The sequence below is a fragment of the Haemaphysalis longicornis genome, unplaced genomic scaffold, assembly GCF_048455015.1.
Source record: "Haemaphysalis longicornis isolate Haplotype H1 unplaced genomic scaffold, Haemaphysalis longicornis Haplotype H1 scaffold_8, whole genome shotgun sequence".
NCBI lineage: Eukaryota > Metazoa > Arthropoda > Arachnida > Ixodida > Ixodidae > Haemaphysalis > Haemaphysalis longicornis.
The window spans coordinates 78,639,925-78,712,013 of NW_027526445.1; the positions used below are offsets into that span (position 1 = coordinate 78,639,925).

The 72,089-nt window shown below is 45.8% G+C and overlaps 2 protein-coding genes across 2 annotated transcripts; both read left to right on the forward strand.

Annotated features, from left to right (window-relative positions):
- Positions 1-21,246: 21,246 nt before the first annotated feature.
- On the forward strand, positions 21,247-25,149 carry LOC144148356 (uncharacterized). The gene is made up of 6 exons (XM_077679904.1): positions 21,247-21,434; positions 21,624-21,706; positions 21,923-22,031; positions 22,231-22,272; positions 23,702-23,758; positions 25,136-25,149. Exons 1-6 carry the CDS (start codon positions 21,248-21,250, stop codon positions 25,147-25,149), a joined length of 492 nt encoding a protein of 163 aa, XP_077536030.1. The 5' UTR covers position 21,247.
- Positions 25,150-28,255: 3,106 nt separating this feature from the next.
- On the forward strand, positions 28,256-34,501 carry LOC144148357 (uncharacterized). Its single transcript, XM_077679906.1, has 4 exons — positions 28,256-28,372; positions 32,369-32,528; positions 33,744-33,837; positions 34,483-34,501. The coding sequence occupies exons 1-4, from the start codon at positions 28,256-28,258 to the stop codon at positions 34,499-34,501; spliced, it is 390 nt and encodes a 129-aa protein (XP_077536032.1).
- The last annotated feature ends 37,588 nt before the right edge of the window (positions 34,502-72,089 follow it).

Genomic DNA, 72,089 nt, shown 5'->3' on the forward strand with positions numbered 1-72,089 from the left:
CTCCTTGTTGCTCGCAAGAGTAAGCGTTGAACTTTCGCTGTGAATAAAAAAATACTGAAGCAGCATGTCTTAGCAGCTCTCTTCCTTTCCTTTCGCGCTGCTTATTTGTTTTCATGCTTCACGAAATTTCTCAATCTTCCAAGTTAGCATAGACATCAGGAAGCTACCTGTACGCGAAGTACCAGCCGGAAAGGGCCAACGACCAGAGGGCATAAAAATACAGCTGCGCGAATGTTAGAAAGCCTGCACACTTCTCTAATTGTGTTTGCTAGTGTGTCGTAGCGAAGATATTTTGAAATCCCACACCGCAGAAACTAGACACAGCAAATTGGCACGCCCAGACAAACTGACTCGAATTCATTTTGTATGAAATCCCCCCCGATTCCGTCGATTATCCAGAAGAATGAACCTCCCGGGTACCAATAAAAGCCCCCAAACACACCATAGACTTAGGGCGAACTCAACAAAATCCAGTCATTGATATAAACCTCTTCAATATAGGGGAAGCCAGAAATCGACTTATTACCGATTGAGAAAACCCAAACTAATCTGCAAGCTGCGGACATGCATCGTGATAGTCAAATCGAAGCACATATTTACGTTCTTCAGTTATGTCAGCTGAACTCTTTGCGTTCAAACTCCAGAAGCCATTGGAATTCGTCGCAGCTGGCCCCTCCGTAAAACATAGATCTTGACGTCATCAGGTCAAGAGTTCACCGTAGTACCCCCTGCACCGCAAGAACCCGAAGTCTCAATGGCTGCCTACGTAAAACTCCGCCTCTAAACTATTCAAATGTACGACATATAGAAAGCCCTATATATAAATTGGGAGCCACATCAACACGCGTTATGATGCCCTAAAAGAATGCTTCGTCGCCTTCGAAGAAACGGAACCAAATCCAATAAAAGGCGTCAACAACACACCGCTCACCATGAACCCAGAAACGCCACCCCTAACATCCCATTCAATGATGACACTTTACACTGTAAAATTCAGCTTGAATAAAAAGAGAGGACGTAAAAAGAGAAATAGGGACACATCCATTGGGTCTGTGTTTCCTTCTTAGGTCTGGTGGTTTTTAGTTAAATCTTAACTTAAGTCTATATGAACCATCTCGCCCAAACTCAGGTAACCACACTTTCTAATTCACCTATGCGCGACTCAACGCCTCCGTCTTCGCTTCTTGCATGTCAATAGAAGTGTCCATCGTACCGAAGGAAGCAAGCCTCAATCCGTTCACTTACACAGCAGAATTCACCTGACATTACTGCCCTCCAGAAAATCAACACCGACCACATTCTATTACAAGTATAGGCAGGATACACCACAGACAACCCTTTCAAAACGGCCATTCTAGTCCAAGCTCCCTGAACGCCCAAGCACATACCCTTCCCACCCCACTAGACTACACATTCATAGAAGTGCTGCCCCGCATGATGTCCTATGCCAGCACTTACATTATGCACACATACAGCAGACCTACCAGATCCCTCGCTGGAATGGACCGACTACTAAAACACCTACGCAAGCTCCTCAAAGCAGATAAACTTGTGTTCTTAGGAGACCTCAATACTTTGCGTCTTCGTTTATCATTCTATCTTATTTTGTTCTGATTTGACCGTGATGGCTCGAGATATATTTCGCAGCATTTCAATATATTTGCCCGCCAACATACTTAGCAATAAATAAAGACTCCATGTGATTTTTTTTGTGCTAAAGCTAAAGTCTTGATAATTGCAGTTCAAGAAGCGACAATAACTGCTCATAAACGACTTCAAGAGGATGGCATACGTGTCCAGTAACGCCCGCCGACGGAGCGACTGGCGCGCGACTTCGCCGGTCTCCTGCGGGTCCGCGCGTTGACGCCGAACGACACCGACGCTCGAGCGACGCGTGAGTTCGCGTCCATGTGGTTAGAGCTTTAAAAAGAAACAAATAAGGGAAAAAAAAGAAAGATACTCGCGTCGCACATGATTTTGTTTCCCTCTGCTCCGCATTCGATCTCTGGTCCGCATTCGATCTCTGACCTCGGCGAAGGCTCTAACCGCCCCTTCAAATGAGGTCAAACTAGAGAACACGAGGGGAAAAAATACATTCTGCGTCAGGTTAGGCATCGTTATATTCTTGGCTTATATACAGCAAGCGCGTGATGGTTTTGCTGTTGATGGTTCAAGATAACCACGCTAGTTTCGAGCAACGCTGCTTTCGAGCCACTCTGGGCCCTGTACGTCCGACGTATCTTTAAGAAATCTTGCGGGTACGTCCGACGTATCTTGAAGAAATATTGCGGGTACGTCCGACGTATCTTCAAGAAATTTTGCGGGTACGTCCGACGTACCTTTAGACACAGCGTTTAAAAAATTATGATTTTCAAATGACGCACGCACCTTACGCAAGAAATTTTGCGGGTACGTCCGACGTACCTTTAAACACAGCGTTTAAAAAATTATGATTTTCAAATGACACACGCTCCTTACGACTTCTTTAATCAAGCATGATTGAGCATGGCATGTGCTATAATTTTATCTTCGTTGCACGACAACAAGGCAGTGCCAAAAAGCAGGTCGCAGATTAGTGCGCAGAAAATATTTCTCTTATTGGACAGGAAACGCTCGCGCAAAACAATTACAAACAACTGATGCTTCCAGATCTTCTCCTCCTGTTTTCTACGGTTCCCCAGATGGCTACATGTTTACACCAGCGTGTTCCCTTACTCGCAAAGCAATCTCTGCCGCACATGTTTGCGTGAACATTGTAGTTGAAGTACTATTTAGAGGGACACTGAAGTAATTTGTAGACATTGCGAGATTACGGGCGAAAGTTGTACTCCGGAGTCCCTAGGCCCTGTTTCGAGCACTCTGATCGCGTTTACGCGAATTTATTAAGTCGAAAAATCAATTCGAAAATGCTGTCCTCCTCTCTGCTCCGTCGCCCATTTTCTGTGGCGTTTTCGTGTGACATCAGGAGGAGAGGATCTGGCAATTGGCTGCGCGACAGCACGGCTCGGCGACCTTCCAAAAAGTCAGTCAGCCCAGCGTTTCGTCCGCCGGCCACCGACGGGTCGGCGCAATTCCTTCACTCAGTTGAAACGAAGCCACGACACGTTTGTGAATGAAAGAATATGCCTTTCATTACTTTGTTAGTTTGCACACTGTATCGAGCTCCAAGTCAAGGTCACTTCACACAAGCGCTGCACGAGCGCACATTCGGAAGATCTAAGGCCACTTGAAGGCGGGAGAAGAGTCAGCGAAGTCAATCTAGGTACAAAGGAAATAAACTCAACTGATACTTTTGCCGTACAGCGTAAAACTCTGCTGCAGAAAGCACTTTTTTTGCCCTGGGTGAACAAGCATAGCGGTCAGCAGCACGACTACGTATCTGCGAGAGCTTTTCCGTCTAAGAAATGCAATTGCTACACATGATATATTGTGGAAACTTGGGGGACGCTTACTGCACGAGCGAAGCACAACAAATAGTCACCTAAGCTTCTTCAAATGCTAAAACTAAATAGAAGTGTAAACTGGTTATACATTATATACCTTATAATTGTGATGTCCGCAGCGCTCGCCCCATGGCCGAGTGGTCTGGAGCGCTAGAAATGTTCCCCGCAAGTGTTTTGCAAGTCATGAATTCGAATCCCTGAGAGTACATTCTTGTTATTTATAAGTTCACTTTTTCGTCTTCGGCCGATGTTTTCTATACTGAGTTCACCTTTTTTTGGGCCGCAACGTCCACTACTCCACGAACTAGTTCACAGAACGCGCGCAGGCCGTCACTGACGCGCTAGCGAGTTCTCCTTGGCGTGCTATTGCCATAAGCACCGACAGCTCGCGGGCAGTGGGCACAGGACAGAATCAACAGACCCTTGGCCAGGTGCGAACACGCTTTTTACGATACGGCATTAGTGAGGCAAGCTCTAAATATGGGGGAAAAGCGCATGGCATTTGAGCGTCCGCGGGGACGCGGAGGGCGTTCATCCATTGCGTAGGCCTCGGCTAGTGATTGCTACGATTCGAAGCCGTCCTTGGAGGCTTATCTAATGCATTTTACAGCCGACATCATGGCAGAAGCGTGCTATGACGATTACTGAGATATCCAGAATGCCCATCCAACGATGCCGTGGAATGTCGACCGTGTTGTTTTACAGAACCGAAACCGAAACTTGTTTGAATGCTAACCTTGGACCTCGTTCAATCCCGGTGCCACCACCTCCTGACGTCACAGCCTTTAGTTGGTGCGGCCGCCGCAAACTGCGCATGGTAGTTCTTCTTCTTTTGCGACTTGTAACCCAGCAAACCACTGACATCTCCTAGACGTCCCACAAAAGTCTAAATGTCTATGTGCCAGCAAAATATCTAGTGGACATCCCAGGTACGTACAAGTTTTGATCAAAAATTTGGGATGTTAGGAATACGTTGCTGGTGCTTCCATTTTGGATGATATTTAGATATATTTTACCAACGTACCTAAGATATATTTTACCAACGTACCGATCAATAACCTCTTTTAGACGTCTAATTAATTATGACAACGCATACATTTCTAATACTAACTGCATGTCGCTGACCTGTCCTAACATTAAATAAGCGAGTTCACTTAGCCATGAGCACAACCTCTGCATGGAAGCATATAAGTGTGCAGGCAGTTTCGAATCAAACTCAAATCCTCTTCAATTTCTGGAAAAGTTTTGAGGACTATACACGTACTTTCAACAAAAGCACGTAAGCGTAATGTAATACCTGGCTGCTGCCCCAGCATAATTAAGCACAAGATACTTGCCTTATTCCAAAAGTGTGGATGGCACACACCTATATCTTTGCAAATATAAAAATGAGTAAAAATGAACCAAAGTTGCATGGAAAATATCAGAAGGCATTACTTATAGTCCACAAATATGGTTTTTATTTCATAAACCCTATGCCACATCTCAAGTTAACGGAGCGCATGGTCTCAATGAAAAAATCCTCCAATGCAAACTCACGTTGTCGCCTATTAAAGCAGTGATGAAAAATTACTTAGATCAAGTATATTACAATTATTTCATGCATTAACTGTGTGCACTATAGGCTACAACACCACTTTGTATTGCATCTACACCGCAGCTGTAGACAAAAAGTATGTTCAAAACAATTTTGGTTAATTGTGAGAGGGAGCAAAGCGAAACTGCTTAGAATTTTATGTGCCATTAAAATGATTATTACAAGAGTCCGAAATCAACAATATTCAACAGTGGGAGCTGTGCTGTGCTTCTACATATTGGTGCATTGGCATGTCACAGTGCCAGGAAATCACCGCAGACTCAAGTTGTTGGCTTACATTAACTGCACTTTGTGAATTACGCGTTTACTATATGGTGATCAGGTTAGAGTTGTTAATAGGACTCAAATCAAGCTAATTTCTATGAGAATTACAGCACTTTCATGCTGAGATAATGCATTTTACATTCTGGGCTTAAAGGGTCAAACAAAGTTGGTAACTGCTCCTTCGACCTGCGGTAACGTCACCCACAACAGCAGGAGTGCTACCAAAAGAAATCACATGAGCACTGATATATTTGTTAAATCTCTCGTTTATTTCACTCTCAATTTCTTGGAGTGCCTAAGTGTAATATTGATGGGGCATTCAGTTGGTCACTTCTGAGAGCTCCGGAAAGCTGAAGCCCTTTCCCATTATGAAAGTTTGGTGCATATCCCTCAGATTATGAGCCTTTACGCAGAGTACACATGACCAATGAGTTTGAAGTGAGAGCACACCAAGATATATTGCTGCAGTGTGCTGAAATAAGCTGAGCTATTACAGTGGCCGCGCTGACTGTGCCACACCACCATAGTTACCTACTGCTCTAAGATTGGCCCGGCATATATGGTTCGGTGCAATGACCCCCCACTTGGATTGCGGGAACTTGCACGTTGACTGCTTCTGAACCTAAGAACTGGAGCAACTAACCAAATGCCCGTAAGTGGTTTTAGGTTTGTGATGAGTCTTCTGCAGACTTCAGGGCGTTTTTCTTTCTTGGTACTCGCCGAGTCCCACCTTTTTTCCTGAAAATGACGAGAAAAACAAGCATAATTTTTATGGAAGCACACTCTCAGGTTCCTTTTGATGCATGTTTTTTTTCACCGTGTTCATATGACTTGGCTTCTCGAAGACTCTTAATTAAGGTTTGGCTTCTCCAAGGATCTTAATTAAGGTCTGATATGTCTTGGCAACATCACATTGAATCATTAACTAAATCTCTGTCATCAACTGTGGGTGCTTTACCACGGTGTTGTCATTTTATGCCTAAGAAAGCAAAGCTAGAGATTTATCGTACATTATTTGTGTTACACTTGAATTGTTGCAGTCTGGTCTGGGTACAAGTACACTAGAAAATATGCATACAATTTATCGCCCACAGAAAAGAGCAGATCGTTGCATCGCAAACCTACCGAACTTGCACACAACACAAGGATTCTTTCTTAAATATAGAATTATAGTAATTATAGTGCGACAAACTTGTGCGATTTTTGACTGTCACATTCTTGGTTATTTAATCACAAACTGCAGCATTTTATCAGAACATTTTCGCAACTAACAGTACAACACACTGACTCTCACACCCGCAGCTCTGACAAGTGGCTTATTCCTCACCACCGGGCTAACTACAATTTTTAATTACTAGCATACCGTTTGCCTTCTCCACTCAACATGTTGGAAGACGGGAAAAGAAACATCAATGCACTCTCTCCGCGTCAAGTGCATGAATACTTTTTAAACCATTGACAGAAATGTTCCGGAATGCTCAGTGTGGTTTATATTTGTTTTGATGCGTGAGTTTGCCAAAATGTCGTTTTCTTGTTTGTCAAAAAGAGTTGCTATATAAACTTCGAATATCACTATTACAAGGTCATATACTGTTGTATGAAGAAGTCTTTTAAAGAAACAATGGTGTGCCTATTTCTGTTACATACGCTTTAGAATCTCCAGTCTGTATTTTAGGAATTTACCCCTTTGCTGTGTATTTGTGAAGCCCTGCTGCTTTGTACGGGCCCCCAGGTCCGCTGAAGTGGTTACTGAGCCGCTTTTTGTCTGGGTGGCCCCCAACACACCTGCTGGAAATTTAATTTTGATTCTGAAAGATGTGAACAGTATATGCGACATTTAAAACTTTTGTGGAAAAAATTAGGTGCATGGGACTCAAATGAGCCTTCTTTGATATGCAATTCTTTTGAAGCAAGAACCATTTTGAGACACAAGTGGAGCCTTATTTCCCACGAAATAAATGATGACAACGCAATTTTTTTATGCCTTTTTGGCCTTTCTGTTTCTTGTGTGCCTGTTTTATGCAATTTGACACATCATTTATGTATCTGTCTCTTTTAACACAGTTAAGTAAATAACGTTTCCTCCAGTGGACAGAAGCCAAAATCTATCTTTTTGTGCTACCATTCAGTAACGTGCAGCCTTTGGCGATTGCACGGGCAATGAAAACTTTTCAGTGTAGTCAATGCAGGCAATACCAGTCACTAAATTTGTCCAAATACTCACAGCGCAGCACCCAAACTCATCAACTTTCCCACTTGAAAAAATATACAATAGCAAGATTCCATGCAGGAAAAACCGTTCATCTGAAGAGAGTTACACAGGTACCACTCAACTATCACAGTCTGCTTATAATGCCCTAAGTGTTCTGACTGGCAGTGAGGAGCCTGTTTTGTGACTGCCAGGAACTGACTGAAGTTTGAGAGCAGTCTGCCGTTTTTAAAGATTCTCCCACTAGGTAATGATGACCAGCCTGCTCCCAAAGATTGCATCGCTGCCTCTATGACAGACATTATAGAAAATGTATTGTCGCGACTGCGAAGGAATGAGGAGGGACACATCGAAACGCTACAGCACCATAAACCCAAACTGGGGTCCCCGTTTATTCTTCACTTGTGACCTGACCCTGCAGTAGAAGCGGGTGGCCAGCACTCATCAGTGGCGGCTCAGTCCGACAGCATCACCACAGTATTGTCTGTGGATTACGTCAATGTGGATGCGAGTGCAGTGGAGAGTGGTGCACTAACGATTAAGGCCATCATTCCTCAAGTCAGAAGTGCGAAGCAAGTCACTCTCAGTGATGACAAGGAAGTGCAGAATGAAGTGCCAGTGCGGCTGCCCGCTCGGAAGTAAGGACCGAATTGAATATTGCTTGTTTCTTTATAACCTTTTAACGAGGTGAACAGAATTCTTCTAATACTCCTGCTTTTTAAAGCAAAAGGACCTAGAGGAGCAACAATCAGAGAATAGTGCATCAGCTGTCACTGCACAGCCAACCAGCTAGCTTGTTGCAGAACAGCTGCTGCCATAAGATGGCATTTTGACATCCAGATATATGAAGTTTTACATTTTACTTCACGAGCAGGAAAGAAAACATATAGCTTGTATGGAGACCAGACAAAAGATGAAAGCAAATACAACGTGGGAAAGGCACTTTCGAGTTCATTCTGCAACTGCCATGCTCACCTGAAATCAATGTACCAAATGTGTGTACTACAGCCTGTGCATTCGGTGTAACGACAGCTGTTAATGCACCCAGTTGACACTATTAACCAAAATACATGGCAGCATCACAGCTCCTCAAAAGGTAATTTTTCAGGTAGCAAAGTAAAATAGAGGCACAGCAATCTGCGAGGGCCACAATTTTATATTGGCAGAGAAGGGTTCACTGTTTATATATCACTGCACTGTTAACAGTTTCCTGACATGATTATTTTCCCCATTCATTTGAAATACAAAAATCGACAAATCACCGAACACCAACTGCATCCACAGGAGGCATATAACTACAGAGTCAACCTTGCAACACTTTTTAAAACCGCGCAACAGTCAGCACTCATTTTCTTACTGGCCGTTGTCACTGTAAGTGCACCGATTCAAAATGAGGACCACACAGCACAACGCTGAGTGTGCCGCAACAGTGCACGCCACAGTAAAAATTATGCACATTGGCTGCTGTAACTGCTAACATGCAATTGGGCCACCAATGTCACGGAGCATGATTACGAGGCTCTAGGCACAGCCCTACTATTATAATCACGCCGTGCTAGTTGTGATAAACATGTGGCTGCATTCTACATGAATTAAAAAGATACTGGTATTACTGCAGACGGAAACCTTCCTTGTCGCTCGATCTTCGTGGAAGAAAATGCTGCTTGCTAAGTCAGTTTGTTTTCAACAGGTGTAACTGAAGCTAAGCAGTTAAATGTAGTACCTGGTAAGGGCCAGAGTAGAGGACGCAAGACGAAAAAAAAAAAAACGGGGGAAACCCGCAGTGGTGGCCTTTCGTTCTGTCGCCAACTCAATCAGCAACACAAACGTTTTTATTTTTAGTAGTGCCTAGCGCATTCCTCCCAGACAGAACGCTAAACACTGCCACCAGAAAATGCAGCGTCCCAGAACTGCAGATGACGTCTAATCAGCTGGTCTCCCTCTTGCCTGGACGGCCCTTTACACACTTCACGTCGATTTCGTCTTTAATTTTTGATGTATATTTCCTCACAGTTGTGCGAGTGAAGCAATACACGCCGCAAAATGTTGCCTGTAAACGACACCCAAATAAACTTACCCACCTGGAAAATGATGACCGCCCATTGCAGCGACTCGGTGGCAGATTGCTCGACTACTTCAGAGGACTTTTTCAAGCGCACACTTCTGCTACAACTTGGCCGGACCACTGGTAAAGCATCACACCGCCAGCACGCACCACAAAATCCGCGTTTTGAACACCACATAGCAGCGTCTTCGGGCGTCATTTTTGTGCATTTTGACGTCAACTTCGGCAAACATGAACTATTGGGCGGCCCCAGTAACGAGGCGCACGCACGCAAATATAATAAGGATTAGCTGCAGTAGTTAGCAGCAAATATTCACTCTTAATGAACTGTCACACTAGAGGCACTACCACAGAGAAAGAAATCATACTGCTATCGAAGACCATTCTTCCCATTCTTCCGCGTCCACCATGGAGGAAAAAAAAAGTTTTTTTCTTCCTCCATGGCGTCCACGGCCAGCATGGCCGGCTACGCGGCTACGGCTCCTCAAAAAGAAGCCACCAGCTGCCATTGAACAAAACTAATAAAATAAATGTATGGTTTTGATTTTGTCAAAATTTATTATTGCGGTTTATTTCAAGCAATTATACAGTTGAAATAACTATAGTTATGTATTAAGAACTTAATTTTTAGTTCCAGCTGGTACTAGCCGTTGTTGCTATGCAACTCTGGTTGCTATGCAGCTTAGTGTTATGACACATTCAAAACAATATGGCAAATTGTGTCCAGAAAGGCAAAAATTTATCATTTAGTAATTTGTCGAAACAAAAACGCGTAATATAAAGCTAACAGTTCTACACTTTGCTGTAACCAGTTGGCAACATTGGCTTGCTTTTTTTTGTTTGTTGTTGTACCGTTATACCAAGATTTCGAAACTATAGTCATATCAGTCATATTATCTTTATAACCCAGTCCCGTGGGCCGTGAGGGCTGGGAAAGTTCGGAGAAGGAAACGTACGGCTTTCATTCTGTTCCCGTGCTCTGTGGGATGGACGCCGCCGCCCGTGAGCCCTGGAAAGGACTGGCGTTCAAGAAAGTACGTGCGTAGTAGTGGTAGTAGTATATGTTGTGTCGTTGTGTGGTATTAGTTCTTTGTTGATCTGTGTCTGGCTTAGGCGAGGTGATAAGAAACGAGTGTGCACATTTCTTGGTATTTTGAAGTCCACAGCAGTGCCTTTTTGTCAGTGTCAGTTGTGCCGTTATTTTTGAAATACGTTTTTGAACTTTCTCAGAGTGCATTTTTCTGTGTAATTGGTTTTCGTTCTCTTAAGGCGGCATCCCGTCATATGACAGCAATTATGCGCTCACGTTCGACTTAGCATCGTAGACGTCACAAGTTTTCAGCTCGAAAGACCAGTACGCGAAAAATTTCGCGCTCTTACATAAACGCACTTTTTAATTAATTCGTTGTCAGGCGTAGAGCGATCGGAGGAGCACGCATGCTGCCCTAGTGGTGTCCTTAACCGCCTTGTATTTTTGTCTAAATGTAGCATTTCTACGTCTGCGTGTTTTACGTCATTGCATGGCGTTTTGAAGACCAGTGTGTGCGTGGCATGGATTAGAAGTGGGCAGTTGCCTGTGCTCGTTTCTGAAATGCCCATCAGTGTTCTCATTCTGTAATTTCTACAATTTTTTTTAGCCATTTAGCTGGCATGTCAGCGGTGCCGCGCACGTTTGCGGTAGATTTCAAAACATGCCGAAGGTTACTTCAAAGCCGCATGTTCGCAAAAAGGCACTCCGCGAAGTTCACGACCTTCTTGCCACTTTAGGGTCCAGTCAACAAGATTCTGGATTAATTAGCCACCCCGGAAGGTGTGACAGCTCACAGCCCACCTTAAGCCAGAGCAGCTCTACGTTTGAAAGTTGTGCTCATGGAAGCCGTGATGGCGAATCGGATCCTAGTGCAAATCTCGGTGGTTGGGGGAGTCCAGATGACTCCCAAAGTTTTGCCGAGCAAGCGCTTCAAGGAATCGGCCCAATCACTGATGAGTGGACAGATGAGTGGATTTCGGTGGATTCCGATGATGAGTCAGGTGATTTCAGGTGTTCTGGGGATGTTGGTGATTCAGACAGCCAACCCACTAGCTTTGCCAGCAACCTAGCAGAATGGGCTGTAACTCATAACATCACCCACAAGTCTCTCTCGTCACTTTTAGTACCCTTAAAAGCGCACGAGTGTTTTGTTGAACTACCAAAGGATGCTCGTAGCCTTTTAAAGACTCCACGCATGGCAGCAAAGAGAGCAGGCATTGTGTTATTGAAGCCTGGATCTTATTGCCACTACGGCCTCAAAGAAGGACTGGAGCGGGTCATTTTGAACTCGCAGCAGTGCGCCGAACCGATCGCAGTTAGCTTTAACATTGATGGTCTTCCGCTGTCCAAGAGCACTAATACAGTCCTTTGGCCGATTCAGTGCCTTGTTCATGGCTGTGTTGGCAGTTGTTTGCCAAATCCGTTTGTTGTAGGGGCATTTGTTGGGGCTTCGAAGCCAGACTCAGCGAATGACTATTTGAGGCCTTTTGTTGAGGAGTTGAAAGATGTCATCAACAACGGTTTGCCCATCTCTGGTAAGGCAGTGCGCATTGAACTGCGGCACATCATATGCGATGCTCCAGCCCGTGCTTTTGCCTTTAGCGTCAAAGGGCATACAAGCTACAATGGTTGCCCCAAGTGCACAGCAGAGGCTGATCGTGGTGACAAGGTGCACTTCACCACGACAGCAGGCCATCCCCGGACTGACCAGTCTTTGCGTGCTCAGACAGACATGGAACACCACAAAGGGACGTCTGTTCTGACTGAATTGCCGATCGACCTCGTGCGCTGCGCACCTCTTGATCCGATGCACCTGGTGTACCTTGGCGTGACCAGGAAGCTTGTAAACCTCTGGCTAGCTTCAGGCGGGATTGGGGGGGCTGTACGTGACTCCATCTCAGAGCACCACTGCTCATTGCAGAAGCACGTGCCAGATGAGTTTGTGCGGAAGCCAAGGTCGCTGAAAGAGAAGGACAGGTGGAAAGCCACAGAGTTTCGGCTTCTTCTTCATTACACTGGACCAGTAGTTCTTCAGTGCATACCAGGAAGGATGTACTTGAACTTTCTAACTCTGCATGCAGCAGTGTCTATTCTAAGCAACAGGTCCTTATGTGAGATGTATGCAGACTATGCAAATCGCCTTCTAGCACACTTTGTGAAGGAATTTGCTGATCTGTATGGAGGAACAACTGTGTCCTACAATGTGCACTGTCTTCTGCATCTTGCAGCAGACGCGGAACAACATGGCACCCTGGACAGTTTTTCTGCATTTCCTTTTGAGAACAATATGCAGGCCATAAAAAAGCTAATCCGCAAACCAGGGTGCCCCCTTAGCCAGATCTACAACAGGATGGCAGAGAAAAATCTTCACGTGAAGGCCTCTGGTGGGAGCTGCAGGGAAAGCTACACTCTGTTGGGCAGCCATGAGGCAGGAGGCCTTCCATTGCAGTGTGTACCACCCGAGTACAGTGAACTTAGGTTTCAAAGTTTTGCGTTGAGCATAAAGCAAGGCAACAACTGCTGCAAAGTCAACGAAGACATTGTTATGATTAACAGCTTTGCTCACAGAAAGGAAGATGGCCTCCCATGCATTGTAGGCCGGCAGTTCAAAGAATTGGAACCGCTCTATGAGCATCCTTTTGACTCAACGAGACTTGGTATTGCTGTTGTGGGAAAGCTGTCCTCCACAAAGTGTTGGTTGATAGAAGCTGTTACGAAGTTGGTTATTTTTCCGTACAAGCAAAAGTTTGGGGTGATTCCCATGTTACATACAAGCTGAAGCTGTCTGTGAATGTGCTAGCTTGTCTAAGAGGACAAAACTGCAATTTGTAGTCATGTAGCTGCATTACCGTATTTGCTCAATTATAATCAATATTTTTGGATAAAACCAGCGCAGACGAAGACGAAGGAAGTGCAACACAAGTGCAACTTCATCTTCGTCTGAGTTCGCGCTGGTTTTATCCAAGAATGCCTTTCCAACTAGCCCAGCTTGCAACCCTCCTGCAGTATAAATCAATAGTTTCAAGCAGAAAGTGGTATGCACAAGTCGGTCAACTTAGATTTACAGTCAAACGTGCCGAGTACTCATTAAAACCAGAATAGCATGCAGTTGCCACCTCCTAGATGCTTCACTAAAAGTAGAGTGTAGCCAATAGTATCCACAGTTTTAGCCAAACAAAGTGCATGTCACGAGCTGCCATTTTGATTATGCTCATGCAGTGTTTTATTTTGGGTTAATTTTCAATAGAAGTTTGCCTGCTTGGCACCACTATGTACCAATATCATGATGGGGCTGCGTTTAAAGCAAAGTTTTGCTGGCAGGCACAAGCTCACCGAGGCTCTCAACAAGGGAACGACTCAGCATTGATGAAACATCTGCATTGGGGTTGGGGGAGGCGTGGGGGTCTTGATACAATTAGTTGTGGGGTTTAACGTGTCGAAGGTACACTTGGGCAGTGGGGCACACAATAGCAGAGGGCTCCGGACTAATTTTGACCACCTGGGGATCTTTAACGTGCACCGAAATATCATACACACGGAAGTTTTTGCTTTTCACCTCCATCAGAAAAGTGGCGGCCGAGAATCGAACCCACGTCTTCGTGCTCAGCAGCACAAGCACAGAAATCTTAATGCATGGGCGTTGGTCACTCTTCCCCTCCATCCAGAAAGCGGCCACCGTGGCTGGGATCGAACGCAAGTCTTTGGGCTCTGCAGCGTAATGCCTTAGCCACTGGGCCACTATGGCAAGTGGTTCTTGAGACAAGCTTAAAATGGAATCCAGCAAAGCTCTGTTGCAGCCTCAGTCAACAAGCACCACATTGGAAATGCACTTGAGGGCACCGAATATTGCATGACTTTTATGAGGGGGGCAGCTATAATGTGTGCAGTCATAATGAATCCGGCAAATGAAGATGATGTTGACTTATCCTGAGCAGATTTATAGCTAATAATGGTTGTTTCAGTTTCGGGGCTACTATCATCCTTGCCTTGTTTGGCCAGCCTACATTCAAAAAATGTTTGTCACTGTGAGTTAAAATAATTGGCCTAGAGTCTGTGCCAGCCGAAATTTGAGTAAATACGGTAAGTGTGCGTGCTTGTGTATGGTGTTCTACACAGCAACTTCTAAGCTGCATGCTGGCATTGTCGATGCTCCTTTGCAGGCAGTTTTTTACACATTTTAACAGTAATCAATAGTGACAAAAAAAGTTTGTGAAAGTATTATGGTGCCCATGCTGTTAGGTAATCAGTGGTGCCTACACAAATGTCCATCAGCCTGCTTGTTTGTTTATGTTGTGGTTTTATCACTACAACGTGCTAAACGGGCCTGTATCCAACTCTTCCATTTATGTGTCTGGTGTAAGCAAATTCAGTTCCTTGAATCGGTTGGCTAGTTTGTATTTGGTGCATTGGAGTGGTGTGTGGAAGTGCAGCAAGAGGAGTAAATGTCTGCCATGAACATCTGTGACTGTGAAGTGGGGAACTTTTGAGGACACTTTAGTACCAGTGTATGGGCCCATTATTTTATGCTTGTGGGAACTTTGTGCTCCACGTCACATTTTCAATTGACATGTGAAGAACTCCTGTGGATAAGAAGCCCATTTTGTGCCTGAGTTGACACTGCACAGTGGCTGGACAAGCATTACCCATACGTGAGCACTTAATTATCAGCCTTTTGCCTGCACTGTTGCTTAATTTTTGTAATGTGCACAGGTCACTGTGTCTTCCCGCAGTACTTTTATGCCAAGTCTGGCAGCATGTGCACTTTTGAATTTGGCATGAAAGGGCTACGCAGACAAAACACAAGTTTAGTTTATTTGAAAGATTGCATCGTTACAATCATAATATCAGCACCACCTTTAACGCACACTTCACTAAATAAGCTATATAATTAGAAAAATTGGAAATGGTCATTTCCTGCAACAGAACCTATGGTGTCATATGCCCAGCTGTGCGATTGGCTGAGGCCAGCAAAAGCAGACGCAAACGCAAAGTAGGCAGGGCATATAGGCTTGCCGAATGAGCTGTTTGCGCTGAAATCTGAGAATGGTGAGGTAGCCCACCACTTTGGAGTTGTCTTTCGCAACACTGGTTGATTGGCGTTAGCGACATTGTCTTACGTGATGCTGTTTGTCGAGCATACCTTATGTTTCACGAAGCAATTACTTTCTACCATAACAAAAACATTGTCAGGTGCAAACGTGGTTAAAAATGAAGCAATGGCGGGCAATGGTCCGTGGCTCCGTATGGTAGCACCATCTGAGAGGATTGACGGTAAGCAAGGCTCCAGAACCTAACAACGCACTGCAAGGTCACTAGAATACCCGCCGCTCGACCTCATAGTGACATCACGAAAACACGATTTGGTGGGAGAATCAAAATATTAACCTAATTGATTCATTTCTCTGAGAATACGGCATCATTTGCTGCTGGACAAGCACTATAAAGCACGAAATCTTTCCAATAAAACAAACTTGCATTTTGTCGGCATGGCCCCTTTAAAGAGTGCTAGTTGTTCTGGCAGCCACTCTGTTGAACGGGTGGCTCACCTGTTTTCTCTCATGTGCGTGACATGACCAGTCCATGCCCATTTACTTCATTTAATTAGAGTTTGAATTTTTTCCACTTGTGTCTGTTGCCCAATCCACGCAGCTCTTTCTTGATTCCTAAGCATTACCCCTAGCATTATTTTTTCCATAGCCCGTGGGGCTCATTTATGTTTCCTTTCGAGTCACTTAGACTGCTCCATACGTGATTTTTGGAAGAACGTGTTGATAATATTTTAGCTTTTTGAGTGACAGCTAGAGGAATCTTACGATACAGGATATCAGCACTTCAACCAAAAGCAGCCCCCTTCATGTTTATTCTGGCGGTAATTGTTTTTCACGATTGGGGTCAGCACTTATGACTTGCCCAAAAAAGACGTAAACATTTACTGTTTTGAAGATTGCATGCCCGAATTAAGGGGAGACGAAAGTCTTGAAATTAACTTTTTTAATAATAGGTCTGTGATAACGAAACTCACTGTGTATATGTGTTTTGTTTTCCTCATTTCAAATATGTAATTAGTTTTCATGTAGCATAATTATTTTTTCAGTTAAAAAAACACTGGAGCCTAATTAAGTAATTTCTTACGGGTCGTTCAGGGGCTTTTTATTCAATTTTTTTTATATAAATGGTATGGATGTGTAGCTTAAGACCTGCCATGCATGCTGATGCTATTTGTATTCCTGCAAAGTTAGTTGACTGGATAGAATTAGTCTAAGTATGCCAAGTGCAGTTTTCAGAAAACTTAATGAGCTCACGTAACATTTATTTGAGGCACATTGAGCCAATTAAAATAGCATCAGCATGCAGTTCATTTCATCCCGAATTCAACGGTATACCCTTCGAAAAAAAACAACCTGAAAACCTTTTTAAGGCGAGGCACATATGCAGAAAAAAAAGGAAGCTGAGAAAATCGTACGTGAAGTTTTACTGCAAGTAAGTTTTATTTATTGAGCATGTGAAAAAGAGAAATGCTTTAGAATGTAGCTTTCTTTTCGCTCAACACGAGCATACCAAGTTTGCTGAAATTATATGAAATCCTCTGTACACAGATGGCACTTGGCAGAAAAACTGAGCAAAAGCAAAGCCCGAACGTTGCTTCAATTTTTACGCTGTTGGCAGCGCGCCGTCTCTTTAGCGACTAAGGCTGAGGTGCCTATCGTGCACCACAGTTGTAAACGCTTATTTTGTTATGTCACTGATCCAATCATTGCAATGAAATTGGCTCCAGGGCGATTTGCATCGCGCGAAACGAGTTGCAACGAAGGGGCTAGTAACGGCATGCATGCCGTTACCAGTGGCGTGCATGCGCTTGGCGAGGTGGGATAACCGCGTTTTCGATTTAATCTACTCGCATATCACGTCACCCTCACACGTTGTGCACAGTGCGAGCATTTATCATTCTCAAATCGCTCATATCTGTATGGTAACTTGCCGGCGAAGAAGCGCGCGCCGGATGCGGGCCGTCCCGCCGCGGCATCGTTGATAACAGAATGAACACACTTCCTTTGCGCCGGCGGCTAGCGGCATCCTCCAATTTAACATTCATTTTCTTTCCATGTGCTGCTGATCTAAAGATAGACGCACCTTAGCGCGCCCTCAGCCCGCAGATACCTACCTCCATCTCGGCGCCGTTCTCGCGATAAGCCGTCTCAGGCACGCAGAAAAGCGCATTCCAGGCGCTTTAAATACTGCTCGTTCTTCCTTTCGGTTGTCGATAGACATATTTATTTGTTTTTACGTCGTGCCGCGGTGCGGGGCTTTTGCCGGTCCTTGCATAGACGAGTTCATGAGCCGTTGCACCTGTTTGCACTGTGATGAGTGTGCCGAGCAGATTGCGCCCTGCGGCCACGTGCAGTCAGTAGCCGATTGGGTGGCGCGACCCGGTTGTACTCGCAACCAACGAACGAAACGAAGCGGTCCTGGCGGGGAATTGAAAACGAAAAGACTCGCTCCGAATGAGGCCACGATGGACGGCGAATCGGCGAAAAATGCTATTTTCGCGTCGAATCCTGGCCGATTTTAGCAGTCGTCGGCGCTATAAATTGATATTATGCCTCAAATACGTACTCCAGGGTATTGGCTGACCGGGAGAAAAATAGCTCTACATTCCGAAAATGGCGATTTTGAAAAATCCATTTTTGGGCCAAATTTTGCTTTGATACATATAACCTTTGATTTTTTTATCCAGCAACCATGGCTTGACAATGTACTCACTCCAAAATGATAAAAATGAATGGCATAGCAAACTTCAATTACTTTGGCATGAAGTGTATTCTGCAAATCAAGGAGCCTTAATTAGTGACACTTCACCCGAGGCATCTTATCTGCAATAATGGTGGCACTTCTGGTTATCTGTATCGCTAAAACCTGGCTTGAATCCAGCCACAGGCAAGCATCAGAACCTTTTTTTAGACAAGTCATGGTGATCATGCATGCTCACCTTGCAAAACTGTAGGTGAAGCCAGTCGCCAGTCAAATCTGTCGTGGCTGTTAGCGGGCAGACAGAGCCTTGAAACTACGCAATAAGATTTTTCAGGCTTTCTTAGGGTGCCTCCATTTCCTGCTGATTGCTGTGCTGCCATGCGGGCAAATATTTCCTGGGTGCTGCTGAAACAGCCACTTATAGAAATGGTGGCAACAGCTTTCAATTTGGGCACCCCATCTGCTAATTGAGAACGTGTATGTGTGTTCAGTCCGTCCGCACCATATTCGGTGCCAAGTGAGCAAAACCTTCATTGTTTTTTGGGTTTGTCATTGAGGGATAACATTCAGATGCATTGCTGTCTCCCCCATTATGTTCTCTTGGTGTGCACACTGTGTATTTGGATGCTGATCAGCATCCAAATACAATTCTTTATTTGTGAATATTAAAAAGGTAATTGGTTACAGGTAGTTGACACCCTCCGTTGGTTGGGAAATGCAGACACCACAAACATGTAGAGTTGCAAACAAGGCACTACAGTAAAATGAAATTAGAAAAAGCTAAAATTTTGGGCATAAAAAGAATGTTCCAAGAGCTCATTCAAGTGCACCACAGTAGCAAAGAAAACTATTTTTAATGGTGGAAACAAGGAGTACAGCTCTGATTTACTTGATGAGCGTCCAGCGCCTAGATCTGGGCAAGGCCCGATACATTGTTTTGTCCCCAGCAAAGCTGCTATGTCGTAATTAAAAGAATTTTCTTCGTTTCACTGTTCTGTTGCTCAACAAAACCTGGTAGGGACTATAACGTGCAGGTACAAAACCTTTTGCTACTTATAATTCCTATTTGTGATGCTATAAGATCAATGCATGCCATTGCAGTTATGCATGCTTGCAATGAATGAAGACTGCAGTTGTAGATTGGGGAAAGCATCATTAACTACACTAGTGGGCAAGACAAAAGTTGTACTACATAAGCTTTATAACCCGACAGAGTTGCAGTTTCTTTCTTTTTCGTTAGCCCAAAATAGTGATGCAGCAGCTAAGGCATGATGCTTCTGAGCATCATTCCATACATCGGTTGTTGGTCACTACTGCTATTTTTTTGGTGAAGCAACAACAAAGAAATAATGTTTGTACAAAATTTTTGACCCGTAGTTGGTCAAAATTTATCATAATCACTCTTCAGAACACATCCAACAGGCCAGCTAGACATACTTTAGGCAACCGTAAACAAAACTGATTAATTCACCTCACTGTCTTTGCTTGTACAATGAAGACACAAAAAAAAAGCAACACCGCATGCTGGTCTTTATGCATTGTCACACAACTTGCCTGCTCTGCCGTTCTGTTGCATCAGGGCAACTTTACAACTAATCTAAAATGCTGGGACCTTTTTTTGGCTAGTAGGCATCATCTATCAGTCATGTGAGTGTGGTGCTGTGTTGATAGAGGAAGGAAGAAGTATGCAGTACATGGTGCTGCATGGGTGGTGTATATAAAGCTTGTGGATAATAATGGGATACAATGAAGCTCTTGCTCACTGTATGCATTCCCTCTTTGCACTTACCGTGGACTGATTTGCAAACTAATGCCACTATATGAGCCAAAGCAAGAGCTGCTTCTGTGGTTTCCACAATCCCTCAGGATAGGCTCCCATGGCAGTGGGGTAATTGGCTGAAAATGGCAGCACACTGAGAGAGCTAGTGAAATCCGGTATATGTAGTGCAGTAAAAAATGTCTCTAATGAAACATTGGTGATACTGAAAGAAGAATTCGATAACATTCGATTCGGTTGTTAATTTTGCAGCATTCTTCTTTTAGTGTCATATGAATAATTCTGCAATTTTTTTACTGTGGCGGTATACCAGCTCACCCAATATAGTGTACAAAAAAATTGAGAGCCAATGCTTCATGACCACCCTTCTGGGATAAGGAAGTAGGAGGAGTAGAAATACATATAAATGTGGTAGAGGAGAAAGAGATACCTAAACAAACAAATTGTACCATAGCTTCTGAACAGCTGCCCATGAAGGAGTAGCGGATGCAAAGGTACAATGATGAAAAGGTACACGGAAGGATGTTTTGCGGTATCACAGCCTTTTAACAGCTAGGGGTAGTAAATGGATAGGCGTTCTCCTCAGCACAAAAGTAGAATAACCTGGTCGGCCTATTTTACTAAACTGCAACAAGTAGCAATTGGGCAGCCTCTGACAGCAGGTTTCACCTCTAGATACAGAAGTAGGACAGTGATACCGTAGACATTCACGTATAGTTTTAAGGTGAGATTGAGTAGAGAGCCCTTCAGTATTATGCGTCAAGTTCCTGCACCAACCTGCCGTGGTGGCTCAGTGGCTAAGGTGTTGCACTGCTGAGCACGAGAGCGCGGGTTCTATTACCGGCCGCGGCGTCCGCTCTTCTGATGGAGGCGAAAAGCAAAAACGCTCATGTGTACAAAATTTTGGAGCACGTTAAAGATCCCCAGGTGGTCAAAATTAATCCGGAGCCCTCCACTACGGTGCGCCTCATCGCCTGCGCTGCGTGGGCGCGTTAAACTCTACAATCAATCAACATTATGCACTGCTTCATAAGCATTGTTGATGTAACTATATTGAAGTGGGAGCATGCTGTTGTATCAAATTAAACACTAAAATTTGTTCATGTTTTACAGATGAAGTACCACATCGTCGAGTTTGTGGATGAGCAGACAGTCGAGGTGGTGCCCGACAAATGGCTTACCTCAAACAAGAAGTGCTTTTGGCCACCGGGCCCTGGCAACAAATCGGCGTTTGCCAGGAAGGGCCGCTCCCCAGCAAAGGGCTGGAAGAGGTTTAATGCTGCTATTAAGGGCACATACAGTAAGTCTTAAACTGCAATAAACATTGTTATAATGAAGTCATATTGTTTAAATGACCACTCTATTGAAATATATCTTCAGTCTCAGTACAGTAAATATATTTATTCAGGTTGTCACCGTTGTCTCACCGAGCTTGCTTACCAATTATATCTACTGTAATTAACGTGTGTCGGGCTGTTCTTTGCTCCAGCTAACTACGATGATGCCCGGAGGAAGCTGGAGGTGGCCCAGTTTACGTCCGATCTAGAGAGCGAGGACACCGAGAGACGAAAGGTAATAAACAGTGAATGGCCTATTATAGCCTATTATTGCAGCCACTTGAAGGAACATTAGACATAGATGGAACAACTAGAGAGTGCTAACCAAGCTGAATTATGTAAACTGGCAGTTGATATGGTACTAGAATGAAGAATATCTCGCATGTATGGAGTAGCTTGTGTGGTTTTGTGACTCTAAATACAACCCCACCTTGTGCGTTGCCTGTTCTAGACATCAAGGCCTGCTCGGTATGAAAGTGGAGCCCCTCAAACTGTGCCACCTCCGCCACCTCCGCCTCCTCCGAGCTTCCCAGCAGCAGGCACCTCTTCTGCCACAGCAGGCACCTCTTCTCCCACAGCAGGCACCTCTTTTGCAACAGCCTGTAAATATGGAGCTAAGTGCACAACACTCCACACACATTACCCTCATTCATTTTCTTTCAGGCATTCAACGCTTAACACAAGAAAGCAGTGAAGGTAGTAAAAATTTGATTTTTTTCATCTGGTGTATGCAACTAAAACCCTTTCTGTCCCTCGCAGATGGGTCATCCACTGCAGTTTCCGAGCAAAGCTCAGAGATAGGTGAGCTTGCATTGATACAATATGAGCCAACCTTACTTTGTTCCAGCAGTCTCATTAGAATAGACACTTAAAACAATTAAACCAATTTTGAAGTGCTTTGAGGAGAACCTTGAAACAGTGCTAGTGATTGTTAAAGCGATAACCTTAAGTTTCCTATTCTGCAGCTACACAGCCAGTTTTTAAACTGAAGGTGACGGGACGTGCGTTGATGCATATGGAAACCGCGCAGCTGGGCGGCACTTCAGTGTAGACCCAGTGCTTGTACGCTACGTGCGAAAACAGGAGGTTTTTGGGCAGTGAACAGGGATCGCCGTGTTTCATGGGCCCAAAGAAGGGAACATTCCCAGAGTGGGAAGAGAAGTTTTTAAGTGTCGTGATCTTACCGAAAACAGTCCGGTGTGGGCTGACAACGGATGTGAAGCCACAAGCGACTTCAGTGAGGAGGACAGCTGCATGGCGAGTAGGGGCCCACTAGCATGATGGGAATAAAAAATAAATTTTATTGTATAATTACCTATGGGTTTTTACCAAAATGGTAAGGCTCTGAACAGGGCTTCTCTTAGAAACTTTATTGTATGAAATTTCAACCTTTCAAAATCTGTTGCAATTTTTTCGCAATAGACTCGCCACCCCAAATTCATGCCGAATTTTATGGGAATAAAGTGGGTTCATTGCGCTAGCAAATATGGCAGCTGTAGTTCTGGTTCCTAGCATTCGTTTCATGAGGTGTGATTCGCATGTACAGGGTCACAAAAGTGGCAGTGTTGCTTATTGCGATGGGCTGGTGTTGTGTCAGAACAATCTGCACAGTTTGCAGTGGGGTTCATTGCGCAGGCCGATGATGTACCTCCATCAGATGCAACAGCATGCATGGTTACGTTGTAGTTGTAACTCTCGTAATCCCACCATTTTTACTGCTGTAAAAATGGTATGCTATAAATATGAAGTCGAAATAGCTTGTTCTGTGAGTTTATAATTTTTGTTGTATTCGCGCTTAGTTTTGTCAGTCTCGGCCACCGCTCAAGGGGACCTTAATGCGCCTTAGCTCTAGTGCGACAAAGTAGTAGTTGAGCTGCATGCATTGTGTTTTCTTTATTACATAAATTATTTGAGAAAAGTACGTTACCTCGGGTGGGACTTATCTCAGCGAAGCAATCTTTTCAGTGAACCAATTATTGATTCCTCAGCCCCACCTTGGTTGGCTGTGGTTGGGTGCGATTTGTATGCAGCATACTCGTAGCAGCTTGAAGGAATTATCTATATTGAGCTTTTCACCTTTTTTAGCAGTCATAAACTGCACTCACTTGTCCCTTTTATTATATTCAGAGGCAGCCATAGCGCTTTTCACTTGACCTGAAAAAAAAAAAATGCTTGGTGTAATAAGGAGTGCTATCATTTGGCCTTTCATATTTTATTCCTCTGATTTCAGTGTTCGAAGCCAGTGCAGAAATGACAGACACTGGTGCTGATCGTGATGAAGAAGAAGGTAATAGAAGCTAATACACAAACCTGGCAAACATAATGTTTTTGGGGGAAATGTCACAATGGAGGTATTTATAGTTACAGGACGAGGAACTACACTGGCAGCCTTGAGTAAGTGCAGTCGTTTCTTTCTTGTCTTGAGCATCCATCATCTCATCTTTCAGCACTCCCTCGTCATCTCTCATGGGCAGCCTCCAAAGCCAATTTCCGCGTTCATCTCGTTTGATTGCCATTGCATGGATGCAGCCAATCCGTCACTATATTCCCCCCCCCCCCCTTTCCCCAACATGTGTCCCATGACAATGGGCACTGATAGATTTTCTCTTGTGTACTGTATACGTGTTCTCTAGAGCTCCAGATTTTGTAATAGTACCAAACAGTGTTGTATAAATGACATTACCCTATAGACACAGCATTTTATTTTTAGAAAATTCACCATGTAAAAGATGCCTGTTCATAACAGTTTTGTGTAGTGGGTGCAGTGTGCTCTGCTGAAGAGGCCTATGTAATTGCCATTCCCAAGTGTTCACAGTATAGGGCAGCTTGATTGCTTTTGCAGGTGAACGGCGATGGGTGTCGGGGTCTGTTTTGCATGCTGACACTTGCAGAGAAAATTCCAAAGGCACCTATGGCCCGGTGAACGGGGAAGCAAAAATGAAATTTGCTGTAATTCGACGCTTTTAAACAAACTTTGCACTAGCGCACAAGCTCCATTCTTGCACCGAGAGTGGGCAGTGAATATGCACACAGTTGCACCACACGAGAAAGCACTCTGTACAGGCAAGGAAAAAAGTACAGTGAACTTTGATGAAACGATGTCCTCCTTGTTTCATTTTGTGATGGCCCATGCACTTGCTCTTCACCTATCCCCCTGTGCGCCCAACCCTTTGGAACAAACGAGCAATGGGACACTCATTCCACAACCACATGCACTGGTTTGGCCTCCACTGAGTGTATGTCAGATTGGCTCAGTGAGGCCTTTTTGGATTGGTACCTACCAAAATGGAGCTTTAGCCGTGAAACATGCCAAAGTAAAGCGGCTTAGGTAATTATAATTATAATAGGTTTGTTCTCACAAGCACTAGACTTTACCAACTGCTGGGGATCTGTAAAAGTATAGACCCTTAAAGTTTGTCACATACAATTAGTCTGAAATCATATGAAATGGATCTGAAAAAGTGTCGTAGAAGGATCAAAGTGCCTGCATATTTTGGCACAAAAGTATAATTATCTAATATGTCTTAGGTAATGACTGTGTATGAGGCTCAACTTCACATGTGCTTTAAGCCTTTCTCAATTGGGACATGCAGTCATAGTTTTGGGTAATGTACCCGTAAGGTTGAGCTGTTGTGACTTTTTTTTCCTTTTTTCCCTCTGTCAGATTGCTCCCGGTGATACTAATTAATTGGGCATGTAAGTTGCACAATAGCGCACAGTGGGTAATTTGGGGTAAAAAGGCTGCCACTTTTCTTGGGAATATATTGAATATATGAACAATGCCTGAAACAGTACGTTGGAGGGCCAGCTTGAATATGTATTAGTCCAAGAAAAATCGAGTTGCAGCAGAAATGGGAATTCATTTTGTTCGCTTTCCAAAAATATGTATGAGTGCTGCTACATTACGTGCACCATCTTGCCAGAGTTGCTGCAATGCGTAACGCTGCTAATGTGTGCTGCATTATGCAGCAAAGTTTGGATGTATAGCTGTCCCTGGCATTATTTGTGGATAAACATTTACTCGATTAAGGGGTTGGTCAGTGCGAACAGTATTGTGAGGCCAGCACTACTGCCAGTGCAGTCATACAGATGTGCCTTGTTTACAGGCTGAAAGTAAATAGTCTTGACATCTCAATCTCTCAATTAAAGCCCCAATTTAATAATTTACTAACCCACAAATTGAAGTGCTACTGTAGGATGTATTCTAAAAAATCGGGCTTTTGCAGGTGCAGAACGGCGCAGGTCTCTGAGCCCCAAAAAGTTGAAGAGAAAGCTGTTGTCGCCAGAGGGTACGTAAAAAATGTAAAAGCACATTCATGTATAAGGAGCAAATGTCCTTCAAGATACAAATGTTGTGAGTATCATGTTTAAACATATCACTAAACACTCAATGTTTTTTTAGTACAAGAGTGGTGTCCCATTTCATCGGTTATTCTGTTGGACTGTTAGTTAATACCCTAGTGGCTTCTGACCCCCTCATTTCCTTGATAGCTACCACTTGCTTTGACTTTAAGTGAGTGGTTTGAATTTTAATGACTACTAAGAAGTCTATATTCAATCAAGAAAACTTTTTACGGGCAAATATTCTTTTCGTTGTGATGTGTTAGTACGTCTTTAGGCACATTCTATGTGAAAACATCCCGTTAATGTGGGTAGTACTGTGTGACACCTTTGCTCACATTGCTGAATGGCCATGGGCTTCTTTTTTACTTCTAGTTCACAAAAAGTTTTACTGCTTCCTTGTGAATTTATGATACAGTCAAAATGTTTTGAAATGGACTTGGCAGAAATGACTAGCAGTGACATTGTGAGGCATGATTTATTGCCGCTGTTACAGTCAAGCCACAAAAATGCTCTTTCCAAAGCTGAAGGAATCCTGATGTCTGATTTTGCTGCTATTTTGAAGTTTCTGCTTAGTCGGTACCCTGGTGGTATTCATTTCTCTTGTAATGGTTGGGCTGCCTGTGAGCTCTGCCAAATAGTTTAGTATTGACTACAGTCTACGGCCCGTTTCAACGGACTCCCTTAATCCGGGAAAAGAGTCCGCTGTAGCCAAAGTATGCAGTATTTGACGGGGCAAGTGGGGGGGGGTCTATATTATATGAGCGCAAAAGTGGCTACTTTAACCGATATTGCATATGCATAGTACAGACACTGTTCTTTCTACACGCCTGCAGCACCTCTGCACAGTGTTCGTGCGAGGGCAAAGAATCATCTAAACACCATTCCCAAAGCTTAGCACCGGCACTTGGAAAAGGCCTAGCGCATGTGGTCAAGTGTGTAAAAATACATGGTAAGCTGAGCCAATAACGCAAGAATTTAACTAGGAGCAATTATGAACCAGTTATAAAAATCAGTCTGATAAAATATAAGTCTGAAATAGTATGATGAAAAAGAGCTGGGAAATCAAAAGTTAGACCGGTTGGACTGGGCACAACCACTGGCAGATATGGGAACCAACGCCCTACTTGAGGCATTTCTTAACTTTTTCACCGAACGGAACAGGAACGATGCATGCATGTGAATAATATAGACTGAACCTCACTAAACTCGAGTTCTTTATTACATAAAAAGACTGTGAAGAGGGCAGACTCGACTGCGGGCGCACCAATTTGTGTATTCGATAGCGCTGTTGTTCGATCTCACTGGAGTCGCGTTTATCGGCAGTGGCCTTGTTCTGGTCCAGCGGACCGTCTGCTTAGACAAGCCTGTACTTCTGGCGATGTACTTCTGGCGATGTCTGGTGAAATCAGCTACCCTAGCCACTCATGCCGTCAGTCGCACAAAAAAAATGGTCACTGGCACAGGCTGAGCTTGGCGGCGGCAATGACCCATTCTGCATTGACAGTGTTGTCAGATGTAATTTTCTCACCAAAATACACAATGGGAAAGGATATCGGGAACCAGCACTGTGAAAGTGCACTATTAACATTCCATCAAAAGAATTTTCGTCCGAAATTTAATCCATTGTAGCCAATAATCTGGTCCGTTATGGGTGGAGTAGATTCAATTAAGAATGCATGGGGACCTAACAAGCAGCAGAAATGGCCTGTTGTAACCGAATTCCGTGTTTGCCGGATCTGCAGTAAGAGCGTAGATTGTATTTTCTTTGCACAGCCTTGCTCTCTGCGCGTGACCAGCAGCAACTTGCCATCGCAGTATTGGTGCGCGTCCTTTTCCTTATGTTGTGATCAGAAATAGGGCTTTGATAGCAATGTTGTGCGTGATTCGAGGGGACAAAGTGATGGTGGATTGCGAATTTTATGGCAGGTAAAAGTGAAAAGTTCAAATGAAATTGTCTGGAAAATATGAACAATGGATGGTTGAACCATGCCGTTTATCCAGTAACCTCTGTTTGCCGGTTAAATTCCGTTTCAGGTTTAGCTTGATAAAAAAATACTAGTTCAAATGCTGGTTGGCTTGTGGAAAAAATACCAGGTTGTGGTTCTTGTTTCGGTTCCCATTTTGACTGGGCACTCTGATGCACATTACATTTCTCATGTGTGAGTGTGCGAATATTATAAATGTAATGGAAAGAGAATAAAATGGCATGTCAGGTCTGCTGTGTAGTAGGGACCAAACTAGTTTGAGCTTAACTTTTTTAGAAGCTTTGATATTTTTCTTTAATTTTTCTGTTAACTGCATATGCATGTTGCAAAATGGTTCTCGGCCGCACATTGTACTTTTTTTCCCAGAATTCCAGTACCAAGTGCTGACCAGGCTGACCTTGCTACGCATGGTGCAACAGCAGCACGGGGAGCTGCTTATGTCACTCACAGAGAGGATGTCTAGAAGACACCAGCCTTCAAAGGAACCAGCAGTGCCCAGATCCCCTTTCAGGGACTACGAGTCCCTGAAGAGGTTTGACACCACTCTGGCTGGGCCAAAAAAGGAAGCTTTGGTAAGAAATAGCAATTCTGCAGTTTTTATAGCTCATTTAATATAGTAAAGTTGGTAAATGAGCACTTCGGTTTGGTGCATTGGTTTATTCAATAGAAATTTCACATGTACCACAAACAAGCAAAATGAGCTTATATTCCAATGGTGAGCACTCCTTCATAGCAGCTTTAATTCTTAGAATGACTTTTTCTTGCCTTCATTAGCTGCCAGCTTGAATCAGTGTCATGCTATTTGCAAGAACAGGGCTTTCATCACAGTGTGTTGGTAACTGAACTTGTCTACCACTGTAGGCATGCAAACCACTGATGCCTGGTTGTGCTAACTGCAGCCTTATACTGACGTTGTGGCCTGCCTGCATTGCTTTAGCTTGCACCTTTTAAAAGATTGCTCAACCATGTAAGCTTGTGGGGGTGGGGAGAGAAAAACGCTCAAAAAGCTTCCATTCACACTCAAAGAAAAAACAGCAGTTGCATGGTACTATATTGGCTGCCACCTTCATCTTCATAATCTTGTAATTGCCCCTGTGGTCCCCTGGTATTTCTTAGGGGGCCATTAAAACAGTTTCCTACTAGTTATGTGCCAGAGATCATTGCCACCAAAGTCCTAGCCTGTGCAGTACAGTGTCTGGATCCTTTGTGCAGACTACAGTACTGGGGGACAACTTTCTGTGCCAATGGAAAGGACGCTACAGGGGAGAGCAAACTTTTTTGTGTTACTGCGCCAATGTATTGACTGATAAATTGGTTTTGAGTTCAGTTCTGGCATGACAGATATGCATTTGCTACAGATCATTTCCTTGTATGAGATCCGTAGTTGAATGCACTGAACCACGCTCACTGATGCAGGCATATTGGCATCTCCTCCCCTACACCCCATTTGTTTCTCAATACAAGCCAATGCTTTTACTGGAGAACTCGGAGCTACTTAATCATTTACTGTACGGATGGTAGCGTCCAGCTCTGTACCATCAATGAGTTAACTTGAATTATATGTAGTTTCGAAGGCATTGTCTGATATGTTAACTCTTCTGGGGCTGAAACTGGGCAGTACCACAGACATGCAACGTGCTTGAATAGTACAGGCATGGTATAACGAAAGAGCAGCACGCATCCACTATGGCACGAAGTAAAATCTCATTTGGATTGTGTTGAGTGTGTTGAAGGTGAAACTGTCATACCGCTGCACTCTTGTCATTACACAACTTCAAGTGGTCTTCCAGTTGCCAAACGAAGCTGTTTTACCATTTCAAGACCTTCGTCTTGAGACATGCGACCGTAGGCTCACTTACGCCAGCTTACGCCAGGCTCATTCGGCTAACCGAATGAAATGCGGAAATGATGGAGAGTCCCAGTTGCGTCAGTGTCACTTGGGCCCACATTTTGCAGGCCACTTGCTTCGTTTGCTTTGACAGCTTTTTGTTCTCAAGTAAATTCAGTGGGGTGAAGAAAGTTTCCAGCTGCTGTATGGGAAGAAAGCTGCTGTCAAAAAGAACACTGTTTTTTTTCTCCTGACCAGAACCTATGCGATGCCAGTGGCAAACACGGCAAACAAGAAGCCCAAAAATCTACATTTAATGCTCTGTTTTACATACTCTATCACTTTATTGGCAATATCTATTGAAGGCTAAAAAATAAGCACTGTTTTTAAATTGCTTAGATTATGCCCACCAAAATATTTTTGTTGGACTGCGTCCAGCTGCGCAGCAAAACAGTGTCGTTCGGCTCTGTAGTTGTTACTGCATTGCACAGAAATTTGTCCACGAGTTGAGGGTTATAAAGCCCTGCTCCCCTCAGGCAGGAGCAGTTGAGCTAGTTCTGTGCAGCTTGCTTCGTTTCTGCCTGTGAAAAGGTGAATATTTTGCTTTGCTGCATTTAATGAGAATGTAGCTTTTAGTTTGAAATTGGTGTGCAGGGCAGAACATAGGAAAGGAGAGAAACCGTAAACCATGTAAAAAGCCATTAATACAATATTAAGAACCTAAATCAAGACCAGGACATGTAATGCTGTCAAATAAAGGTAGCATAATGGAACGATGCAGTGAGAGTGAAGGGTGATGGAAAAGGTATTATGTCAAGGTTAAATATGCATTAGGTTTAATGAGCAAGTTACGTGAATATTGTAATTTCAGTAATAAAGGTATTCATGTTAAAACAGTTCGCTTTTTCAGGCTCTACAGTTCATACTTTTATTTTACATTTTGTGAGCAGAATTGTCGTTACCGGGGTATCATTTTTTCAGTACTTATCTCTAGTCTCTCGCCTACGAGCCAGGTACACAGAGGGCAAGTTGATTGATTGTGGGGTTTCAGTGCACTGAAGCCGCATGTGGGCTATGAGGTACGCTGTAGCAGGGGGAGGCTTGGGATTAATTTTACCCGCCGCGGTGGCTCAGTGGCTAAGGCGTTGCGCTGCTGAGCACGAGGGCGCGGGTTCGATTCCCGGCCGCGGGGGCCGCTTTTCTGATGGAGGCGAAAAGCAAAAACGCCTGTGTGTACGAGATTTCGGCGCACGTTAAAGATCCCCAGGTGGTCAAAATTAATCCGGAGCCCTCCACTACAGCGTGCTTCATCACCTGCGTTGCATCGGCGTGTTAAACCCTACAATCAATCAATCAATTAATTTTGACCACCTAAGGATATTTTGTGTGCGCGGACATTTTGACACACAGCTGTTTTTTGCTTTTCGTCTCCATCTGAAAAGCGGCCACTCTGGCTGGGATAGGGCATAGGGCGTAATACAGCAGCAAACGTTTTCTGTACGTATTTAATTCCTGTGGTAGTGTCTAGATGTCCTCCTGAAAATTCCCTGCATAGTTCTCAGGTCACAGCTCTATAACCTGTACAGCTAAGTTTTTTTACAATAGTGCATAGACCACTTACAACGTATATTGTGGGATTCACAAAAATACACAAACTATGTGCAAATCGAACCACTCGTGAAACCTACCTTTGAAGCATTTTATTTACCCTTACCTGAACCGAATGCCACTCAAAAACAAACATTGTGCTTATTTCAAAAGTTTGTCTTCACAGCAGGCTACGCAGGAAAGTAGGAGAGAATTGGTAGCTGTGTGGAAAAAGTCGCATGGTTTTTTCATGCACATTGGAGGCCACTGGCACTGCATCATAGCAACAGCACTGCAGGCTGACCCGTCAAGGCACTACGTCTCTGAGCCGCCCAGCCAGTACCCAGTGGTCAGCCGAAGGAGACAAAGCAGACAGCAGTGGCAAAAGAGATTGTGGAAAGAGTAGCATGTGCGTGCAAAGCATTAGCAAAAAGGGGCGACCTGCAAGAATAGCATAGCGGCTTCACCGAAACACGACGTCACGGCCTGTCCTAAGCTTTCCTTTCCTCCATGCAGCAGGCACTGCTGCATGAAGTTTCAAAATGCTGAACGGGGCTTAGCTTTTTATATATATTTATTTATAGAAGTGTATCTGCAGTGTATTGATGTTTGGAAGTCCATGCACCATAGCACCAAAAGCCTGGCTAGTACCGTGGGTGCACCATGATCAGAACACAATCTTTTACTTTCTTCTTTTTCTTTCTTCCCCCCCCTCCCCCTCCCCCGAGGTGTAGGCTAAGGTTGGAGTTGCCATGCGGCATAAAGTGAAATGTGTGAATGAAAGCATTGCCTCTTTTTTTTTCTGTGGTGTAGCTTGAGGAGAGGAGCGTGTGTACTGTGTCAGATGACTGGTTCCTCTTTTTTTTTTCTTCTCACCAATCAAATGCCTTGCCAGCTGCTCCACTCACAATGGGTGCCTACAGAAAATGTATTATATTCCAGGCGAGCACCTCTTTAAACAACGTACAGATGCATTTATTGCTACAGCAGTTGATTTAGCAGTCACTAAAACCCCCGTGTTATATCTCGTTACACTTTGAAAGTCACTGGTGTGCAGTGGAGTAAGCTCGAATGAACATTACCCTTGATTTCTGTATCACACCAATGTTAAAGGCTGTATTTACAACACAGATTTTCCTGTACCCATGCCTAGATTGAAGAACTCTCTAGCCAGGGCGGCTCAACAGCGGCAGTTTGTGCAAGGCGCCTGCTGAAGTTGCTGTTGGCAGACAGCTTAGCCATGGAGTTTTCATGGTTTGGCAAGAAGGGGAAACACTCCTTTTCCCAGCTGCGACTGGCACCTTGCATTGTGTGTAAGTTGATGTCTTCATGTTATTACAGACATCAAATTCTTTCACCAGACAATGTATAGTGCCCCAATTTCTATTGTCAGTCACATACTGTGCCAATGTCAGCTGTGTTGACAACCGGCAGCTTATTACTTTTTTTTGCTAGAAGAGGTATTAAATTTGTCTGAGCCTTTGTGGCACAGAATTGTTACCCCCTTTCCGACTGTTATGGCCTGCAACCATTTTGGCAGTTTCGGGCACCACGTTAAAGATCCCCAGGTGCTCAAAATTAGTCTGGAGCTCTACACTACGGCGGGCCTCATTGCCTGTGTTGCATCGGCACATTAAAGCCTGCAGTCAAATCAATCAATCAATCAATCTGATCTTGAGAATGGATTCAAGCAACTACTTAAATATCGTGAATTTCTGTAGTCATTTTTTTAGACGTTGGCTCAATTTTTTAGGTGGGTGTTATTGCCTTGGTAGACTTCTAGAATTTGGAGGTTCATCTAGTTTAAACACTTTAGGCTTTAGAAGCACGCAATTTATTGCAACCTAGATGCAGTCATTGTGTGTACAGCAACTGACGTATTTTGCACTGAGCGCTACTGAATGCAAAATAACTTTTTTAGAGGGGCCATGAAGACAAAATACAAGTTTTGTTCAACAGGAAAACTGGCATCAAGTTGGATACCAATTTATATCAAACTTCGAGGAATTGCGACGTTAATGGGAACAGAAGAGCTGGTGGGAACTCCCCAGCCACTCTCCAGCAATTTCGTTGTGACGTCAGGGAATTGTGTTTGTGCAATAGGGGCCAGCCCAAGCCAGCACCAAGGCACATTACTGCGCATTGGACTGGGGCGGGTTTGAGCTAGTCAATTAAATGATACTGGGCAGTTAACACACACGTATGTTCTTAATGTATTCCCCCCCCCCCCGCCTTATGCTAACTTCGTGTAGCCCAAAATTTAAAAGTTCTTCAATATTTCTTGCATTTTGTCTTTTCAAAAAGGTGTATTGTGGCTGAAATGGAACTGAATGGGTCACTGGACACTAGTTCTTGTAAATAGAACGAATCTTAGGGTTTATGGCCCTTTTAAAAGTGTGGCGACACTGTGGCCATGTGGTCAATTTGTGGTTTTGATCTGAGAAATTTCCAGGGCTATGTTTCAACTGTAAGTGAAGATTTTGATGTTGCTGTGGCACTAATGAGAACTAATGTATCTTTTTGCACAGCTGCTGTGAAGTCTTCGCATGGTGCAACTGACTTCGAAGTTGAAGCAGCTATACGGGAATGGCTGCGTCATGCTCCTGCCAGGCACAGGCTTGCGTCAGTAAAGGTAACAATTTTAGCTCTACTAGCCAAGGGTTCTTTTGCGGCTTGCAGGACAATAAATTCCCAACGCAACAAAGGGAAAGGGGGTGCGGAGGGTTTCACTCACGGAGCACACTGTAGATGAGGCGGCGAATTTACCCAGCATGGTTTTGTCATCTGCTTAACTGACCGTTATTTTGGGCCTGTTTTGGTGCAGCTTTGCGTCCATTGCACACTTCCTTTGCACGGCTTGAATAACTTGTTCGACAGCACCTCCTGGGTAACCTTTATCCGACTGCATTAAGGGGTCGTACGGCAAAGATGCATTAAGGATTGGTTTGCAGGGTGAAAAACGAAATGTAGAGGCCACATACAGACATCTGGCGCTATAAAAACACCATCTTTTGCGCACTGCTTGCCACGAATGGGAGAATAGGACTGTGTATTCTCTATTGCTGAATACCAATTTGGTTGTGTTCTAAGAGGTAGTACGAAAGGCAAAAGGAGCAACTGGTTCTGGTAAATAGAGGATATAAAAGTTTCCTCAGCTTTCTCGCTATTCTCAAACTTACTAAACTAACTGTTGTTTACATCGGTATAAATGGAAATCACTAAGCCCACATGCCGAATTGTTTCGGTGTGTGTGCTTGTTGTGTGCAGTGGTGTAGCCTCTAGCTAGCGGTTCAGGATAGCTAGGTTCCGCTGTCTCGCCCTTTGAAAGACGCTCCTATCCGTCTTATTTCTCCCGACTCACGGCCAGGCTACAGCGGTGGCGTCCGCCGCTGTAGCCCGCCCTTGGCCGATGCTGCTGCTGAGTTCGGGACGCCACCTTCAAAAATTTCGACTAATGGCTGGCAGAATCTCATGGTTTCACTCTTTGTAGAGCCACGTGTGTGAGTTCAAGTGACGTGAGATGGGCAATTGTTTTGGGTGTCGTTTAAAGCTTTGCTTTACAACCACCTTCACACCGTGGACTGGAGCCATTTTTTTCTCCCAGCACATTTCCACCATCGACCAGATTTAGGGAGAATCCCGAAGGTGGAGTAAGTTTCTGCAAAGGAAAGTTTGACATCCACCTCAATGCAGTGTACAGCTACAAGGGAAAGCTATACAGATTCCTCAGAAACATCGCAGTTGAAGAAAAATTCATCCTGTTCCAGGATGCGAACTTGGAACCACCGCTTGACCGGAGCAGTTGCTCTACCAACTAAGCTAACCAGGGAGGCTAGTTGTTTGTAGCATAGAGTTTCTCAATATCACCTAGAGCAGAAAGTGTCGCTGCGATCGCACTCCGGCATGGGAATTGTGAGTAGTGTGCGAATCGGATTGGCACCAAGTGGCTAGTACAAAGGGCTATGGATAAGGCTTCTCGGCTCTGAGGTGCTCGTTAGTTCTGTTTTGCGGTGTGCTTTTCTGTTTTTGGGATGCCAATTTCTGGCATTCAATGGCTATCACAGATATGTCTAAATAACAGCGTGATTAGCACTTAACGCATGCTCGCGTTAGCGGCGAGCTTCTTAAGATGAAGGGTGACCACATGCTGTGACGGCGATAAGCGATGCCAAAAATGTAACTCAAAAGGTACAACAGCAGAGTGTACTGGGTGACAGCGACAAGCGAAAAAAAATTAATACACTGCCGCCAATGTCCTCTGTCGTCGTTGCTTGTCGCTACAGTTCACTGTATCACCGCTGCCGCTCGCTCGTGGGCTGCTTCTGGACGGCAAAAAGCGAACGAAGGTCCCAGCCGCCTGTTATATGCCGCTTAATACTGTTTGCCACCGCCGCCGCCCACACTACAGCCACTAAATAAGCTACGCTAGCCCACACTATCCGTTTTCTGCACACATTCAGTTACGATTTTCGCATCGCTTGTCGCCGCCGCTGCTGCATTTACTTACCTCTGGAAGCATGCGCTGCCTTGGCCAGGTTCAATGAGGCAACATACATAGTTACTCGACAAGCCAGTATTTATTTGCCATTTAAAGCGTTCATTCAATTTCGTAATGCTTTGCGCGCGTGCTTGAAGACTCACTTGTGGTAATAGGCTCCGCCTATGAGTTTATTTATATCTGCTTGGACAAAACAAATACGACGTGATTACATAATTCTTGCATCTCTATGTTGCATCTGCTTCACCTGCCAAAACACATAGCATACGATAATAATACTGTATTGAGAGGAAGCAAGAACACAGTTTAAAACAATCTAAACAATTTTTTTAGCTAAATCTTTGATATTACAAAAAATCATAGCAAACCTTACCCAGTTTGAAGTATGTAATATATTTAAAAATAAATCCGGGACGGCCCACTGTATCTGGTGGCGTCAGCCGAAGGCAGCACTTCTGCTTTTTTTTTTCTTCATAACCCCCAAATTTGTTTTGAAACATAAGCCCTCTAACACAGTGTCTTATACAAAATAAAATTTGTTAACAGTGGCACTTTTGGCAGCAATTTTTTAAACAAAAACTCAATTGGAGTAGCCCCAAAGTCTTTGCCGGCCATGCCACACCGAACTTCCGGCCGAACTACACACTATGGCGGCACTAGAGTGAACTAGAATAGGGGAGTGGCCCGAGCGGGCTGAGACAGCGTTGCTTTCGGCGTGCCGCGCGCCGTCGACCACCGCTAGGATGGCTAGGGGCGCTGGTGCGCGATCTCGTAGCTAGTCAGCTGCGCCCGCGCTGTCGCCGCGGCCTTCAGACTGGACGAAACGTGGAAGGCAGTGGGTGCACGTGTGTTCGGTGAAATCGGGTGCGTTCTGACGTGTTTTTTCTAAACAGTGAGACAGTGTATTTCGTCAAGGACTGGCATGTGAGTTTATGATAGCTTCCTTGACATTTTGAGTGTGGTGTTGGCTAAGCAGCAGTGCGAACTTGGGTGCAGTGATCATTGTAAGGCTGTTGTGGCAGAGGTGAGCGCGTTTTACCTCGCGACCCGCATTCACTTCTACATCAAAAGCATCAACAGAAGCAATTCAAAAAGACGGCAATCTGCAAAGTATGCTAAACTATAGGCAAATGCTCGTACAACTGGACAAAAGTGCAAAATAAACTGTGCCCCCACACTAAAATGTAATCTGTTCTATCTCCTTCACGTAATGTATAATATTTATATTGCAACCGGGTTTGAAAAAAAGTGAAGCTGTGCCATTAGCTGTACACAACTTTGCTTAACATGTAACATGGCATAGTTGATAGATTTGTTAGTTAACATTAGTTACTATTCTTTTTTTATAGTAATTATAACAAGAAAAAACCACAAAATAATTTGTCTTTTGCCATGATAGCCCCTCTGATCTCTGAAAAATGGTGTACTCCTTACCATATTCCGTTTTTGTGCTATGCGGTGGGTCTAAACTTCCTTTTAGGAGATGGGGGTGGGTGTCAACGTGCTTATTTGCGCACATGCGCTGAATAATACATCAGAATTGACTGCGACACCTAGGCTAAAAAATTTGACACTCTTAAATGCTGCTATGCGAGCAATCATGTGTTTTTAGAACTGCGATGCTCTTCCCTGTTTAGTGACTGAACACCTGCAAGTTCGGGAAAACTAAGTAATTATCTCTCGCCAGGCGTGTTGCCTAACAGCGTGTTGCGGAGAACACAGGTGACAGTTCATTGACATTCAGGAGCGCCCGTGCCAGATATAAAGCTCGAGGTGAATCAAAATCGCGGATAGCGGATCGAACTAAGGTGCCTGCAACCAGAATGGCTCACCACATCGAGGCCGCAGTTCTCGTGAACGACCTGGAGCAGCAGTAATTAAAGCAAAAGTTGCGTTTGGCCGCTTAGAATCTTGCTTAGCTTCTGAATGTCTTTGAAAGCAAAAAGAGAACGCGAGAAGATTGCAGTGCATGGCCAGACGCGTAGTCTCACTGCGCCAGACCAGCTGCGAAAGGGCGCAGTCGCGCCACCTGGCAATGTCGACGCCAACCGGAGTGGCTCGGCGCTGCCGCTCGGGACATTCCCTTATTCTAGTACACTCTAGGCGGCACTCATGTAGGCGTGAGCGCCTTCGCCGAATCACGTTGACGCTAGCGCCAGATTCCACTCTAGGTGAGTTAGTGAGAAACTATGGTTTGTAGCGCGAGAACGAATTAATCAACAACTTGAAGTGACATCACTTCGAGCTGTTGATCAATTCGGTCTCTGTCTACAAACGACTAGCCTCTTCGTTAGCTCAGTTGGTAGAGCAACTGCTCCATTCAAGCAGTGGTTCCAAGTTCACATCCTGGACCAGGATGAATTTTTCTTCAACTGCGAAGTTTCTGAGGAATCTGTATAGCTTTCCCTTGTAGCCGTACGCTGCATTGAGGTGGATGTCAAACTTTCTTACTGTGTGATCGTAGCTCTAGCTATCACGGGCACAACTAAAATTACATGTTTATAGTGTATCCCCGATTATGTGCCTTTTTGGTGCTACTAGGGCCACCTTTAGTGAAGTAAAGACCTGAATCATTCAGTTTGTTGGGGATACATGCGCTTGCCTTGGATTCGGAGGGGCCCATGTCCAATGAATGCCTGCAGCCATTTGTAACCAATTATTTTAAAATCAATTGCTTTACTTTCTTTTGTGGCATTCCTTGTGCCTGCCATCTCTTGGCCACGGTGACGCCAGATTTTCGGCCTTTTTATTGCTTCTGTCGCATAAAAAAAGAGGCAATGGCAACAGAGGTGCACTGGGAGGAATGACAGTGAGAACCGATGAAGGAAAGAAAAGGGAAAGAAAAAACGTGATGTGGCCTGAAGAAGAGCATGAAGGGCACTGATATCATGGGGTGAGATGTCAAATGTTTATTTATTTATTTGTTTATTTATTTATTTATAAGATACTGCTGTCCGTAGACCAAGCAGGTTGGCAAGTACAAAGTGTGTTACATTCAAAACAAAGCATTGAATGAAGGATACAAATTTACAAAACGGTAATTAAACAAACCTGAGAAAAAAAAACACAAGAACAAGAGAACATGTCTTGACAGAAAAAAACGCGGTCTGGCCATGGCTAATTGGCTTAGCCCAGCAATCTTCCCCCCTGACAAAAGCATTCCGGTATTTTGTTGCATCCATGGTATTTTCTGCAGCTCTCTCACAAGCAAGTGTGTTGTGAAATACACATCTTAAGATTTTTTTTTTTTTTTTGCTGAGGGATTGTGCGCAGTAGCATAGTACGTAGGTAAAGGAAGTACCTTTTTGATTAGAAGTATTTAGAAACACCTAGGGATGTTCCAGCATATCTGAATAAAGAGGTACTTAGGGCTATTATGGGATCTATTGAGATCCAGTACAATTACAAAAAAAAAAAAAAAAACAGGCAAGTGATTTTAAGACCTCATTATTAGGCCGTATTGGAAATTTCTGTACTCGTATACTTAAATTAGGTGGGGGCAGGAAACTTTGCCTCCACTGCGAGGTGACGCCTCGTGTTCACTTAAAAATAGCACTACACTAACTTTGCAAAACTTTACTAGCTTTGTAAAGCTAGCTAGTAAAGCTGTAGCTCAAGCTTTACAAAGGGCCCAGTGAAGCGCATATATAAACTATGTTTAGCTTTGTATCTCTACCCCCCGAGGTTTCTTTCATGCCCATTTGTGTCAACAGAAAACTGCCACGAACAAATAAAAGAAGTTATTGGCACCACCAGGAAACGAACCTGGGATGAATAGAAAAATGTAGAGAGAACCCGTTGTGCTCGGCACCCACCGAGCACATATCTGTGGCTTCCCCTGCCTTCTTGCTTAATGTCATGTGAGAGCATCATGCGACATCTCATGCCGCTGTACGCTGCCCATGGTACATGTACAGCTGTGTGCGGGCCTTGTGCATACGCCAAGTGTGAGTAAAAATTGGAGGAAGCTCACGTGAGCTGTGATTAAGTGCATGTCACTTGTCTCTGGTTTCACTTGTAGATCCACGTGTGTGAATTCAAGTGACGTCGCATGGGTAATCATGTGGGTGTCATTTGCAGCTTTGCTTTACCTTCAGAGGTTGGATTGGCACGCACTTTTTTCTGGAAGGTTACAATTGTCAGGAACTCCTCGTAAACATTTGATGGGGAGGGACCCTGGTGTACTAGGATTTTGGGGGCACACCTGAGTGCTTCCCCTCACGATAAGAGCTTTGCGTAGTGTGATTACACTTTCTGTGTGTTGGTAAGACGTCTGCTATTGTAATTCTGCAAGGGATAATTATTGCTAACGCTGCAAAGAAATGAGTGCTCTTAAATATGTTGCATTCATTTTAGAAACGGGCCATTTGTTTTACTTTCACACTTCAGACACAAGCTGCAGTGTGACAGCCCAAGCCAAGACAGCCTGAGCAAAGACAGCCCGAGCAAAGACAGCCCGAGCCAAGACTGCCCAAGCCAAGACTGCCCAAGCCAAGACTGCCCAAGCAAAGATTGCCCAAGCAAAGACAGCCCAAGACAACCCACCTTTGTATAGATTCGTTTTCATGGTGCCCTAAACAATTCACTTGAGTGGAATTATTTAGTCATGTAAATTTGTGCTCTTTTTGTAATCACCGTTCACTCATTTCTATATATCACCTTTTTCTACTCTTCCCCATCATAAACTAGGTGGAATTTTGTTGTATAAATTTGGAGTGTACTCGTAACCACCGTTCAATCATTTGTGTTTCTCAGCTTTTTTGTGTTATAGTTCCCCAATCATTTCTCTGTTATTTAAGGTCACAGCTGTTCTTCTAACCATCATTCAATCGCTCTGTGCTTCGAAGCTTTTTTTTGTTTTCTTGTTTTCAAACATTTCACTAGGTGTGAATTTTTCGTCGTGTAAATTTCTCTGGTATCTACCATTCGATCATTTCTGTGTGCGCATTTTTTTCTTGCATTGTTTTTGCAGCATTCTACTTTGTGTGAAATATTGAAGTCGTGTAACTTTTTACTGTACTCCCAACCACGATTCAATCATTCGTGTGTTTATAAGCTTTTTTAAATTGTTTTATTGGTCTCCTACCATTTTACAAGGTGTAAATTATTTAAAGCGTAAATTTCTGCTGTTCCAATAGTAACCACCATTTAATCATTTCTGTGCTTCCAAGCATTTTTAATGTTTTATTGTTCCTCAATCATATTACTAGGTGTTATGTTCATGTCGTAACTGAGTTTCCAAATTTTTTCTTTGTTCCCAAAGTATATCGCTTTGTGTGAAGTATTGAAGTAGTGTAACTTTGTGCTGAATTCCTAACCACTGCTCAATAATTTCTTTGTTTCCAAAGTTTTTTTGTTGTCCTGCTAGTTCACTAGGTGTAAATTATTTAGTCACGTAAATTTATACTGCTCTTGTAACCACCGTACAATCATTTCTGTATATACAAGTTTTTCTAGTGTTCATAACCATTTCCCTAGATGCGAGTTTATTTAAAGTCACTTATATTATCTGGCACTCACAATTACCACTCAATCACTTTGTTTCCTACCTGCTATTGCTTTATTGCTTCTCATTTTTTTTCACTAGCAGTGAATTATTTAGAGTTACATTAATTTGTCTTGCTCTTGTGACCATGTACCATTCAATCATTTGTGTCGTTCCACATACTTTTTTTGCTTTGTTTTCTAACCATTTCACTTAGTGTGAGATATTTTAAGTTACATAACTGTCTTGTTTTTTTAACCTGGGTTGATGTTTGCTTTCTTTCCTATTTTTTGGCAATCTGTGTGTGACTTATTTAATGCCATGCAAATTTGTGTTGTTATTGTTATAAAATCTGTACCCTTTAAGCCAAGGCAGATATATCTATAGCATCAAAACTGGTTGTGTTGCAAAACCATATTGCATAATTTTGAAGTAAATATTTTACCTGAACTGTTTTGTTTTATGTGTACTTTGAAAGCTTTCTTTTGGCCGAGCTTTACAGCTAGCTTGGCAAGACCATCATTTTAATTAGTTTCTAATTGTTTCTCTGATAGTTCATTTACAGAAGGCCAGTGCAGCTGTGCTGTGTGGTCCAAACCTGGAATGCAATGACACTAGGTTCCCTTAGTGTCAAGGGCACTTCAGAGCTGGTTTGCTGTTACTTGGTGCCACTTGTTTTCGATGCAACATTTCTTGTTTGGAGCTGTGATTTGTGTGCTTCTGCAAGGAGTTTATGTCAGCTTAGCTCTTCACATGAGACTTCAAGTAGTATGCAACACTTCGAAAGTGTAATCACATTATTCTAGTAACCAGGCACCAAGTAACAATAAACAGTGCTGAATGAAGGCATGTATTTGAAGCACAAGTGCCCACGACACGTAGGCAACCTCACAAAGAGGGCTGGTCAAGCTCCTAAATAATGTATAAAGAATGTAAGTTTAATGCATACAGGTTCATCTCGACAATGTCATACTAACGTAGACTAGATGGGGATTTAACAAAGCAATGTCTGTGCCAAAGACAGCAAAACAATGTAGAGTAGACGTACCAATACGTCTTGCATATGTACCACTACAATATCCATAAGACGTACCACTAAGGTAACTTCCCGTAAACAGCGTATAAAAGTACCATGAGACGTCTACAGTACGTCATCCTTCGTGTGATTTGGACGGGTTTTTTTGGCGGTTGTAGGAACGTTGAGTATATGTAAGTCCGACCCGAACGGTACGTCTCCTGGACATCTGCAACGTCGATTGCCGACATATCCAGGATATCTACAGAACGTAACGCGGTTTGCTGGGAAAATAATTACCGACTTGCCAACCGTATAAACGATGAACAGTTGGGTAATTGAGCCAGTCTATGCAGTGCAAGCAAAAACGGGAGTTTAACATATTTGCTTCAATGTTCCTTTAACTTAGCAAAATCTACGAGCAACGCAAATCCCAAGCAGATTGAAGGACAATCATATTTGCAGCCTGTATATTCACTGTGGAAAAGCTAAGACTAATAAATTTACAGTGGTTATTTACATAAAACGTTTTTTTTAATTCTAAGCTCGGATTCTACGTGATGCTATATTTGATAGTGTTTGGACGCTTAGAAATTCTATTGCTTACAGATTGTGAATTTTAAGAGTAAACATTATTGCTAAAGTAGGTTTGGTATTTCTAAGTGGTTTGTCAAACGATATACCAACCATAATTATTAAGCCTACTATGCCTCAATGATGGCGACGTTACAACACAAGGCAATGATTAGTGATTTATAATGTAGCCTAGTTTCCTCGTTCCTAGGGCCATTACCAGTTTATCGAGTGCTTCCCAGTGCTGAAAAGGCACTGGTTTTTGCAATAGGGTTGAAGAGATTAATGAGTGAAGTGTGAGATTTTCTTTATTACATTGTCAATTATCCAAAGTTCATTTCACCAGCATAGCATGTTTAACTGCCAACACCTAAGCTAATTTATCCCGAAAACATGCACCAAATGTCGTTCTTATAGCAGGACTTCCAAGAAACGTGTCTTCACAATGTAGTTTATTTAGTTCTGGGAGCTGCAGCCTCATCAGTTGTGTTTTCCTTAAGCTGTGTCACGCTTGCTACATCCAAATATTCACCATTGTAATCGCCTTCATAGTCGATTACAATATTAGTAGGAACACCTGTTCGCGAATTAAAACTTGTTGAAGAATTCGTGCCAAAAGAGGGGCTTTCTGTGTTTGCCGAAAAAAGAAATATTGCCGCGAACTATGTACGGGTTTGTTTATTTATTGTTTGTTTTTAATGCCCGGCCGCGCCCGGATCTGTTATCTGTGTCCCATGCGAAGCGCGTGTTCTATACTTTATTTTTATGCCGCACGGGCAACCTCATTCAGATAAACAGAGTGTTTCGCCCTCACGCCGCTAGCACTGAATAATCTTCTGTGATCTACAATGTTCTGGATGTGAATCGACGGTTCCAGAAACTCTCGCGCCGAAAGATAAAAGCCTGCACAGCAGACGCCACGGCATTCGATTCTGCGATGCTCGCCGAAGCAAGTCACTTTGTTGACCCCTGCCTCGCCGCCTCTGTATTATTTTGAGTTGGTAAGGGAGCACAAGTTCGCTCCAATAAACTTGTTTCTCCTTCAGGACAACTGCGTCGTCCTTGGCTTCGTGACATCTGGTGGAGGTGCTGGGTACTCACCCTTTATGCTCTCTACGACGGCTGGAAGCCTCCAAGCCACCCCAACCAGAGAAAGCCGCCGACTGCAAGGATTGCTACCCGACTTCAGTCTCGTGCCAGAGGGGCCCAAGAGAAGAAACGCTGCAACCAACACCATGGTGGAAGAAACAACGTCGCCACTCGTCCTGCAGAAGCCCCGGGAACCGCCATCGTTCCGTGGAGCCCCAGCTGAAGACCCCGAGGAACGGCTAGAGAAGCTGGAGCACGTGCGGACCTTCAACAGGTGGGACGATGAAGAAACCTTCCGGCATGTTTTCTTTAACTTGGAGGATGGAGCTCGAACTTGGTTCGAGAACCACGAGAGTGCCTTGACCGACTGGCCGCAATTCAAAAGCGAGTTCCTTAGCACCTTCACGACCGTGGTGAGAAAAGAACGAGCTCCGCTTTTACTGGAAACTCGAATGCAACACCCGAACGAAGGAGTCGTAATCTTCGTTGAGTAAATGAAGCGACTATTTCGTCGCGCGGACCCGGATATGACGGAAGAAAAGAAACTGAGATTTCTGATGCCAGGAAGAAAGCAAGAACTTTTTGCTTGCCTTGTCCGCAACCCCCCCAAATTGGTGGCGGAATTCGCATCGGAGGCGGCCGCCATGGAGAAAACGTTGGAAATGCGCACAAGGCAGTACGACCGTCCCATCAATGCTCTACTTGCGGACACGATCGATGCCGGGGCTCTTAGCTCTGACACACTACGTCATACAATCCGCGCTATCGTCAGGGAAGAACTGCGGAAAATCTTCCCAACAACACCGCAGCCCCAAGTCACCTCTATGAGCGACGTGATTCGGGAAGAAATTCAACTCGCTTTGGGGACTTGTACGGCTCCCGAAGTACCACGTGAGCCTCAAGCTATGATCTACTCCTCGGCTGTTCACACGACCCCGCCCTGCTCCAACCCGTCTTCAAGAAGTCCCGCTGTACCGCCATCCACTGTCGCCGGCTCGACCCCCTGCAAGCCAAAACCAGGCGCCGAGGAAGACGGACATATGGCAAACCACCGATAATCGTCTTCTGTGCTACCACTTCGGAGAGGCCGATCACACCTAGAGTCGCTGCCCGTAGAGGAGACTCGGACTTCGTGGTTTCACCGTCGACGCCCATCACCCCGACCCGGCCAGCGCCCTACTGAGATCGACGAATACCTGTCCAACACCAACTGAGGCCCAGCCCGCTTCCACCGATCGCCGTCGCCCTACCCATATAAGTCGCCCAACCGCCGTATCAGTGCTGATTTCGCACATGGAAGCTCCCCCAGCCCACGTCCGGGAAACTAAAAGCAGCAACTTCTGGAGATAAAGTTGCACGTTCGCGGAAAAATGAAAACCCTTCAACGAGGGAACGACTCACGGAAGACAGTGATTCACTACATGCCAACATCCCGACGACCCGACCTAACCCTGACGAGACTCCCGAACCAGATGACAGCTACACGGCGCGACGCGTACCCGACCTGACCGAGACGTCCGCTGAGAAGACGACGACAACGACGGCGCACAGTGTCCGACCGTCAACACACACAAGCCGAGATGCGACGCCCCGACGAACCCGGAACTCGAGGAAGGCGGTATCCGACGTCAAGGTGTCCATCGACGGCTTTGACGTAGTCGCTCTTGTAGACACGGGAGTTGACTACTGAGTAATGAGCGGACCATTTGCGTCTAAGCTGAAGAAAGTTACGACCAGATGGGACGGTCCGCATATACGCACAGCGGGAGGACACCTCGTGACGCCAAGTGGAACGTGCACATCCCGCGTTACCATAGACGGCACGACGTACAGTGCCGCGTTCGTCCTCTTGCCTAACTGATCCCGCGACGTAATTCTCGGAATGGACTTTTTGACGGACAACGGTGCAATAATTGATCTGCAGACCAAGTGGATAACTTTTTCTTCCGATCACTCCATGACGCCTGAACATAACCCCGAACACTGTGCAGCTGTAAGGATCGCCGATGATTATGTCACCCTGCCACCACGCGCAAGTTTGATGATCACCGTCTACTGTGAAGGTGCTGCTCCTGACGTTGACGCTATCGTGGAGAGTGACCAAAGGTTGCTTCTCGACCGCTATGTGTCTGTCGCAAGAGGCATTGCGTGGTTTAGGCAGTGCTAATCCCACGTTTTGGTCACCAATTTCACTTAGGAGTACCAGCTTTTAAACAACGGCGCTTCAATTGCGTTCCTCGAAGAAACGCAACAAGCAAGTGACGTGATCGCGGTTGCCGAATTTGAACGCGCACCCGAAGATACCGTCAAGCTTCCGAATCCCTTCGACGTGATTCCGACGTTACCGCAAGCAGAACGAAATAAATTATTGGCTTTGCTGCGTCGCTACAGGGAGTGTTTTTGTCGAACTCAAAACTACGTCAGACACCTCTAGCGAAGCACCGAATAATAACCGAAGACGGAGCCCGACCTACCCGACAGTCACCGTACCGCGTCTCTTCCCACGAGCGGGAAGCCACCCGGACTCAAGTCGACGACATGCTCAGCGACGACATTACACAGCCATCGAAATGCCCCTGGGCTGCGCCGGTTGTACTGGTGAAGAAAAAAGACGGCACATTAAGGTTTTGCCTTGACTACCGGCGACTGAACAAAGTCAACAAAAAGGACGTATACCCCCTGCCACGAATCGACGGCGCCCTCGACCACCTCTGCAATGTGAAGTACTTCTCATCGATGGATCTGAAGACCGGCTACTGGCAAATTGAGGTGGACGAGAGAGACCGAGAGAAGACCGCATTTATAACCCCGGACGGCCTATACTAGTTCAAGCGGGTGGGAAAAGGTAATCGCCTATGCAAGGCATGGTCTGTCGAAGGAGGAGAAAAACTACTCTGCCTCCGAAAACGAGTGCCTGGCAATCATATGGGCCATTTCAAAATTTCGCCCATATGTGTATGGTAGACCATTCAAGGTTGTGACATACCACATGCGCTGTGTTGGCTCGGCAATTTGAAGGACCCCTCTGGCCGTCTTGGGCGGTGGAGTTTGCGCCTGCAAGAGTTCGACGTTACAATCGCCTACAAATCCGGCAGGAAACACTCCGACGCCGACTGCTTGTCCCGCACCCCTGTCGACCCACAACCACAAGACTCCGATGAAGAGAGCGCGTTCTTCGGAGTTGTTACGGAGAGCGACCTTGCGCCCAGCAGCGTGCCGACCCGGAATTGCGCGTAATGATCGACTACCTCGAAGGCAGAAGCGTCGCCGTTCCTAGAGCGTTCAAGCGGAACTTACCAGCATTCAGCCTCAAAAACTCTGTCCTCGTGAAGAATTTCAGCCCCGGATCGAGAACGAATTATCTACTTGCCATCCCCGCCGACCTTCGGGACGAAATTTCGGAAGCGTCCCACGACGACCCGTCTTCCGGATATGTCGGCACAGCTCGCACTACTGCAAAAATAAAGGCGAAGTACTTCCGGCCCCGCCTTACATCTGACGTCACCCACTACGTTCGGAGTGGCCGTGAGTGCCAGCGACGAAAAACGCCGCCGACAAGACCCACCGGACTCCTGCAACCGATCGCCGTCCCGTCGAGGCCCTTTCAAGAGATTGGAATGGACCTTGTAGGCCCGTTCCTATGTCACGATCAGAGAACAATTGGATTGTCATAGTGACAGACTACATGACGCGCTACGCAGAGACCGCCGCTCTTCCGAGGGGGACAGCACAAGAAGTTGCCAAGTTCTTTATAAAGCACGTTGTGCTGCGACATGGAGCCCCTGAAGTCCTAAACACGGACCGCGGAACAGCCTTTACCGCGGAGCTGATGCAATGAGTCTGACGCTACAGCAACAGGGATCACCGAAGAACGACGGCATACCACCCCCAAACCAACGGACTAACGGAACGTCTGAACAAGACGATTGCGGATATGCTGTCCATGTTCGTCGACGTTGAACATAAGACTTTGGACGATGTCCTCCCGTATGTCACGTTTGCGTACAATACAGCGACGCAGGAAAGTACGCAGATGACACCGTTCGAGCTTGTCTACGGAAGACGGCCGACTACGATGCTCGACGCCATGCTTCCGCTTGTAGAAGTCGACGACCTCAACGCCGACATCCAAGGATACCTTCAACGAGCGGAGGAGGCCCGTCAGCTCGCTCGAGTTTGTATAACGGACAAGCAGCTGGTGGATGCCGGCCGCTACAACCTCCGACGCCGAGACGCCGAGTACCAACCAGGGGATCGTGTGTGGGTTTGGACTCTCATTCGACGACGGGGACTCAGTCAGAAGCATCTGCTACGGTATTTTGGAACCCTACCAGATTCTACGACGTGTTGGCCAATTGCCCTACGAAGTGATCCCCAGTGGTGATTCCGGCACATCACGACGACGCACGCGACCCGAAGTCGTCCACGTGGTTCGCCTCAAACCGTACTTCGCCAGATGACGAACTCTTTTTGTTGTCGTATTGTTGTGGCTGTTTGTTCGGACTGTCGTTTCATTTTAGCATCGGGTCGATGCACTCTTAGAGGGGGGGTAATTCCGCGAACCATGTACGGGTTTGTTTATTAATTGTTTGTTTTTAATGCCCGTCCGCGTCCGGATCTGTTATCGGTGTCCCATGCGAAGCGCGAGTTGCATTCTTTATTTTTATGCCGCACGGGCTATCTCATTCAGATAAGTAGAGTTTTTCGCCCTAACGCTGCTAGCCCAGAATAATCTTCTGTAATCTAAAATGTTCCGGATGTGAATTGAAGGTTCCGGAAACTCTCGCGCCGAAAGATAAAAGCCTGCACAGCAGACGCCGTGGCATTCGATTCTGCGACGCTCGCCGACGCAAGTCACTTTGTTGACCTCCGCTTCGCCACCTCTGCATTCTTTTTAGTTGTTAGGTGAGCACAAGTTCGCTACAATAAACTTGTTTCTCCTTCAGTACAACTGCATCGTCCTTGGCTTCGTGACAATATGTTTGCTGTTAGTCATAAAACAAAATTCTGAATGTGGACAATATGATAACCGCACAATTAAATACAGCATTGTTAAAACGAAACTTACTGAGTTTTTATTGTTTCCAGTTCTAACAAAAAAATAAATATACAATGTTTCCTTTCAGCACTTAATTTATGTTTAATAGCCCAGGACTGGCAGAACCAGACACTTTTTATTGAAACGAAAGGAACAAATCCTTGCACAACTCCGATAAATTGGAAATAAAATGCCGATAGCACCGGGCAAGCTCTGTGGGAATAACGAGCATATTCCGGCACAGTCAATACCATAGTACTAGGCATCATTTCAAATAGTAAACGTGACTTAGACGCCAAGCTCATACGTTTCATGCTTGAATAAGAAGTTCTTCAAAAATATCTTTCTTTTATTTACTTACTGTCAATGCTGAAAAGAAAAACAATTTCCTCCTAACGATACATAAACGTTTTTTCACTTCTATACCTCCACGTCTTGTGCGTAAAGCCTCCACTGTTTATCAATATCACATACTACTGACTGATAGGCCCGTATTCACGTCTCGTGACTAACGCCTGACTAGCGGCCGACGATTCCACGTCAGTGACTAAATAAGACATGTAACCTGTTCAGTAGCCTGTACTAGCGCTGGCCGTATTCAGAGGTCGTGATGAGAGTCTAGTAGCCGTGACTAACTAGCGGGCGACTAGGAAAATTTTATTCGTGCTCGGGGCTTGTTTTGGCAGTGACTAAATATGGCCGACCTACGCCAGCTGATCGAGCTGCACCAGTTTAATCAATTTTGCGATGAATTCCCTCCTTCAACGGTGCCGTGACTCTTGCGGGATCGCCTCAACATGCTCAAAACATGAAGCGAGAAAGCATTTCGACGCTGCTACCGTCTGCGTAAGTGGACTGCCGTGCTCTTGACGGACTTGCTAAGCGGAAGCCTAGAACTGAAAACAGTGACCTGCTACGCCGTATCACCCCTTCTACAAGTGCTCTGTGGGCTGCGCTACTTTGCGAAGGGCAGTTACCAAGACGAAGTGGCGGGCATTCACGGCATAAGCAAGCCGACATAGTCAAGACTCGTGCGGAAAGTTTCGCAGGCGCGGTGTGAGCGGCGAACGCAATTCGTCTACTTCCCGACCAGCCGGCAACAACAGAGAGAGGCCGCCAGATTATTCTTTGACAGGTCCGGTTTCCCCGGTGTCATCAGCGCTATCGAAGGCACACACATACCGATTAAGAACCCTGGAGGATACACACAGGCCCTCTACATATGCCGCAAGAACTTCTTGAACGTACAGGTGACCGAACCTACTTAGGTAGGCTTAAGCGGAATACATCACAGACGATATTTTATTTCAGCTGGTCTGCGACGCAGACGCGATCATAAACGCCGTTGCGCGGTGGCGGGGCAGCGTTCACGACAACCGTATCTGGGTGGAGTCTAACCTCCGTAAGAAGTTTGCTGCCAACGTAAGTAACAAATATTGCACGTTCTCGCAATGCGTACGTTGACGTAAAATACAAGGCTCACTAAGCTTGTATCACTAAACACAAAGGACGACTAGGCAGAAACGCAGCACCGCTGTAATGAAGTGCGAGTCATTTGCGAAAGCTGAACAAAAAGACATCCCCCTCGCGAGGGGCACGATCAAATGCACAGCATTTCCGAGGGGGTGCGCCGGCAAGTCGTATCTCTTGATCGCGGGACCCGTGTCGCCATCTTTTGGAAGCGCGGGACAACTTGTGGCGCTTTCGAAACAAACGAGAAATGAGTGAAGGATATAAGGCGCGTTCGGTGCATCGAAATCTGTGTCCGTTTCGTGGCTCGGTCGGTTGTGCGCCGGGCACCTTGCGTTCCGCCCGCGGCGTCATGGGTTCGAAACCGGGCGCCGGAAACTGTTATTTCTTCCTGGCTGCGGACGCGGACTACGACAAGGCGCGCATGCGGACTACGACAGCGCACGCCAACGCCGCGTGACATTGTGAGTTACTAAAATGCTATGCATTTAAAAAAACGCAGTACGCATCAAAACATTGTACCATAACAATTCCAAAAGAGAGAGCGATAAAAGCAGTCAAGCCAGAGCTTTTGGGAACAAACTAGTTTATTTTACGCGCCGTGTACTGTAAGAGGGATAAAAATTCGCTCAAAGACCCTTTCACGTGCTTGCAACGTGACCTTTTACCAGCCTGTGTCCTCTAGCTCGAGAGAAATCCGAGACAAAGAGAGCCTCGCGAGTGTATCCGTTTCAGCGCACCACTTCTAAAACGCCACGAACGAAGCCTAGGGATACGAAATCAGCGCTTGCCGCTGAGATGTGCGGTGATAGCGGCTACACAATTCACGTACGCTCGCCTGCGTGGCTTTGGCCCGCACAACAGTATAAAAAAACGCCGTAGAAACGTTTGAAGGGCCACCAAAAACGCTTGCCCGGGTCACAACCCGGAACGACGACATTCCCAGCTTTGATATGCACACAGTTTGGGCAAAATACTCTAAGCGCACTTCTATACGGATGGATGAGTCTCCCCTCATAGCTGAGTGAGTGGACTCGCACGCACAGTCTCGTTACATTTTATCGGGGCGGTGGTTGGCCCAATTCGACAAACTGCTGTCCAGTTCCGCTGTTTCTTTTCTGTGGCGGGGTCGCTGCCCTCAGCGAAATATCACGGAATGGCGCAGTCTGCGGAGGAAGGAAAAAAGAAAATTTAAATAAAACGGCAGCTGTTTCTCCTCTCTCGTCTCTTTTTTGTATTTCACATTTTGCTTCTATGCTTTCGAGCAACCTTCGCCAGTGGCTAAGCTAAGGGAGCGCTAGCTTTTAGATGAAAAAAAAAAACTAGAACTTTTGTGAACCCTTGACCGCCTCGATACGCTGCATTCGGTGACATACCTTCCCCATGCACTCACCTGTGGGAAAAATATTCAAGTGCGTTCAGCATTGTCGCTCTCCATCCCCATTGAGCGGCCTGCTCCTGTGTGGCCTCTGCAGCCGAGCCTGTCTGTTGAACCTGAGCGAAATTCCGCACGTTGCGCACTACCTTGAGAAAGCGCAGCAGCGCGCGATGCTCCCTACACCCGCACCTCAACCAACCCCCACGCTGTCACCTACACTCTACTCGCCCGTGTGCAATTCTGCGAAGCCCAGGCACCTTATAGCAGATAGTCAAGAGTGCCAATAATCCCACTTCATTATTGAAGGTTCCTCAAGCGTCTTACCAGCAGCAGTAGGGGAGGGGTGTGGGAGGAATATTGGCCAGGTGCTCTGCTGTCCACTTAGCTTCTGCTCAACAGCGGGGTGAGGTGGCCCGGCCAACTGTAATCTTAAAATGCGGGTACTGGCTTTCTTTCGGCCTGGAAAGTTCATTGTTCTTCTCAGTAAACGTGTTTCGCACACAACGCCTCTACACATAACAACATGTCACTACTAATCACCTCCACTGCCTCAAATATGTCCTGTAAATCAGTAATTAGCTCCCTACCGCAGATTAGATCCTCCCATGGGCACACAGCCTATTCTGATCTCCTGAGCCTTCTTGTTGCAATTTCTTTTGTATTTGATTGTACAATGTGGCCGTGGCTAGCACATTTTTGGCGGTAGCTAGCGCCCCGTCAAACATTTTCCCCTGAGCGGTCCACCATGTATCTCCTGTTATTCATCGCTGGTGGAGAACGTTTGCCCCAACCGTTCTATTCCCTTGTTGTTTCTCCTTTCTCTGTCGTCTCTGTTGTAGTGGCCCGTAATTAACTTTTCCCTCCTTTTGCACGGCGGACACATGCCAGTGCTCGCAACGAGGTACCGCCATGCACATTTGTTCTATTGTTCTCTTTACAAATATTACCTGCTGTTCCCATGATCCAGGCTTGATTTACACGCCCATCCCCGTAGCACAAGTGGACTTGATAAGGTGTCAGCTCCCGACGCCATACACTTTTGAGCCCTTTCTCTCCCCCTCTTCCCCACCGCAATAATCAAATTGCTTGCTTGCTTGCTCGCTTGCTCCGAGTGGAACAAAAACTACGAAAAAATGCTGTAACAGCAAAATAAGAAAGAGACATATCAAAATGGAAAGATTTCGGATGGTGCACACAAAATTCCCAATCATATACACTAGAAAGACCTTTCCCCAAAACTCTGTCTAGTTCTGTGCTCCGATTATACGCCAACAGAGCTTTATTTGTCTAAAAAAAACATCCCCCTCGCGAGGGGCACGATCAAATGCAGAGCATTTCCGCGGGGGGCGCGCCTGCAAGTCTTATGGATTACGTATTGGTTGTTGTTGTTGTAATTGTCTTCCAGCGTAGACATTGTCGATGAAGTCGATGGTGAAACGAGAAATGTGCCGTGAACCCCCTGCCGCAGCTATTACGCAACGTGGAGCGGCTATGACGCAACGTGGCGCGGCTATGACGCAACACAATCCAACACAATCCACTTTAATCCAACCCAATCCAAATCCAAGCCAAGCCAAGCCAAGCCAAGCCAAGCCAAGCCAATCCAATCCAATCCAATCCAGTCCAATGCAATCCAATCCAATCCAATCGAATCTAATCCAATGCCCTTCGCGAGAGAGTGTTATAGCGCCGAAATCGCGCCACCGCACGAACGCGTGAAGCGAACCCAACGCGGCGAGAGAGGGTGTTGCGCACGTGCCCACTTGTGCGCCCGAACTGAACGCGGCGAGAGAGGGTGTTGCGAGCGGAGAGAAGGCGAGGAGGACGCGGGGGAGAGGGCAATCCTGTGGCCGACGGTTGAATGAGTCAAGGATATAAGGCGCGTGCGTAACCTTCCATTCTGTGTCGGCTTTGTAAAGCGGTCGGTAGAGCGCCGTGTACCTTGCGTTCCGCCCCCAGAGTCGTGGGATCGAAACCTGGCGCCGGAATGCGTTATTTTTTTATATAGTGTAGGGGGAGCGATGCGGATGCGGACTACGGACGCCAACGCGGGTGACATCGTGAGTTACTGAAATGCTCTGCATTTAAAATCTGGGCTGGGTTATAATGTATTATTTTCACTCAGCGTGCCACCTCCGCTAAATAGCTCGGCATCGAAGATGACTGGGAAGAGGGGGCGTGTAGACTCAGCGGACTCGGCCATGGCCGCTTGTAAATACTGTAAATAGATCGTTCTACCCCATTTAATCGTAAATCTCATCTATGTCCTGCCGCCGCGTAACATTTTGGTGGAGCGTGCGTGGTACAGTCCAATCCCGGCCCCGAGCTTCGCCTCGCCACGACTCATGAAGCGGTCTCACCCTGGCTCTTGGAAAGCGTCGGCCCGCCCCAGCCCCGGTGAGCCATGGACACGACCATTCCCCAGCACCGTGTCCCCTGCCCATGCCCCACCGAGACCAGACGAACTGACCCGCTAGGACCAGACGTAGAGCCGATGACGTTCCCCCTCCCAGATCTCCGGCGCTTCTCCGAGGGTTTTGGATGCTGCCTCGTGGGGTCTGTGGTGGTCACAGCTGTTCCGGGGCCGGTGCTTATCACGACCATCACCATCATATGCGGCGGCCAGAACTTCACTGTATATACTCATCCCATCTTGTCCCCACCGCAGCTATCGACGTCAAACTTTGCGCCCGTGCGTCGACAACATCGAACTCGCACTGGTTGCTACCGACGGATTCTCCGCGACGGGAAAAGCTTTGCCCCGAATAAAAATTGAGATACTGGTGCAACAGCTTGTGGATCAAGAGCTGCCTTGAGCTACCCGGTTGAGAGGCCCCAATAACAAAGCTGAGCGTCGTACAGGCACATCCAACCACACAGCCCTCGCCTTCTGCAATTCCACTCAACCTAGCAGCCACCGCGTGCACTACTGCGGCTGGCACTGAAGCACTGCTAAGCTGCCGACTCGGAAGCTGCCGACTCGGACCCTCGCATGCGAAAGGAATCAACGGCACCGCCTTCGCGTCGTATCCCTATGGCCTCGACCGGGACGGTGGTCTTTGCCCGGCGGGGTAGTGTCACGGGACCAATGGCCAATGCCCTATGGCGGCATAGCTCGGCATCGAAGACGACGTGGAAGAGGGGCGTGCAGACTCAGAGGACTCGGCCATGGCCGGTTGTAAATACTGTAAATAGACCGTTCTACCCCATTACATCGTTCATCTCGTCTATGTCCTGCCGCCACGTAATAATATTATTCAAGCGAAGTGCCTTGCAGGAAGTAAACGGAGTTCTCCTGGGCGACAACGAATACGCCTGCAGCCAGCCCCTTCTCAAACCCGTGCTTTCAGCCAAGGCGCGAACTCCCAGAGATGCGTACAACAGGGCACATAAGTCCACCCGAAACGTCATCGAACGCGTGAATGGGCAGTTGAAGAACCGGTTCCGATGCTTGATCAAGAAAATGGAGGTTCGCCTGGACGCATAGCAGGCTGTGATCGTAGCTACGTGCATTCTGCATAACATCGCCAAGTTGCGGTAGGGTAATGCGAAAATGCAGATATTTGTTCACTACTAACAAAATTAGCCTGTGATAAATCGTTTTGTTCCCTTTTAAGATGACTATAATAGTTCGGAGGACTCCGACGAGGAGGTGGATGTTACTCAGGAACCAGGAGGACGTGACGACGACGGCGGCGGCTGCGATGTGCCGGCCGACTACCCGAGTGGCTCAGCACTAGGGCGCTCTACATATGGACCCACTTCGCGGCTGGTAGTGTGCTCATTATTCCTGAAACGCCGTTTTCCCACAATGCTACCTTGTCCTACATTCTATTCATTGTGCAGCGAAACAATTTTTCGTTGAATGCACGACTTCGTGCAAACTAATTACAGACGGATAGCCTATGTTCTACTATACCCTGCGGACACAGTCGTTTTTCAGGAAAGCTGTAAAGTTTTATTTTTTACAGAATCATTTGAGGACTAGTCGAAATTGAAAGATCAGCAACCCACTAAAATTTTCTCCCTATTTATAGAATGGCCGGTATAAATAATCGAAAGCGAATGGGACAATTCGTTATCGAGAGTAACACATCTTTAACAAAGTCGACACACAACAAAAACGAAAAAAAAACTCATAAAAACCAAACAAGTATAAATGTCCAAAGGACAATATGTTGAGGGAGGTGTGGGTAACAGACCTTAGCAGTAACTGCATAATGCTACTGTTTTTCATAACTCAGAAATTGAGCTCTTGGTTCAAAATGGCCATATTCATTTCATGCTCCTCGTCCAGGTGCCTTCGCTTGGCGTCCTCCTGCCCCAATTGGAGCTCCTGGAGTTTGACTTGCAGTTTGTGCTGCAGTCGCTCCTACGTCATCTGCATACACAGTCCGTTTTCGTAGCACTCAGATACCACCATGGACTGCGCCATCCTCGGAGTCCCTTGGCGCCTGGAAGAAATGTTTGAGTGGAGATCGAATAAAAAAAAAACGAGTGGTGGTGCTGCTTTACATTGCTGAACGCGTTGGAGTCTTTCTGGTAGATCTCTTAGAGTAACACTACGTTATCTGGGTCATAAAATGGTTGGAAACAGTAATAACGTAAGGTGGGTTTCGTTATACAAGGTACGTTAAATTTTTGTTAGCCCGCTGCCGATTTCAAAGTTGGCGCGCCTGCTAGAACCGCATCACTTGGAACAATAATCATCAAAAGACGAAGAGTCTGTGTTGGCGGTTCTTCTAGAAAATGTGAAGGGAATGTGATGTTATAGAAGCAGGGTTCGATGCTCCTGGAAGTATACGCATGACCCCATGAGGTGGCGTAAATCTCAGATTGCAATAAGGATATTGTTGCCATCCGTGAAGTCTGCGAGTCCTATTCAGAATGTTATATAGGGGTATGCGCAACGGCAGCAAGAAACATATTTATTAATACAGCAGGCGCTCCTGGTTGAGTGCCAACTTTTAAGAGGTAACTCGCTGGGCGGGCCACCCGGTGTTCCTATTGTGTTCCTAATTCAGAGCAGGATAAAAGCAGAGGGTGTGGCAGGAGAGGACAACGACTGGTGCAGTGGAGAGGAACGAGCGATGCTCTCCTGTTCTACCTCATGGTGCACCCTATATACTGTGTTTGTTTCCTCATGGCCCGGCATCCAGTCAATGCGGCAATGCACACCCTGTCCTCTGGGGAGTTACATTTGCATGTAAACAGGGTTCACAATTGGATTTGGAGGAGAATGGCTTCTGGAGTTCTTGGGCAGACTCGAATGAATCCATGACGTTAACCACGCGAAAACTGTACGAGAACATGAAAAGGGGAGGGGGGCGGAGACATAAACAAGCGCTTGTTCCATTTTCGTGTTCTCTTCCAATTTTCGCGTGGTTAGTGCCATGAAACAGCCCAACCTACAACACTTCTGTTTGAAAGAATCCGTGACGATACTCAGGTATCCAGGAGTCCGGGTATTAATGTGATAGCATTGATGCCTCAGGGTGGTATTTATACCCTAGAATTCACCTTCCAGGCAACTGGCATAATGATAGCTGGGTGTAAAACTACAATTTTAAACTGTTTGTTACGGGCCCATTGCAGTACCAACAGTACTTGGTGCAAAGCTTGCATCTGGGAAAATGTCGACAACCACTTTGAGTTTGCTGTTCTGTATATGTCGATTTCGCCGGTTTTTTCCATGCCACTTGTTTTCTGCCATTGCTCTGGGAAGGTGGCCTAGGACGTTGTCTGCGGTCGTCCAACGTTCTCACGCAGTCGGTAGAGTGATTTCCATGGGAAGCATCTGCGCCTCCCATGCCATATGTTCAATTCCCTTACTTGTGAGTCAGCGTTAAACGTCATCGTGATGTCGCGTATCTTTTATAATACGTGTCTATTGGAGGGATAGGGACAGCATGCTCGAAGGTGTCGACTGGGCGCGTTTTGGAAAGCCGGTTATTGCCTCCACAGTGAATGGATGTTCAGAACGAAGAGCATTAAGGGCAGCCTTTTGATTGAGGTACTAATTTGGGAGCGCTATTTCGTCGTGCCAATTGCAACAGCTCGAGCAATAGAGAGGCATGCACAATGATTAACTACGCCTTACTTATTGAAAAAATAAAGAGCAAGTACTACAATCTTTTTCTTTGTTTGTCCTCACTGTGACGTCCAAGCCTTTGGACGGTGACTGCTACAGAATGCGATTACGTGTAAGGGAACACGTCGTCTCGCGGTCTCAATGACCGTGCTGCGAATATGAAGAATGGCATAATCTAGTTGCGTGCTTGCTTTGGAGTGGAACATCACCACCAGCTGCGTTGTCGCTGTGAATAGGTCTAGCGCTAGATGAGGTAAAACATATTCGACTGTGTCCATCGCAGCTTGTAGTTCTGTACATAATGTCCTGCTTTGTATGGACTTCGGTCCTTATAGCAATGTTTTCTGGGCATAGGGCGAATCTCGTCGACTTTTCCTTCATTGTGCCCTTTTTAGCTGAGCCATAACAATGCAAATAATAACGGGGACTAATACAGATCAGTTTGGGATTGTCTTCTTCTTGTAGTATGTGCATCGTGGCCATCCGTTTAGTGAAACACGGAGTTCAACCGGTCTATTTTTCAGGAAGCTGCTTATGCATTGGCACTGGGAACACTTGCGCATGTGGATTCAGTATGGCCGCCTGATCGACATTGTCGGAGGCTTTGCAGACGTCGACAGTGACGACATATCCGGCAAGATTTTGGCAATGCACTCGTCGTTAGACGACTCTTCTAAGCAGCTTGAGCCAGGCATGCGTACACGGTCTTTTCGGAATGCTGTTTGTGCTAGATGAAACGAAGTTCTAACATGCTCAAACTAATATTTCACTCGGTTGTTCAATATACGTTCCATCAATTTACATGGCGTTGAGAGAGAGAGAGAGAGCAATTTTTAATGAAGTCTGGCGATGTTAGCTGGGCTAAAATGCCTAACTTGCTACGCCAGTTGATGACGGGATGAAGATGATGGCGATGATGTTCAAGAAGTTGATGCGTACAGATACGGCGAGTTATTTACAGCGACTGGTCTAAACCTGTGTGTTGCAGGTACTCTATCGGAGCTTTGGTAGCCCTTAAAGCACGTTTGGGACAAGCCCATGGTCCTAAAACGTTCTTTAGCTGCATGTCCACGGAAAGCGGCAGTACCAAAGTCACTGCGAGGGATACTCTTTGAGCAGTGAATCGAGCACATTCACAGAGCAGGTGCTGCAGGGTTTCTCGCACATCACAGTGTGGGCAGAGTGGCGACGTAACCCGTTTTATCTTGAAGAGGAAGTTGCGCGTGTATGCGACATTCAACCGCATGCGATGTAGAATTGCTTGTACCCGCTTGGGGTTTCCTGGTGGCATTTTAAATTTGCAGTTGGGATCTATGAAATATAACGGCGCGTAATGACGTGATACGTCATCCCAGGCTGCACGCTGCATATTCCATGCCACGCTGGATGCAAGTATAGATGCATCTTTCCTGGAAAATGGTATAGCTATTGCCGATCCATTATGCTTATGCGCAACGGATGCAGCAATGTCCGCCGTCACATTGCCAGTTATCCCACAATGGGCTGGAATCCACTGAAGTGCAATGTGATGGTGCGCTTGGACACCTTGGAGATTTAAAGCGTGTATGTCACACACAAGCTGGTCTTTTGGAAAAGATGCTAGACATTGAAGGGCAGCCCTTGAGTGTGTGAAATGGCCCACTCTCGATCGGGTTGCTTGACGATATGAGCGAAAGCCACCCTCAGAGCTGCAAGTTCGGTAGCCGTAGTTGACGTTCTGTGGCTGAGCATGACACTGATGGTAGTACGGGATGACGGTATCCACACCCCGATAATGTCGTTGAGGTAAGAGAACTTAGATGCACGTTGGATTCTTCTCACGGGTCGTTCCTAGGCTTTTGGAGGGGATTCATCAAATATGCTTCAAGGTTTCTTGGATTTCCGCCGACTGCAGGAGCCAATAAATTAATTGAGGAGATGCTCAAGTTGGGCTTCTTCTTGGTTGAGGATATGCCGCTGTTTAATGCCGTCATAACATGGAACCGATTTCGTTTCGCTTCGAGTATTGCAGGCCGGAGTTCCTAGTCGTGAAAGGTGGGTTTAGTGAAGGGTTAGGTTATCTACCCTTTTTCGAACGCGCCCCAAAGGGGCTAAAACGTCGTTTTTGACATGGAAGACACTGTGGATCGCTGCAGTATTGAGAGAGTGATGGCCGAAATGCATCGATGATGATGATTCCTTCCAGGTGCTCCTCGCAATACCCTCCGAACTGTGGCGTAGGTCGTTACCATTTTCCAGAGTTTTGACAAGCTTCGCATCCAGCGGCGGGCTCAGCTAGGGGACCCGTCACCCTAGACCAGTTTATGTTGACCTTATTTGATGATTACAGCCATGCTACCTAGTTTCAGCTGATCCAGCAGTTTGTGCGGGAGGATGTTGCTAGACTGCGTCCATAATCCACCGCGTTCCGGGGCATAAATATTCTCTCACCCCTCACCCCAGGACCATTGTCCAACAGCAAGTTGCTCACTCCCTTCCTGCTGCACTGCAGTTAACTCCTGTTGTCGCCCCGTGCCCTACTCTGACACTCGCTGCCAGTCCCAATAATCCCGATTCTAGCTTTTGCCGACGCCATGCTCTCCATGCCTATGGACGCTCCAATAACCATTGTTGACTGTTTCACGACGACCTAGTGCTGAATTTGCCATCAAATACAAACATCAGAGCCCCGTCGTTCTCCCGCCCTACCTACGTACGTCACCCGGTATGCCCTGGCCGGCTGGACAACTGCCGAATTGTTTTGGCTGCAGGGCTCCTGGTACCGTGGCCCGCTCTTCAAGCCTCACCACGACGTCTGGACGCAACCCTCCATCGGCTCATTCCTACGCCCCATTGCAACTCATTCAGAGGTGCACAGCCCATTCGGCGGTGACATCTATTCCATCCGAAAGCGATGAGCTCCCAACCCGCCGATGTTCATCTCCGCGAAGATGCTCGCTGTCTTCTATGCGTCGCCATCGTATACACACGCAAGCGGAAAAGTAGGCGCCGCAGTTCCGAAGGCAAGAACTGCGTCGTCGTCCATCTGCCCAAGACCGCCACGCCCTCCCGCAAACGTGCTTCGAGATCGTGGACGAATGTCGACGATCGCGCACATAGATATTGTCCTATAAAGCGTGACATTATTATTATTACCCCAGATGGCGCCGAAGTCTTAGCCGTTGTCCACACCGCATCTGCCGTTTCTGTCATGGACACCAAACTCTGCCGTCGCTTGAAGAAGGTCCTGACTCTGCGACTTGGGTTTTCATTACGCACTGCTACGGCTGATTCCATTGATCCAGCTTGCGTGTTCACTCCCCCGGTTGTTATTCGATCCCTCATGTACGCTATTCAGTTCGTTGTGATGCTTTCGTTCTCTGTCATTAAATGAATTGAAAAGAGATGATGGCGACGATAAACAAGACGCGCGCTGTTGCGTAGGGTATGTTCCAAACACCCCAAGAGCACCAGCATCGCCATCGCTTGCGGTGTAAGTCCCTCTGCAATCCGTGCGGCCAATCGAAAACGCCAGTAACGAAAACAGAAACAGAATCGATTTCGTGAAGAACAAGAACAGTAAGAAGAGAGAGGGTGTCTTGAGTGTGACCGAGACAGAGGTCGTTCGGGCACCCAGACCCGTCGCTCACAACTGAAACCACTAGAACGTCTTCTCAAACGTCTGCGGTGGTCTGGTCGGGCTGTATACGAAAGCGGCGCATCCATGGAGCGACGTCCAAAAAAAAAACGAACGGGAGCACGGAACGCTCACGCCTTGCCAGCATGGTCCCCGACGGAAGACCTTGTCGGTCATTGCCATCACGTCATGCCTGGGCGCTTATGAGCAGCGGTGCGACGTACTTTTGAAAGTGAGAAATACGTACTGAGACATTTTAGTCCCTTTAAGCTTTTTACAGTTTCTTGGAAGCTTAGCACGCTCTTTCTTTCTTTGTTTTTTTTGTTTTGTGTACTTGTTTGGGTTTTGATTAAAATAAACAGAAAGCCTCTCCTCTCCAGAGTTTCATATATCATTTATTATTATCCTAACCTGACAATAATTGTGTGTCCGCGAGAAGACGGGGCTTCTTTGTTTTGTATACCCCTAAAAAGCTGAACCAGAAATGAACACAGGAGAGCTAATAAAACTAGGGGAGCGTCTAGGCTTCACCGGCAACAAGGTTGAACACTGGGTGCTTGAGTAGCAGAGTTAATGCCAGGAAGAGAAAGCGTTAGAGCTAGAAGCACTCATGAAAAATGACGCTATGGAGAACGCACGTGCGGAACTAGCGAAGGAGCGTGATGAGCTCGTGCGATCACGCGCGGTAACTGAAAGAGCTTTGCAGCTACGGCTACGACTCACGGAGCTTGAGGCGACGGGAAGGAATACCTTTCAGGCAGAGGATGATACAGAGACATATGATAGATTCATACGTTTCGCACCACCGACTTCTACACACACCAGATTCAGCGGCCTTTAAAAGGTAGCACAATAAGTCAACCAACCATGGGAACCTGACGTAAGCACAAAACGTCAGACGGTGCCTCATGCTAACCGAGACAACACAACTTCTATAAAAGCGCAGGCAGCGACATAAAATTACCCTCTTCACGCATCTACTGAGCTCGAGGTTGAGGATGATGTTAAAGTGGGTTTTGAAGATATCCTGGCTCTGGAGTGCTGCTCTGTAGCAAGAAAGGGTTCTGTCACAGGCGAGCAGGACCCATAGCCCCAGATTTCAGTCCTTCAAAACTAGGTAGTGACATAAGGAAAGCTCCCCCGTCTCAAGCTCAGTCCAAGTCAGTCCACGTACAAACACCAAGCACAAAACTGTAGTACCAGGAAAGAGCTGCATCAGAACTCACGATAGGGTCACGAAACGCAAAAGCCACCAAATAACTTATTGTTCAGCATTTGATACAGTGTGTCACAAAGTTTACGCGTCCATGAGTACCCCGCCCCTTTAAGGGAATGCACAATCAGTTATCGTCCAAACGTGTGTACCAACGAGGCAAAGGGCTGCATCGCAGGCACTGTTGAAAAAAATTACGCCCACCTCCCCTCGCGGGAACCCTGGTGTGAGGCGACGCTGAGGGGGGTTCAAGCGCAAGCGGAGAGCAACCGTCGACCGAAAGGTTGCCGGAGAGCGGCACCCAGTTATATGCGCAGCGCGCCCGAAGGAGAGGAGACCGCGGAGAGAGAGAGAGTGCCGCGGCTATAATGCAACACAATCCAACACACTCCACTTCAATCCAATCCAATCTAAATCCAATCCAATCCAATCTAAATCAAGTCAGGCCAAACCAAGCCAAGCCAAGCCAATCGAATCCAATCCAATCGAATTCCCCTCGCGAGAGAGTGCTCGCCATCGGAGATGAGAGGGGGACAGTATCTGCGGACAACAACAACGGACGCACGCAGGAAGGACAGGGCCGCCGACAAGAGATGCTCTCAGCGTCGCATCTAAAAATACCATGAGAGTGTGCGCGCTTGACGCCTTGGTTTGTTTTTCGATCGTGCACTCCCTAACTACGGTCTGTATAAATACGGTAATTGATGGGGTATGTTCGCGTATTTATGTGTTGGGATAAGTTTCAATGAAGTCGTGTTTTCCAGTCGGTATGCTTGTGACTTTTGTGACTTAGGTGTGTGACTTGTGTGACTTGTGTGAATATAACTTTTTGACTTAGGTGAAAGGGAGTGTCTAGTGTTGTGGTGAAGGAACTGATGGATGTTGAAGGGGCAAGGGGCATTTTACAATAAAAAATGCTTATGTGGAAGGCAGTGTAACGGAATGAGGTGAAAAATGACAACGACGACCGAGCCGCCCGCTAAAAGGTATGTTCCAAACACCTCGAGAGCCCCATCATCACCATCGTCTTGCGGAGTAACTCACACCACACTCACACGGCGGCCAATCACAAGGCGCCAGCGCCGAAAACCGAAAGGGAAACGACGCCGGGAGGAACAAGAACAGAGATTTGAAGGGTGGAGCATGACCTGGATGCACCGTGGTCGGGCGAGCAGACCCGTGCTATGCCCCAAAATATCCTCCAAAACTGCAACAATCTTGAAGTCTCCTTCGATAGAGTCGGGTCGCCGGACATCTGTAGAAGACAGCGAAGCCCCAAGAGAACGGCTTCCGATTCTGACGGGAGCTCGGTGCAGGCTGTACCACATCCGGCCACGACACTTCACCGGGACATTTTTACGCTACTTCGACTTGTGCCCGTAACCGGTGCGTACTATGCCATACTCCTTCCTTCAACCGAAAGGTACCTGCCGCACGTATGTTCTTAGGATTGTTTTATATATCCCATTGTCGCAGCTCTCCTTCATTCTCGATGTTGCCCTTTTCTGTTGTTCAATTTCCATTTGGGTTTCGGTTTATGTAAACTTACTTTCGATAGCTCAGTTTTTCCTAATAATTATTATTGTTTACGCACAGGACAGCTCCAACGACATCATATTTGGTTGGAACTTCCTTTTCAACCTGAAGCAGTAATCGGCTTTGGCCGTGCTGAAGTAGACCTATTCCCGTTCATAGATCATACCACTGCTGATCTGCCTGCTACTTCTCCCGCAAAGCTGGTCCTCCTTGGAGAAGAAAGCATCTCTCGTTTCGCTGTTGCTTTTTTATCCTCCTCATCTCTGTCCAATGCGAAGGTACTCTTAACGCATCCTGAGCTGTTTCACCACTGAACTGAACTTCTCCTTACTAGGTATGGGTCATGTTCGTGCACCTTGAACCACAGAGAGTGCGTCGGCCAAGTTGAGGTCCATTATTTTCTTATCGCTGCGGATCTGCCGGACGATTTACAACCCTTGAGGTCAGTGGACTGTGCGGTCCTGCAGCAGCGACATCCCCACCGTCTGCCGAACTCTTTCTTGCGCGATTGTTGAGAACATTTCCCCGTCCAAACAAGACCAACTTCTTTTACGGCTGCGCCAATTTCGGACGTCTTTTTGTTCTTTCCCGACTGGTCTGGGGCGTACCAGTACTTTCTAATGCACCTTCAAAAGCGGCAGTCACTCAAACGTACTACAGCGTACCTACAGTCTTCCTCCCACTGAACGATGCATTACTGAAGAACAAGTCGAGCACATGGTCCAAGGAGGCGCGATTTGACAATCCACAAGTCCATAGGCGTCACCGTTAGAACTTGTCAAGAAAAAGGACGGTTCTATTCGGTTTTGCGTAGATTACCGACGGCTCAACTAGATAACTTGCAAGGGCGTATGTTCTTTGCCACGAATTGACGCCGCTCTCGATTGTTTCTAAGGGCCCGAGTTCTTTACCTCAATTCAACTAGGCTCAGGTGTTTGGAAGACCCCCAACGGCCTTTCTTATTGCATGTGTGCTCTATCAGTATAACATTATGCCGTTTGTTCTCTGAAATGCGCCTGCAACCTACGAGCGGATGATGAACAACATTCTCCGTTGACTCGAATGGCAGACGTGCCTGCGTTACCGGGATGATGTTATAGCCTTTCCTCAAGATTTTTCCGCGCGTTTTATTCTGCTGCAGAAGATATTTAAGTGCTCAAGTACCGCATGACTCCAGCTATACCTCAAGAAGTGCCGTTTTACGGCCCGATAGCTAATCATGCCGGTTCACATTGTCACAAAAACCCCAGGCAGCTTTCTAAGCCAGTGCAAAGTCTTAAACACCTTCCTGCGAATCACTCTTCCCAACTTGGCACCAACCTAGGAAATCTCGACGCGGCATGCCGCAAAAAAATGATAGGAGTAGCACTCATAGACCGGAAACGAGCTTCGTAGAGCACGGAGATTAATCGACTAGAAGACATCACAGGTTACATTAAAAAAGTGTACTTGAGTTGGAGATGTGGTGAGAAAGCCTAACTACAGGTACACCACAAGGGTGACAGAATGGATACCGAGATGAGGAAAATTAAGCGTAAGACCATTACCCTATGGAGTGATGGAATATTATAATTCGGAGCACAAGGATGCACTCCGGTAGCAAAAGACAAGAGCGGGTGGAGGTCAATAGGAGACGCCTTCGTTCAGCAGTGGACCTAAATAGGCTGTTGATAGTAATGACTGCTCAAAACGATTAATCTATATGTATATTCTGAGTCTGTGCAAAGTTACTAGTGATTACCGGCGCTTTTTCGTTTCAGCTTTCAGTTTACAAAGCACATCCTACGCCTGCAACGCTTTGTTTATGCTGCAAAAGTATAGTGGTTTTGACTTCCCGATCATCCGCCCCTTGCATAATACGTTATCAATATCACTTCCGTTGGCCAATATGCACGAAGCAACGATTTCATGAAGTGCCGTCATGGAGCTTTCATTTGTCGATCGCGCTGATGGCATCCTAGATGTCGTTCATCTAAAGGGCAAAGTTGAGACCTGTTCGAAGCTTACAAGGGCTTTTTTCTAGGAATTGGAACCAAAATCTAAAATAAGAGAATAGACCAAAAGCTGAGACCGGGGCGTTATATGGTGGTGGTTCTTTATACAAGGTTGCGAAGAGATGAGGAGGAGGCGTCTCTAGTGTTAAGGCGATTGGTTGAAGACGAGTACTGATTATCCTTTACATATCGGTGCAGTGAAGAAAGAAAATGTAAAGTTTCCAAGCAGATTTTAACTTGAGAGGTTCAGGTTGGTGATGATAATGCTTACTTCTTGATGTGCTAATGGATTAGTCGTTGTTTACGAATAGCATGCACAACACACAATACTCTAGAACATAAACATTTTATACATACGACACCGGCTACCGAATACAAAAAATATTGCAGTATCGGGTGAGAAAACCCACGAGTTAAACATTGAGCAAGCAGCTGCCACAAGCGATCCTTCCGAAGCAATTGCATCTATCATGCATATCACCAAGACTGAAATAACTTCATACACACGTCGCGTGGTGCATTTAAAAAAAGGTGGAAAAAGCAGCAGGTTCAGACCTATTCCTTACCGTTTTAATAATTCGTGTCAATTCAATAGTAGCAATGACAGAAGAAACTGCGGATACTCATCTAGCAACTCATCATGAGCTGGAACTCTGAGCGCCTACCTTATTTCCAACTTGCACGCACCTATAGAAATATAGTGAAGGCCATCCTCGGCAACGCATATGAAGCGGCCCTCAACGTCGACATTTTTACTGTGAGACGAACCAACACCAGGTGGGCACCAGGGCAAAAGAAAGGAAACCGATAGATGGGCCGAAAATAAGAATTTCACTCAATTGAGGGATAAAATAGGGAAATATGCAAGCAAAGAACGAATTCAGGAAGCGCAGCACCGGTGGCGGGAGCTCAATAAGAGAAGCCTTCGTCCTGCAGTTGAACTAGCTTGCTTGTTGAATAGCGTAATGATGAATACGCCCACCAGTTCTGTTGCAAAATCCTTTGGAAGAAATAAGAGAAACTGCTCTCCTAGCACCGGTGTTTGGTTCGAAAAAAAAATTGGGTTGCGTCATCGTGTAAAAGGCAGCCCCTCGCCCCCGCCTACCCCGGGAAAATATCGATTACCCGCCCTCCCCGACATGTCCCCAATCAAGTGGGGATAATACAGTATAGATTTCCTTCGACGAAAGCGCCAGTATCACATATACACCGACTCCATGAGGTACAAAACTAGAAGGCAGCAATTCTCATGGGTGACCAATCAGCCAGTTTTGGTCACTGCTTGAACCGCCCTATGCAAACGAAGGAAGACGCCAAAGTTGGAGCCCTCATTCTGGTGATCCCATTGGCGGAAGTATGGCGTTGACGCTTAAAACCATTAAAGACTCTCCAACGGCGTTGGATTGTTATTTGCAGAGAGAATACGTAAACGCTTGGGAAAGATATTCTAAGATAACAGTGACACCTGGGCCACCAGACACAAGGTTTTGAAAGAAAACCAGGCGCCACCAAGATGCACGCGAACTCACGATCGTGCACATTGCGTCCATGACCACGGTCCTCCTCTCCGTTTGAATAGTTAAGCATGTTTGCTCATTTTACGCTTAGCAAAAAGATCTCTCTAAGTGCTAAATGTAGAAAAATTGCAAACTATGTAGAGGATAAACAACGCAAGTATCTGCAAAAAAAAATTTGGTGAAGAGGTTTGGCGGGAACTTCACACGTCATCATGTATCTACTCAATTAAACGCAACCGAGCCATGTTGAAGGTTATGCTCGGGGCGTGGCGATTCAAACCTTACTTATCATATTTCTATCGAAATATCAGAGAGCTCCTTGAGAATCTCATTACCTCAAAATTATCACGAGCTGAATGAGAGTTCAAGGAAAGAAGCGGCTGCATCTGGGCTCCTAGATATCAGGTTCCATCCCGGAGTTTCCTACATCTACTCGCCGTATTCTCCTAAACGCAAATTTACTCAGTTTCTCCTAAAATAATGAGCAAAACAGTTGATTCGGTGTCGACCTTACAGAGTAAACCCTTTGGAACATTTGTTTTGCAACATGCTCACTGTAACAGAGCAACACCACGCAAACGCTACCTTACTGTCCCATCTTAGGCAACAGAAAAGCAGAGGGCATCTGTCTTTTGTGGGTCACGTCGGTTAAACACTTTGCTGCTAGTCATCCTCTTTTCGCCTATCTTCAATGCTCCTAAAGCACAGATTGCAAATCCAGTAATTCTGCTCGGAAAGGTTCCCTGAGACTAGATATAAAGATATCTTGTTATACATCTTGAGACCCAAATTTAAACGTCACCTACAACTTTTTAAGCACAGGACATGCATCATCCAGCAAGCATCATCAGAGCCCGAATCTCCTGCATTATTAAACTCGAATCTCCTTGTGCTTGGCTTCTGTGCAGGCATTCACGAAAACATACTAACCATTATTTCGTGAGCCCTTGGTTGAAACGTGTACACCTACCGGTGCGCCTTGCTCTCTTCGTAAGAAAAATAGATACAACATGAAACATTCTGCGTATGTTTTTGTTGCGCAGCCGCCGTAACGCTGTTTCCGGAGAAACCATGGCAAACCTGTTGAGGCACTTCGCGCGCTCTCGTGGCTTGTCCCGGTGGGCGAGTGGAAGGAGCGCGGGATGTCACGTCAGCACCGCAGCTGGCCCCTCCTTTTGAATAGTTCACGCTTCCATTAAACGCTGGGCGGCGTAGAAGGACGCAGTGTGTGGCTTTATACCTGTGGACGACAAACAACCATTCTGTTGTCTTGTGATGTGGAACGCAATGTCGCATCAGAAACTGTGCTCATGCCACTGACACATCTCTCTAAGCAAGACAGGATGCGCTATGATGCTGTACGAGTACTCGCGTGTCGTATTCAAAATAACGAATGGAAGTGACAAAGTCCGGGGCATCTGCCATCCGTTTTAAAACAAAGAGAAACACTGGCACTACCTTGCGGCCAATAAAGCGCACTATATGGAAAGCCCCGATGGAATGCAAGCGCGGCATTGACTAGCAGGGGTGCCCTATATCGCCATTACAAAAAGATTACTTGGACGCGGACGGCTCTGAGACACACAAATGAGAAATACCGATCGTGAAATGAAAAAAAAGAGGTTAATTAGAGTAGATTACCATTCTCGGATATATGTGGCGATTGTGGTAAAGAACATAGTACAGCTTGTCTGTATCGAGCAGCAATTACATCCTTCAGAGCATGTTCGCGATGAGTAAATTAGACAAGTGAATTTACAAATCAAACGCAAAGGTTGCGTCTCGCTTGCAACAGCCCGAGGTTTCTGGACAACATACCAAAAGTGCAGTCAAATTACGATGAAGAACTAGATAAATAGCCTCCAATCGAGGCCGCAGAACACCAGTAAACACAAAATTATTCACGTATTGTTAAAACGCTTAATTACAAAATGCTATAAAATGTATATAAAGACATCCTTATACAACAATTACAAGGTATAGATGCATTGGACTGCTTAAAATATCTAGGACGTTCTTGTTACGAACTGTTCCTTCTTAGTTTTATGGAGCGCATATCAATTAGTTATAACTTATTGTTATGATTTTACTCCTTTACTGAAGTTTCGGTTTTAAAATAGCGTTTCCCTGCTCTAACAACTTTCCGTCGCAGTTTGAAGAATTGCAATGAGCCACACTTTATAGACTCAAAACACACTTTGAAGAATAGCAAAGAAAAAAATTGTCCGCGTATCTGCTCCTTTCGTTGCAAATGTCGTCAGAAGACGATAGGCTTTGTAGACATTTGCCAAGGAAACGCCCCCTTTGCTTTCCCGCTCACCTCTTTTGCTGTTCCTGCACCGTCGTGCTCATACCAGGGTAAACACACTAAAGGTTTGCGCAAGGAGATTTGAATTTACCGCGTTCTACTGATATAGGTCAGGTTCCTCGATGCCAGCGCTGCAGTACGGCGGAGACGCGCGTGAATGGAGGTGGCCGATTACAAGGTTTATAGAACCGCGTGGCCGTGCTCCACGTGCGTTCCAAGCAAAACGTGCAACCTAGCTGGTGGAACCTTTCGTTGCTGTGACCGCGTGATTTTTCATATGCCGTCAGGAGGCACCGGTTTTCCCGAAGTAGATATAGATTATCATTTGCTATCGAAAAACCAAGCAACCACAAATTTTAATAAAGGAACACTGTAAATATTTCTTGTGTACTAATTTGCTATTTTATATTTGCATAATGTCTTGTTCTTCTTCAAGAAAGTTGACAAGTATGAACGTATAAACCGGGCTTAGACGCTCACGTTTGGCTGTGAGTATATAAGTATGTTACGCAGTATGCACTTTACTTTGGCCGGGTAGCTGTATCGAGTTACAGACAGACAGACAGACAGACAGTCAGACAGACGGACAGACAGTCACACAGACATACAGACAGACCAAAAATTCTGGGTTTAGGTAGCACAATAAAGACTATCGTCGTTAAAAATATTTATAGTTGTACTAAGAACAGTTTTCAATTATACATTCACAATCACCGCCATTAACAGAAAAATGTTGGCGTTTCACGCGGGTGGTGTTTTTTTTTGTGAAAAGGTAAGCCTCAATTTTATCAGAAATAACCTTGATCAAAGTTGACCTCATTTGATTCTTAAACTAGAGAAAATTTAGTGCCCTTCCACTTGTTAAAGAGGCTTGACCTGCAAATATGAACGCAGTCGCTAGACTTCCATAGAGTGAACGAAACTACGAACATTTTTTTGTACTTCGCGATCGAGCATACTTACTAGTCAATGGGTTTAGGAAACATTTCAAGGGCAAGAGCAGTATTTGAACGGACAAAATACAGTTCGCTGTATCCTTCCCGCGTTATGGGCGCCATAGCGTCTCTGTAACACACACACCTAATCCGTTCTACCATAAACAGAACACAGGAAAGTTCATAGTGGGCCGTTTTACGCCCACATTTACCTCTCATGATACCACAACAGCCTGATATCAGCGGTATTCATGGCCGCGGTGGGTGCTCTTATGATGGAGGCGAAATGCGAAAACGCCATTGTGTTCGAGATTTCGGCCAACGTTACGGATCACCAGGAGGTCAAAATTAATCCAGAGCCCTCCACTACGGCTTACTTTATCGCACGTGCACCGTTGGCGTGTTAAAGCCAACAATCAGTCAATCAATCAATTCATCAGTTAGACCATGAAAGCTATAACTGCGCGTCCACGCCCCCTCCACTCCCAGCACCAGCACGCATAACGCGAATGCGTGTTTGTTTAGGCGGGAAATATCGCTCTGAAAGCCCTTCAAGATGAAAAAAATACTATCTTACTACGGCGTCATAAGCGATGCAGTTGATGTTCAGTTGCAGCAACTGGATTAGCTGGAACTTGCTGCTGCAACGGCTGCAGGAGCTGCTTTCCATTGCTTTTGCGCCAATGCGCGCTTCTGTTCGTGACTCCGCTCCTTCGATTCCGGCTCTTCTTCCTCGGAGCGAGTGACCTGCGTTCGTCCCACTGTGAGTAAAAGCCTAGTAGCTCTCCATCTTTTCTAGCGAACAAAAATGTGGCCACCTGTCTGTCTTGCTTCCGCGTCGTATATATCATGCCCTTTCTGGAACACACCAAACTTAAACTCAAACTGCTCAAAGAACGAAACACAGCTAACGTCTAGAATGGAGCCGTGACACTTCCACGTTTAAATCTCCCGCCAGAACAACGAACAACTCATTGCTAGCGGCACGAAGCCTAGCTTTCCGCGCACGCCCAACTCCTTCCTTCCAGTATCACCTCCTGCATGCATAAACCAGCAACCATTGATGGGCGCGTGCTTAGGAGTGAAATACATGCACGAAAATGACACACAGGAAGCCT

Bases quoted from the DNA above. Each gene is read 5' to 3' on its own strand.
- LOC144148356 (XM_077679904.1), top strand. From the start codon at position 21,248: ATGAAGTACCACATCGTCGAGTTTGTGGATGAGCAGACAGTCGAGGTG. The intron at 21,435-21,623 runs GTAAGTCTTAAA...TCTTTGCTCCAG, and splicing joins TGCTATTAAGGGCACATACA to CTAACTACGATGATGCCCGG. The intron at 21,707-21,922 runs GTAATAAACAGT...TGCCTGTTCTAG, and splicing joins AGGACACCGAGAGACGAAAG to ACATCAAGGCCTGCTCGGTA.
- LOC144148357 (XM_077679906.1), top strand. From the start codon at position 28,256: ATGTCTAGAAGACACCAGCCTTCAAAGGAACCAGCAGTGCCCAGATCC. The intron at 28,373-32,368 runs GTAAGAAATAGC...ACCCATGCCTAG, and splicing joins GGCCAAAAAAGGAAGCTTTG to ATTGAAGAACTCTCTAGCCA. The intron at 32,529-33,743 runs GTAAGTTGATGT...CTTTTTGCACAG, and splicing joins ACTGGCACCTTGCATTGTGT to CTGCTGTGAAGTCTTCGCAT.